Below are 71,480 nucleotides of genomic sequence, written 5' to 3' on the forward strand. Positions count from 1 at the left end.
TCTTCAGTCACAGGAGTTCCCTGTCCGGGGAAGTCCGAGAAATACCTTCCCTGACCTTGGGGAGGCAGCCTCTGTCACTGGGATTTCCTGCAAACCCCCCCTAGCATTCCCTGGCACAGAGACATTAGGAAAACCCTCAGGGGAGACGAGTTCAGGCATCCCGTTAGAACCCACACGCTGCCGACCGTTAGTGGAACCTCCCCACGCTCAGGATTCCGGAACCATTGTCAGTGCGTGGGGGAGCTCGAGAGACAACTCCACGAAGCTCTCTTCAGTCAAAGGTGTTCCCTGTACGGGGAAGTCCGAGAAATACCTTCCCTGACCTTGGGGAGGCAGCCTCTGTCACTGGGATTTCCTGCAAACCCCCCCTAGCATTCCCTGGCACAGAGACATTAGGAAAACCCTCAGGGGAGACGAGCTCAGACATCCCGTTAGAACCCACGCGGTGCCGACCGTTGGTGAAACCTCCCCACGCTCAGGATTCCGGAACCATTGTCAGTGCGTGGGGGAGCTCGAGAGACAACTCCACGCAGCTCGCTTCAGTCACAGGTGTTCCCTGTTCGGGGAAGTCCGAGAAATACCTTCCCTGACCTTGGGGAGGCAGCCTCTGTCACTGGGATTTCCTGCAAACCCCCCCTAGCATTCCATGGCACAGAGACATTAGGAAAACCCTCAGGGGAAACGAGCTCAGGCATCCCGTTAGAACCCACGCGCTGCCGACCGTTGGTGGAACCTCCCCACGCTCAGAATTCCGGAACCACTGTCAGTGCGTGGGGGAGCTCGAGAGACAACTCCAAGCAGCTCTCTTCAGTCACAGGTGTTCCCTGTTCGGGGAAGTCCGAGAAATACCTTCCCTGACCTTGGGGAGGCAGCCTCTGTCACTGGGATTTCCTGCAAACCCCCCCTAGCATTCCATGGCACAGAGACATTAGGAAAACCCTCAGGGGAAACGAGCTCAGGCATCCCGTTAGAACCCACGCGCTGCCGACCGTTGGTGGAACCTCCCCACGCTCAGAATTCCGGAACCACTGTCAGTGCGTGGGGGAGCTCGAGAGACAACTCCAAGCAGCTCTCTTCAGTCACAGGTGTTCCCTGTTCGGGGAAGTCCGAGAAATACATTCCCTGACCTTGGGGAGGCAGCCTCTGACACTGGGATTACCTGCAAACACCCCCTAGCATTCCCTGGCAGAGAAACATTAGGAAAACCCTCAGGAGACACGAGCTCAGGCATCCAGTTAGAACCCACGCGCTGCCGACGGTTGGTGGAACCTCCCCACGCTCAGGATTCCGGAACCTTTGTCAGTGCGTGGGGGAGCTCGAGAGACAACTCCACGCAGCTCTCTTCAGTCACAGGTGTTCCCTGTTCGGGGAAGTCCGAGAAATACCTTCCCTGACCTTGGGGAGGCAGCCTCTGTCACTGGGATTTCCTGCAAACCCCCCCTAGCATTCCCTGTCACAGAGACATTAGGAAAACCCTCAGGGGAGACGAGTTCTGGCATCCCGTTAAAACCCACGCGCTGCCTACCGTTGGTGGAACCTCCCCACGCTCAGTATTCCCGAACCATTGTCAGTGCGAGGGGGAGCTCGAGAGACAACTCCACGCAGCTCTCTTCAGTCACAGGTGTTCCCTGTTCGGGGAAGTCCGAGAAATACCTTCCCTGACCTTGGGGAGGCAGCCACTGTCACTGGGGTTTCCTGCAAACCCCCCCTAGCATTCCCTGGCACAGAGACATTAGGAAAACCCTCAGGGGAGACGAGCTCAGGCATCCCGTTACAACCCACGCGCTGCCGACCGTTGGTGGAACTTCCCCACGCTCAGCATTCCGGAAACATTGTCAGTGCGTGGGGGAGTTCGAGAGACAACTCCACGAAGCTCTCTTTAGTCACAGGTGTTCCCTGTTCGGGGAAGTCCGAGAAATACATTCCCTGACCTTGGGGAGGCAGCCTCTGTCACTGGGATTTCCTGCAAAACCCCCCTAGCTTTCCTGGCACAGAGACATTAGGAAAACCCTCAGGGGAGACGAGCTCAGGCATCCCGTTAGAACCCACGCGCTGCCGACCGTTGGTGGAACCTCCCCACGCTCAGGATTCTGGAAACATTGTAGTGCGTGGGGGAGCTCGAGAGACAACTCCACTCAGCTCTCTTCAGTCACAGGTGTCCCCTGTTCGGGGAAGTCCGAGAAATACCTTCCCTGAACTTGGGGAGGCAGCCTGTGTCACTGGGATTTCCTGCAAACCCCCCCTAGCATTCCCTGGCACAGAGACATTAGGAAAACCCTCAGGGGAGACGAGCTCAGGCATCCCGTTAGAACCCACGCGCTACCGACCGTTGGTGGGACCTCCCCACGCTCAGGATTCCGGAACCATTGTCAGTGCGTGGGGGAGCTCGAGAGAGAACTCCACGCAGCTCTCTTCAGTCACAGGTGTTCCCTGTTCGGGGAAGTCCGAGAAATACCTTCCCTGACTTTGGGGAGGAAGCCTCTGTCACTGGGATTTCCTGCATACCCCCCCTAGAATTCCCTGGCATAGAGAAATTAGGAAAACCCTCAGGGGAGACGAGCTCAGGCATCCCGTTCGAACCCACGCGCTGCCGACCGTTGGTGGAACCTCCCCACGCTCAGGATTCCGGAACCATTGTCAGTGCGTGGGGGAGCTCGAGAGACAACTCCATGCAGCTCTCTTCAGTCACAGGTGTTCCCTGTTCGGGGAAGTCCGAGAAATACCTTCCCTGACCTTGGGGAGGCAGCCTCTGTCACTGGGATTTCCTACAAACCCCCCCTAGCATTCCCTGGCACAGAGAAATTAGGAAAACCCTCAGGGGAGACGAGCTCAGGCATCCCGTTAGAATCCACGCGCTGCCGACCGTTAGTGGAACCTCCCCACGCTCAGGATTCCGGAACCATTGTCAGTGCGTGGGGGAGCTCGAGAGACAACTCCACGCAGCTCTCTTCATTCACAGGTGTTCCCTGTTCGGGGAAGTCGGAGAAATACCTTCCCTGACCTTTGGGAGGCAGCCTCTGTCACTGGGATTTCCTGCAAACCCCCCCTAGCATTCCCTGGCACAGAGACATTAGGGAAAACCTCAGGGGAGACGAGCTCAGGCATCCCGTTAGAACCCACGCGCTGCCGAGCGTTGGTGGAACCTCCCCACGCTCCGGATTCCGGAACAATTGTCAGTGCGTGGGGGAGCTCGAGAGACAAGTCCACGCAGCTCTCTTCAGTCACAGGTGTTCCCTGTTCGTGGGAGTCCGAGAAATACCTTCCCTGACCTTGGGGAGGCAGCCTCTGTCACTGGGATTTCCTGCAAACCCCCCCTAGCATTCCCTGGCACAGAGACATTAGGAAAACCCTCAGGGGAGACGAGTTCAGGCATCCCGTTAGAACCCACACGCTGCCGACCGTTAGTGGAACCTCCCCACGCTCAGGATTCCGGAAACATTGTCAGTGCGTGGGGGAGCTCGAGAGACAACTCCACGCAGCTCTCTTCAGTCACAAGTGTTCCCTGTACGGGGAAGTCCGAGAAATACTTTCCCTGACCTTGGGGAGGCAGCCTCTGTCACTGGGATTTCCTGCAAACCCCCCATAGCATTCCCTGGCACAGAGACATTAGGAAAACCCTCAGGGGAGACGAGCTCAGGCATCCCGTTAGAACCCACGAGCTGCCGACCGTTGGTGGAACCTCCCCACGCTCAGGATTCTGGAAACATTGTCAGTGCGTGGGGGAGCTCGAGAGACAACTCCACTCAGCTCTCTTCAGTCACAGGTGTCCCCTGTTCGGGGAAGTCCGAGAAATACCTTCCCTGAACTTGGGGAGGCAGCCTGTGTCACTGGGATTTCCTGCAAACCCCCCCTAGCATTCCCTGGCACAGAGACATTAGGAAAACCCTCAGGGGAGACGAGCTCAGGCATCCCGTTAGAACCCACGCGCTACCGACCGTTGGTGGGACCTCCCCACGCTCAGTATTCCGGAACCATTGTCAGTGCGTGGGGGAGCTCGAGAGAGAACTCCACGCAGCTCTCTTCAGTCACAGGTGTTCCCTGTTCGGGGAAGTCCGAGAAATACCTTCCCTGACTTTGGGGAGGAAGCCTCTGTCACTGGGATTTCCTGCAAACCCCCCCTAGAATTCCCTGGCATAGAGAAATTAGGAAAACCCTCAGGGGAGACGAGCTCAGGCATCCCGTTAGAACCCACGCGCTGCCGACAGTTGGTGGAACCTCCCCACGCTCAGGATTCCGGAACCATTGTCAGTGCGTGGGGGAGCTCGAGAGACAACTCCATGCAGCTCTCTTCAGTCACAGGTGTTCCCTGTTCGGGGAAGTCCGAGAAATACCTTCCCTGACCTTGGGGAGGCAGCCTCTGTCACTGGGATTTCCTACAAACCCCCCCTAGCATTCCCTGGCACAGAGAAATTAGGAAAACCCTCAGGGGAGACGAGCTCAGGCATCCCGTTAGAATCCATGCGCTGCCGACCGTTAGTGGAACCTCCCCACGCTCAGGATTCCGGAACCATTGTCAGTGCGTGGGGGAGCTCGAGAGACAACTCCACGCAGCTCTCTTCATTCACAGGTGTTCCCTGTTCGGGGAAGTCGGAGAAATACCTTCCCTGACCTTTGGGAGGCAGCCTCTGTCACTGGGATTTCCTGCAAACCCCCCCTAGCATTCCCTGGCACAGAGACATTAGGGAAAACCTCAGGGGAGACGAGCTCAGGCATCCCGTTAGAACCCACGCGCTGCCGAGCTTTGGTGTAACCTCCCCACGCTCCGGATTCCGGAAAAATTGTCAGTGCGTGGGGGAGCTCGAGAGACAAGTCCACGCAGCTCTCTTCAGTCACAGGTGTTCCCTGTTCGGGGGAGTCCGAGAAATACCTTCCCTGACCTTGGGGAGGCAGCCTCTGTCACTGGGATTTCCTGCAAACCCCCCCTAGCATTCCCTGGCACAGAGACATTAGGAAAACCCTCAGGGGAGACGAGTTCAGGCATCCCGTTAGAACCCACACGCTGCCGACCGTTAGTGGAACCTCCCCACGCTCAGGATTCCGGAAACATTGTCAGTGCGTGGGGGAGCTCGAGAGACAACTCCACGCAGCTCTCTTCAGTCACAGGTGTTCCCTGTACGGGGAAGTCCGAGAAATACCTTCCCTGACCTTGGGGAGGCAGCCTCTGTCACTGGGATTTCCTGCAAACCCCCCCCTAGCATTTCCTGGCACAGAGACATTAGGAAAACCCTCAGGGGAGACGAGCTCAGTCATCCCGTTAGAACCCACGCGGTGCCGACCGTTGGTGAAACCTCCCCACGCTCAGTATTCCGGAACCATTGTCAGTGCGTGGGGGAGCTCGAGAGACAACTCCACGCAGCTCTCTTCAGTCACAGGTGTTCCCTGTTCGGGGAAGTCCGAGAAATACCTTCCCTGACCTTTGGGAGGCAGCCTCTGTCACTGGGATTTCCTGCAAACCCCCCCTAGCATTCCCTGGCACAGAGACATTAGGAAAACCCTCAGGGGAGACGAGCTCAGGCATCCCGTTAGAACCCACGTGCTGCCGACCGTTGGTGGGACCTCCCCACGCTCAGGATTCCGGAACCATTGTCAGTGCGTGGGGGAGCTCGAGAGACAACTCCACGCAGCTCTCTACAGTCACAGGTGTTCCCTGTACGGGGAAGTCCGAGAAATACCTTCCCTGACCTTGGGGAGGCAGCCTCTGTCACTGGGATTTCCTGCAAACCCCCCCTAGCATTTCCTGGCACAGAGACATTAGGAAAACCCTCAGGGGAGACGAGCTCAGTCATCCCGTTAGAACCCACGCGGTGCCGACCGTTGGTGAAACCTCCCCACGCTCAGTATTCCGGAAAAATTGTCAGTGCGTGGGGGAGCTCGAGAGACAACTCCACGCAGCTCTCTTCAGTCACAGGTGTTCCCTGTTCGTGGAAGTCCGAGAAATACCTTCCCTGACCTTGGGGAGGCAGCCTCTGTCACTGGGTTTTCCTGCAAACCCCCCCTGGCATTCCCTGGCACAGAGACATTAGGAAAACCCTCTGGGGAGACGAGCTCAGGCATCCCGTTAGAACCCACGCGCTGCCGACCGTTGGTGGAACCTCCCCACGCTCAGGATTCCGGAACCATTGTCAGTGCGTGGGGGAGCTCGAGAGACAACTCCACGCAGCTCTCTTCAGTCACAGGTGTTCCCTGTTCGGGGAAGTCGGAGAAATACCTTCCCTGACCTTGGGGAGGCAGCCTCTGTCACTGGGATTTCCTGCAAACCCCCCCTAGCATTTCCTGGCACAGAGACATTAGGGAAAACCTCAGGGGAGACGAGCTCAGGCATCCCGTTAGAACCCACGCGCTGCCGAGCGTTGGTGGAACCTCCCCACGCTCCGGATTCCGGAACAATTGTCAGTGCGTGGGGGAGCTCGAGAGACAAGTCCACGCAGCTCTCTTCAGTCACAGGTGTTCCCTTTTCGGGGGAGTCCGAGAAATACATTCCCTGACCTTGGGGAGGTAGCCTCTGTCACTGGGATTTCCTGCAAACCCCCCCTAGCATTCCCTGGCACAGAGACATTAGGAAAACCCTCAGGGGAGACGAGTTCAGGCATCCCGTTAGAACCCACACGCTGCCGACCGTTAGTGGAACCTCCCCACGCTCAGGAATCCGGAAACATTGTCAGTGCGTGGGGGAGCTCGAGAGACAACTCCACGCAGCTCTCTACAGTCACAGGTGTTCCCTGTACGGGGAAGTCCGAGAAATACCTTCCCTGACCTTGGGGAGGCAGCCTCTGTCACTGGGATTTCCTGCAAACCCCCCATAGCATTTCCTGGCACAGAGACATTAGGAAAACCCTCAGGGGAGACGAGCTCAGTCATCCCGTTAGAACCCACGCGGTGCCGACCGTTGGTGAAACCTCCCCACGCTCAGTATTCCGGAACAATTGTCAGTGCGTGGGGGAGCTCGAGAGACAAGTCCACGCAGCTCTCTTCAGTCACAGGTGTTCCCTGTTCGGGGGAGTCCGAGAAATACCTTCCCTGACCTTGGGGAGGCAGCATCTGTCACTGGGATTTCCTGCAAACCCCCCCTAGCATTCCCTGGCACAGAGACATTAGGAAAACCCTCAGGGGAGACGAGCTCAGTCATCCCGTTAGAACCCACGCGGTGCCGACCGTTGGTGAAACCTCCCCACGCTCAGTATTTCGGAACCATTGTCAGTGCGTGGGGGAGCTCGAGAGACAACTCCACGCAGCTCTCTTCAGTCACAGGTGTTCCCTGTTCGTGGAAGTCCGAGAAATACCTTCCCTGACCTTGGGGAGGCAGCCTCTGTCACTGGGATTTCCTGCAAACCCCCCCTAGCATTCCCTGGCACAGAGACATTAGGAAAATCCTCAGGGGAGACGAGCTCAGGCATCCCGTTAGAACCCACGCGCTGCCGACCGTTGGTGGGACCTCCCCACGCTCAGGATTCCGGAACCATTGTCAGTGCGTGGGGGAGCTCGAGAGAGAATTCCACACAGCTCTCTTCAGTCACAGGTGTTCCCTGTTCGGGGAAGTCCGAGAAATACCTTCCCTGACTTTGGGGAGGAAGCCACTGTCACTGGGATTTCCTGCAAAACCCCCCTAGAATTCCCTGGCATAGAGAAATTAGGAAAACCCTCAGGGGAGACGAGCTCAGGCATCCCGTTCGAACCCACGCGCTGCCGACCGTTGGTGGAACCTCCCCACGCTCAGGATTCCGGAACCATTGTCAGTGCGTGGGGGAGCTCGAGAGACAACTCCATGCAGCTCTCTTCAGTCACAGGTGTTCCCTGTTCGGGGAAGTCCGAGAAATACCTTCCCTGACCTTGGGGAGGCAGCCTCTGTCACTGGGATTTCCTGCAAACCCCCCCTAGCATTCCCTGGCACAGAGATATTAGGAAAACCCTCAGGGGAGACGAGCTCAGGCATCCCGTTAGAACCCACGCGCTGCCGACCGTTAGTGGAACCTCCCCACGCTCAGGATTCCGGAACCATTGTCAGTGTGTGGGGGAGCTCGAGAGACAACTCCACGCAGCTCTCTTCAGTCACAGGTGTTCCCTGTTCGGGGAAGTCGGAGAAATACCTTCCCTGACCTTGGGGAGGCAGCCTCTGTCACTGGGATTTCCTGCAAACCCCCCCTAGCATTCCCTGGCACAGAGACATTAGGGAAAAACTCAGGGGAGACGAGCTCAGGCATCCCGTTAGAACCCACGCGCTGACGAGCGTTGGTGGAACCTCCCCACGCTCCGTATTCCGGAACAATTGTCAGTGCGTGGGGGAGCTCGAGAGACAAGTCCACGCAGCTCTCTTCAGTCACAGGTGTTCCCTGTTCGGGGGAGTCCGAGAAATACCTTCCCTGACCTTGGGGAGGCAGCCTCTGTCACTGGGATTTCCTGCAAACCCCCCCTAGCATTCCCTGGCACAGAGACATTAGGAAAACCCTCAGGGGAGACGAGTTCAGGCATCCCGTTAGAACCCACACGCTGACGACCGTTAGTGGAACCTCCCCACGCTCAGGATTCCGGAAACATTGTCAGTGCGTGGGGGAGCTCGAGAGACAACTCCACGCAGCTCTCTAAAGTCACAGGTGTTCCCTGTACGGGGAAGTCCGAGAAATACCTTCCCTGACCTTGGGGAGGCAGCCTCTGTCACTGGGATTTCCTGCAAACCCCCCCTAGCATTTCCTGGCACAGAGACATTAGGAAAACCCTCAGGGGAGACGAGCTCAGTCATCCCGTTTGAACCCACGCGGTGACGACCGTTGGTGAAACCTCCCCACGCTCAGTATTCCGGAACAATTGTCAGTGCGTGGGGGAGCTCGAGGGACAACTCCACGCAGCTCTCTTCAGTCACAGGTGTTCCCTGTTCGTGGAAGTCCGAGAAATACCTTCCCTGACCTTGGGGAGGCAGCCTCTGTCACTGGGATTTCCTGCAAACCCCCCCTAGCATTCCCTGGCACAGAGACATTAGGAAAACCCTCAGGGGAGACGAGCTCAGGCATCCCGTTAGAACCCACGCGCTGCCGACCGTTGGTGGAACCTCCCCACGCTCAGGATTCCGGAACAATTGTCAGTGCGTGGGGGAGCTCGAGAGACAACTCCACGCAGCTCTCTTCAGTCACAGGTGTTCCCTGTTCGGGGAAGTCGGAGAAATACCTTCCCTGACCTTGGGGAGGCAGCCTCTGTCACTGGGATTTCCTGCAAACCCCCCCTAGCATTCCCTGGCACAGAGACATTAGGGAAAACCTCAGGGGAGACGATCTCAGGCATCCCGTTTGAACCCACGCGCTGCCGAGCGTTGGTGGAACCTCCCCACGCTCCGGATTCCGGAATATTTGTCAGTGCGTGGGGGAGCTCGAGAGACAAGTCCACGCAGCTCTCTTCAGTCACAGGTGTTCCCTGTTCGGGGGAGTCCGAGAAATACCTTCCCTGACCTTGGGGAGGCAGCCTCTGTCACTGGGATTTCCTGCAAACCCCCCCTAGCATTCCCTGGCACAGGGACATTAGGAAAACCCTCAGGGGAGACGAGTTCAGGCATCCCGTTAGAACCCACACGCTTCCGACCGTTAGTGGAACCTCCCCACGCTCAGGATTCCGGAAATATTGTCAGTGCGTGGGGGAGATCGAGAGACAACTCCACGCAGCTCTCTACAGTCACAGGTGTTCCCTGTACGGGGAAGTCCAAGAAATACCTTCCCTGACCTTGGGGAGGCAGCCTCTGTCACTGGGATATCCTGCAAACCCCCCCTACCATTTCCTGGCACAGAGACATTAGGAAAACCCTCAGGGGAGACGAGCTCAGGCATCCCGTTAGAACCCACGCGCTGCCGACCGTTGGTGGAACCTCCCCACGCTCAGGATTCCGGAACCTTTGTCAGTGCGTGGGGGAGCTCGAGAGACAACTCCACGCAGCTCTCTTCAGTCACAGGTGTTCCCTGTTCGGGGAAGTCCGAGAAATACCTTCCCTGACCTTGGGGAGGCAGCCTCTGTCACTGGGATTACCTGCAAACCCCCCCTAGCATTCCCTGTCACAGAGACATTAGGAAAACCCTCAGGGGAGACGAGCTCAGGCATCCCGTTATAACCCACGCGCTGCCGACCGTTGGTGGAACCTCCCCACGCTCAGTATTCCGGAACCATTGTCAGTGCGAGGGGGAGCTCGAGGGACAACTCCACGCAGCTCTCTTCAGTCACAGGTGTTCCCTTTTCGGGGAAGTCCGTGAAATACCTTCCCTGACCTTGGGGAGGCAGCCACTGTCACTGGGGTTTCCTGCAAACCCCCCCTAGCATTCCCTGGAACAGAGACATTAGGAAAACACTCAGGGGAGACGAGCTCAGGCATCCCGTTAGAACCCACGCGCTGCCGACCGTTGGTGGAACTTCCCCACGCTCAGGATTCCAGAACCATTGTCAGTGCGTGGGGGATCTCGAGAGAAAACTCCACGCAGCTCTCTTAAGTCACAGGTGTTCCCTGTTCGGGGAAGTCCGAGAAATACTTTCCCTGACCTTGGGGAGGCAGCCTCTGTCACTGGGATTTCCTGCAAACACCCCCTAGCATTCCTTGGCACAGAGACATTAGGAAAACCCTCAGGGGATACGAGCTCAGGCATCCCGTTCGAACCCACGCGCTGCCGACCGTTGGTGGAACCTCCCCACGCTCAGGATTCCGGAACCATTGTCAGTGCGTGGGGGAGCTCGAGAGACAACTCCACGCAGCTCTCTTCAGTCACAGGTGTTCCCTGTACGGGGAAGTCCGAGAAATAACTTCCCTGACCTTGGGGAGCAGCCTCTGTCACTGGGAATTCCTGCAAACCCCCATAGCATTCCCTGGCACAGAGACATTAGGAAAAACCTCTGGGGAGATGAGCTCAGGCATCCCGTTATAACCCACGCGCTGCCGACCATTGGTGGAACCTCCCCACGCTCAGGATTCCGGAACAATTGTCAGTGCGTGGGGGAGCTCGAGAGAAAACTCCACGCAGCTCTCTTCAGTCACAGGTGTTCCCTGTTCGGGGAAGTCCGAGAAATACATTCCCTTAAATTGGGGAGGCAGCCTCTGACACTGGGATTACCTGCAAACACCCCCTAGCATTCCCTGTCAGAGAGATATTAGGAAAACCCTCAGGGGAGACGAGCTCAGGCATCCCGTTAGAACCCACGCGCTCTCGACCGTTGGTGGAACCTCCCCACGCTCAGGATTCCGGAACCTTTGTCAGTGCGTGGGGGAGCTCGAGAGACAACTCCACGCAGCTCTCTTCAGTCACAGGTGTTCGCTGTTCGGGGAAGTCCGAGAAATACCTTCCCTGACCTTGGGGAGGCAGCCTCTGTCACTGGGATTTCCTGCAAACCCCCCCTAGCATTCCCTGGCACAGAGAAATTAGGAAAACCCTCAGGGGATACGAGCTCAGGCATCCCGTTAGATCCCACGCGCTGCCGACCGTTGGTGGAACCTCCCCACGCTCAGGATTCCGGAACCATTGTCAGTGCGAGGGGGAGATCGAGAGACAAATCCACGCAGCTCTCTTCAGTCACAGGTGTTCCCTGTTCAGGGAAGTCCGAGAAATATTTTTCCCTGACCATGGGGATGCAGCCTCTGACACTGGGATTTCCTGCAAAACAGCCCTAGCATTCCCTGGCACAGAGACATTAGGAAAACCCTCAGGGGAGACGAGCTCAGCCATCCCGTTAGAACCCACGCGCTGCCGACCGTTGGTGGAACCTCCCAACGCTCAGGATTCCATAACCATTGTCAGTGCGTGGGGGAGCACGAGAGACAAGTCCACGCAGCTCTCTTCAGTCACAGGTGTTCCCTGTTCTGGGAAGTTCGAGAAATACCTTCCCTGACCTTGGGGAGGCAGCCTCTGTCACTGGGAATTCCTGCAAACCCCCATAGCATTCCCTGGCACAGAGATATTAGGAAAACCCTCAGGGGAGACGAGCTCAGGCATCCCAATAGAACCCACGTGCTGCCGACCGTTGCTGGAACCTCCCCACGCTCAGGATTCCGGAACCATTGTCAGTGCGTGGGGGAGCTCGAGAGACAACTCCACGCAACTCTCTTCAGTCACAGGTGTTCCCTGTTCGGGGAAGTCCGAGAAATAATTCCCTGACCTTGGGGAGGCAGCCTCTGTCACTGGGATTTCCTGCAAACACCCCCTAGCATTCCCTGGCACAGAGACATTAGGAAAACACTCAGGGGAGACGAGCTCAGGCATCCCGTTAGAACCCACGTGCTGCCGACCTTTGGAGGAACCTCCCCACGCTCAGGATTCCGGAACCATTGTCAGTGCGTGGGGCAGCTCGAGAGACAACTCTAGGCAGCTCTCTTCAGTCACAGGTGTTCCCTGTTCGGGGAAGTCCGAGAAATATCTTCCCTGACCTTGGGGAGGCAGCCTCTATCACTGGGATTTCCTGCAAAACCCCCTAGCATTCCCTGGCACAGAGACATTATGAAAACCCTCAGGGGAGACGAGCTCAGGCATCCCGTTCGAACCCACGCGCTGACGACCGTTGGTGGAACCTCCCCACGCTCAGGATTCCGGAAACTTTGTCAGTGCGTGGGGGAGCTCGATAGAAAACTCCACGCAGCTCTCTTCAATCAAGGTGTTCCCTTTTCGGGGAAGTCCGGGAAATACATTCCCTGAACTTGGGGAGGCAGCCTCTGTCACTGGGATTTCCTGCAACCCGCCCCCTAGCATTTTCCGGCACAGAGACATTAGGAAAACCCTCAGGGGAGACGAGCTCAGGCTTCCCGTTAGAACCCACACGCTGCCGACCGTTGGTGGAACCTCCCCACGCTCAGGATTCCGGAACCATTGTCAGTGTGTGGGGGAGCTCGAGAGACAACTCCACGCAGCTCTCTTCAGTCACAGGTGTTCCGTGTCTGGGGAAGTCCGAGAAATACCTTCCCTGACCTTGGGGAGGCAGCCTCTGTCACTGGGATTTCCTGCAAACCCCCCCTAGCAGTCCCTGGCACAGAGACATTAGGAAAACCCTCAGGGGAGACGAGCTCAGGCATCCCGTAAGAACCCACGCGCTGCCGACCGTTGGTGGAACCTCCCCACGCTCAGGATTCCGGAACCATAGTCAGTGCGTGGGGGAGCTCGAGAGACATCTCCACGCAGCTCTCTTCAGTCACAGCTGTTCCCTGTTCGGGGAAGTCCGAGAAATACCTTCCCTGACCTTGGGGAGGCAGCCTCTGTCACTGGGATTTCCTGCAAACCCCCCCTAGCATTCCCTGGCACAGAGAAATTAGGAAAACCCTCAGGGGAGACGAGCTCAGGTATCCCGTTAGAACCCACGCGCTGCCGACCGTTGGTGGAACCTCCCCACGCTCAAGATTCCGGAACCATTGTCAGTGTGTGGGGAGCTCGAGAGACAACTCCACGCAGCTCTCTTCAGTCACAGGTGTTCCCTGTTCGGGGAAGTCCGAGAAATACTTTCCCTGACCTTGGGGAGGCAGCATCTGACACTGGGATTTCCTGCAAACCACCCCTGGCATTCCCTGGCACAGAGAAATTAGGAAAACCCTCAGGGGAGACGAGCTCAGGCATCCCGTTAGAACCCACGCGCTGCCGACCGTTGGTGGAACCTCCTAACGCTCAGGATTCCGGAACCATTGTCAGTGCGTGGGGGAGCTCGAGAGACAATTCCACGCAGCTCTCTTCAGTCACAGGTGTTCCCTGTTCAGGGAAGTCCGAGAAATACCTTCCCTGACCTTGGGGAGGCAGCCTCTGTCACTGGGATTTCCTGCAAACCCCCCCTGTCATTCCCTGGCACAGAGACATTAGGAAAACCCTCAGGGGAGACGAGCTCAGGCATCCCATTAGAACCCACGCGCTGCCGACCGTTGGTGGAACCTCCCCACGCTCAGTATTCCGGAACCATTGTCAGTGCGTGGGGGAGCTCGAGAGACAACTCCACGCAGCTCTCTTCAGTCACAGGAGTTCCCTGTCCGGGGAAGACCGAGAAATACCTTCCCTGAACTTGGGGAGGCAGCCTCTGTCACTGGGATTTCCTGCAAACCCCCCCTTGCATTCCCTGGCACAGAGACATTAGGAAAACCCTCAGGGGAGACGAGTTCAGGCATCCCGTTAGAACCCACACGCTGCCGACCGTTGGTGGAACCTCCCCACGCTCAGGATTCCGGAACCATTGTCAGTGCGAGGGGGAGCTCGAGAGACAACTCCACGCAGCTCTCTTCAGTCACAGGTGTTCCCTGTTCGGGGAAGTCCGAGAAATACTTTCCCTGACCTTGGGGAGGCAGCCTCTGACACTGGGATCTCCTGCAAAACACCCCTAGCATTATCTGGCACAGAGACATTAGGAAAACCCTCAGGGGAGACGAGCACAGACATCCCGTTAGAACCCACGCGCTGTCGACCGTTGGTGGAACCTCCCAACGCTCAGGATTCCGGAACCATTGTCAGTGCGTGGGGGAGCTCGAGAGACAACTCCACGCAGCTCTCTTCAGTCACAGGTGTTCCCTGTTCGGGGAAGTCCGAGAAATACCTTCCCTGACCTTGCGGAGGCAGCCTCTGTCACTGGGATTTCATGCAAAACCCCCCTGGCATTCCCTGGCACAGAGACATTAGGAAAACCCTCATGGGAGACGAGCTCAGGCATCCCGTTAGAACCCACGCGCTGCCGACCGTTGGTGGAACCTCCCCACGCTCAGGATTCCGGAACCATTGTCAGTGCGTGGGGGAGCTCGAGAGACAACTCCACGCAGCTCTCTTCAGTCACAGGAGTTCCCTGTCCGGGGAAGACCGAGAAATACCTTCCCTGAACTTGGGGAGGCAGCCTCTGTCACTGGGATTTCCTGCAAACCCCCCCTTGCATTCCCTGGCACAGAGACATTAGGAAAACCCTCAGGGGAGACGAGTTCAGGCATCCCGTTAGAACCCACACGCTGCCGACCGTTGGTGGAACCTCCCCACGCTCAGGATTCCGGAACCATTGTCAGTGCGAGGGGGAGCTCGAGAGACAACTCCACGCAGCTCTCTTCAGTCACAGGTGTTCCCTGTTCGGGGAAGTCCGAGAAATACTTTCCCTGACCTTGGGGAGGCAGCCTCTGACACTGGGATCTCCTGCAAAACACCCCTAGCATTATCTGGCACAGAGACATTAGGAAAACCCTCAGGGGAGACGAGCACAGACATCCCGTTAGAACCCACGCGCTGTCGACCGTTGGTGGAACCTCCCAACGCTCAGGATTCCGGAACCATTGTCAGTGCGTGGGGGAGCTCGAGAGACAACTCCACGCAGCTCTCTTCAGTCACAGGTGTTCCCTGTTCGGGGAAGTCCGAGAAATACCTTCCCTGACCTTGCGGAGGCAGCCTCTGTCACTGGGATTTCATGCAAAACCCCCCTGGCATTCCCTGGCACAGAGACATTAGGAAAACCCTCATGGGAGACGAGCTCAGGCATCCCGTTAGAACCCACGCGCTGCCGACCGTTGGTGGAACCTCCCCACGCTCAGGATTCCGGAACCATTGTCAGTGCGTGGGGGAGCTCGAGAGACAACTCCACGCAGCTCTCTTCATTCACAGGAGTTCCCTGTCCGGGGAAGTCCGAGAAATACCTTCCCTGACCTTGGGGAGGCAGCCTCTGTCACTGGGATTTCCTGCAAACCCCCCCTAGCATTCCCTGGCACAGAGACATTAGGAAAACCCTCAGGGGAGACGAGTTCAGGCATCCCGTTAGAACCCACACGCTGCAGACCGTTGGTGTATCCTCCCCACGCTCAGGATTCCGGAACGATTGTCAGTGCGTGGGGGAGCTCGAGAGACAACTCCACGCAGCTTTCTTCAGTCACAGGTGTTCCCTGTACGGGGAAGTCCGAGAAATACCTTCCCTGACCTTGGGGAGGCAGCCTCTGTCACTGGGAATTCCTGCAAACCCCCATAGCATTCCCTGGCACAGAGACATTAGGAAAAACCTCTGGGGAGATGAGCTCAGGCATCCCGTTATAACCCACGCGCTGCCGACCATTGGTGGAACCTCCCCACGCTCAGGATTCCGGAACAATTGTCAGTGCGTGGGGGAGCTCGAGAGAAAACTCCACGCAGCTCTCTTCAGTCACAGGTGTTCCCTGTTCGGGGAAGTCCGAGAAATACATTCCCTTACCTTGGGGAGGCAGCCTCTGACACTGGGATTACCTGCAAACACCCCCTAGCATTCCCTGTCAGAGAGATATTAGGAAAACCCTCAGGGGAGACGAGCTCAGGCATCCCGTTAGAACCCACGCGCTGCCGACCGTTGGTGGAACCTCCCCACGCTCAGTATTCCGGAACCATTGTCAGTGCGTGGGGGAGCTCGAGAGACAACTCCACGCAGCTCTCTTCAGTCACAGGAGTTCCCTGTCCGGGGAAGACCGAGAAATACCTTCCCTGAACTTGGGGAGGCAGCCTCTGTCACTGGGATTTCCTGCAAACCCCCCCTTGCATTCCCTGGCACAGAGACATTAGGAAAACCCTCAGGGGAGACGAGTTCAGGCATCCCGTTAGAACCCACACGCTGCCGACCGTTGGTGGAACCTCCCCACGCTCAGGATTCCGGAACCATTGTCAGTGCGAGGGGGAGCTCGAGAGACAACTCCACGCAGCTCTCTTCAGTCACAGGTGTTCCCTGTTCGGGGAAGTCCGAGAAATACTTTCCCTGACCTTGGGGAGGCAGCCTCTGACACTGGGATCTCCTGCAAAACACCCCTAGCATTATCTGGCACAGAGACATTAGGAAAACCCTCAGGGGAGACGAGCACAGACATCCCGTAAGAACCCACGCGCTGTCGACCGTTGGTGGAACCTCCCAACGCTCAGGATTCCGGAACCATTGTCAGTGCGTGGGGGAGCTCGAGAGACAACTCCACGCAGCTCTCTTCAGTCACAGGTGTTCCCTGTTCGGGGAAGTCCGAGAAATACCTTCCCTGACCTTGCGGAGGCAGCCTCTGTCACTGGGATTTCATGCAAAACCCCCCTGGCATTCCCTGGCACAGAGACATTAGGAAAACCCTCATGGGAGACGAGCTCAGGCATCCCGTTAGAACCCACGCGCTGCCGACCGTTGGTGGAACCTCCCCACGCTCAGGATTCCGGAACCATTGTCAGTGCGTGGGGGAGCTCGAGAGACAACTCCACGCAGCTCTCTTCATTCACAGGAGTTCCCAGTCCGGGGAAGTCCGAGAAATACCTTCCCTGACCTTGGGGAGGAAGCCTCTGTCACTGGGATTTCCTGCAAACCCCCCCTAGCATTCCCTGGCACAGAGACATTAGGAAAACCCTCAGGGGAGACGAGTTCAGGCATCCCGTTAGAACCCACACGCTGCAGACCGTTGGTGGATCCTCCCCACGCTCAGGATTCCGGAACGATTGTCAGTGCGTGGGGGAGCTCGAGAGACAACTCCACGCAGCTCTCTTCAGTCACAGGTGTTCCCTGTACGGGGAAGTCCGAGAAATACCTTCCCTGACCTTGGGGAGGCAGCCTCTGTCACTGGGAATTCCTACAAACCCCCATAGCATTCCCTGGCACAGAGACATTAGGAAAAACCTCTGGGGAGATGAGCTCAGGCATCCCGTTATGACCCACGCGCTGCCGACCATTGGTGGAACCTCCCCACGCTCAGGATTCCGGAACAATTGTCAGTGCGTGGGGGAGCTCGAGAGAAAATTCCACGCAGCTCTCTTCAGTCACAGGTGTTCCCTGTTCGGGGAAGTCCGAGAAATACATTCCCTTACCTTGGGGAAGCAGCCTCTGACACTGGGATTACCTGCAAACACCCCCTAGCATTCCCTGTCAGAGAGATATTAGGAAAACCCTCAGGGGAGACGAGCTCAGGCATCCCGTTAGAACCCACGCGCTGCCGACCGTTGGTGGAACCTCCCCACGCTCAGGATTCCGGAACCTTTGTCAGTGCGTGGGGGAGCTCGAGAGACAACTCCACGCAGCTCTCTTCAGTCACAGGTGTTCGCTGTTCGGGGAAGTCCGAGAAATACCTTCCCTGACCTTGGGGAGGCAGCCTCTGTCACTGGGATTTCCTGCAAACCCCCCCTAGCATTCCCTGGCACAGAGAAATTAGGAAAACCCTCAGGGGATACGAGCTCAGGTATCCCGTTAGATCCCACGCGCTGCCGACCGTTGGTGGAACCTCCCCACGCTCAGGATTCCGGAACCATTGTCAGTGCGAGGGGGAGATCGAGAGACAAATCCACGCAGCTCTCTTCAGTCACAGGTGTTCCCTGTTCAGGGAAGTCCGTGAAATATTTTTCCCTGACCATGGGGATGCAGCCTCTGACACTGGGATTTCCTGCAAAACACCCCTAGCATTCCCTGGCACAGAGACATTAGGAAAACCCTCAGGGGAGACGAGCTCAGCCATCCCGTTAGAACCCACGCGCTGCCGACCGTTGGTGGAACCTCCCAACGCTCAGGATTCCATAACCATTGTCAGTGCGTGGGGGAGCTCGAGAGACAACTCCACGCAGCTCTCTTCAGTCAAAGGTGTTCCCTGTACGGGGAAGTCCGAGAAATACCTTCCCTGACCTTGGGGAGGCAGCCTCTGTCACTGGGATTTCCTGCAAACCCCCCCTAGCATTCCCTGGCACAGAGACATTAGGAAAACCCTCAGGGGAGACGAGCTCAGACATCCCGTTAGAACCCACGCGGTGCCGACCGTTGGTGAAACCTCCCCACGCTCAGGATTCCGGAACCATTGTCAGTGCGTGGGGGAGCTCGAGAGACAACTCCACGCAGCTCTCTTCAGTCACAGGTGTTCCCTGTTCGGGGAAGTCCGAGAAATACCTTCCCTGACTTTGGGGAGGCAGCCTCTGTCACTGGGATTTCCTGCAAACCCCCCCTAGCATTCCATGGCACAGAGACATTAGGAAAACGCTCAGGGGAAACGAGCTCAGGCATCCCGTTAGAACCCACGCGCTGCCGACCGTTGGTGGAACCTCCCCACGCTCAGGATTCCGGAACCATTGTCAGTGCGTGGGGGAGCTCGAGAGACAACTCCACGCAGCTCTCTTCATTCACAGGAGTTCCCTGTCCGGGGAAGTCCGAGAAATACCTTCCCTGACCTTGGGGAGGCAGCCTCTGTCACTGGGATTTCCTGCAAACCCCCCCTAGCATTCCCTGGCACAGAGACATTAGGAAAACCCTCAGGGGAGACGAGTTCAGGCATCCCGTTAGAACCCACACGCTGCAGACCGTTGGTGGATCCTCCCCACGCTCAGGATTCCGGAACGATTGTCAGTGCGTGGGGGAGCTCGAGAGACAACTCCACGCAGCTTTCTTCAGTCACAGGTGTTCCCTGTACGGGGAAGTCCGAGAAATACCTTCCCTGACCTTGGGGAGGCAGCCTCTGTCACTGGGAATTCCTGCAAACCCCCATAGCATTCCCTGGCACAGAGACATTAGGAAAAACCTCTGGGGAGATGAGCTCAGGCATCCCGTTATAACCCACGCGCTGCCGACCATTGGTGGAACCTCCCCACGCTCAGGATTCCGGAACAATTGTCAGTGCGTGGGGGAGCTCGAGAGAAAACTCCACGCAGCTCTCTTCAGTCACAGGTGTTCCCTGTTCGGGGAAGTCCGAGAAATACATTCCCTTACCTTGGGGAGGCAGCCTCTGACACTGGGATTACCTGCAAACACCCCCTAGCATTCCCTGTCAGAGAGATATTAGGAAAACCCTCAGGGGAGACGAGCTCAGGCATCCCGTTAGAACCCACGCGCTGCCGACCGTTGGTGGAACCTCCCCACGCTCAGTATTCCGGAACCATTGTCAGTGCGTGGGGGAGCTCGAGAGACAACTCCACGCAGCTCTCTTCAGTCACAGGAGTTCCCTGTCCGGGGAAGACCGAGAAATACCTTCCCTGAACTTGGGGAGGCAGCCTCTGTCACTGGGATTTCCTGCAAACCCCCCCTTGCATTCCCTGGCACAGAGACATTAGGAAAACCCTCAGGGGAGACGAGTTCAGGCATCCCGTTAGAACCCACACGCTGCCGACCGTTGGTGGAACCTCCCCACGCTCAGGATTCCGGAACCATTGTCAGTGCGAGGGGGAGCTCGAGAGACAACTCCACGCAGCTCTCTTCAGTCACAGGTGTTCCCTGTTCGGGGAAGTCCGAGAAATACTTTCCCTGACCTTGGGGAGGCAGCCTCTGACACTGGGATCTCCTGCAAAACACCCCTAGCATTATCTGGCACAGAGACATTAGGAAAACCCTCAGGGGAGACGAGCACAGACATCCCGTAAGAACCCACGCGCTGTCGACCGTTGGTGGAACCTCCCAACGCTCAGGATTCCGGAACCATTGTCAGTGCGTGGGGGAGCTCGAGAGACAACTCCACGCAGCTCTCTTCAGTCACAGGTGTTCCCTGTTCGGGGAAGTCCGAGAAATACCTTCCCTGACCTTGCGGAGGCAGCCTCTGTCACTGGGATTTCATGCAAAACCCCCCTGGCATTCCCTGGCACAGAGACATTAGGAAAACCCTCATGGGAGACGAGCTCAGGCATCCCGTTAGAACCCACGCGCTGCCGACCGTTGGTGGAACCTCCCCACGCTCAGGATTCCGGAACCATTGTCAGTGCGTGGGGGAGCTCGAGAGACAACTCCACGCAGCTCTCTTCATTCACAGGAGTTCCCTGTCCGGGGAAGTCCGAGAAATACCTTCCCTGACCTTGGGGAGGCAGCCTCTGTCACTGGGATTTCCTGCAAACCCCCCCTAGCATTCCCTGGCACAGAGACATTAGGAAAACCCTCAGGGGAGACGAGTTCAGGCATCCCGTTAGAACCCACACGCTGCAGACCGTTGGTGGATCCTCCCCACGCTCAGGATTCCGGAACGATTGTCAGTGCGTGGGGGAGCTCGAGAGACAACTCCACGCAGCTCTCTTCAGTCACAGGTGTTCCCTGTACGGGGAAGTCCGAGAAATACCTTCCCTGACCTTGGGGAGGCAGCCTCTGTCACTGGGAATTCCTACAAACCCCCATAGCATTCCCTGGCACAGAGACATTAGGAAAAACCTCTGGGGAGATGAGCTCAGGCATCCCGTTATGACCCACGCGCTGCCGACCATTGGTGGAACCTCCCCACGCTCAGGATTCCGGAACAATTGTCAGTGCGTGGGGGAGCTCGAGAGAAAAATTCACGCAGCTCTCTTCAGTCACAGGTGTTCCCTGTTCGGGGAAGTCCGAGAAATACATTCCCTTACCTTGGGGAAGCAGCCTCTGACACTGGGATTACCTGCAAACACCCCCTAGCATTCCCTGTCAGAGAGATATTAGGAAAACCCTCAGGGGAGACGAGCTCAGGCATCCCGTTAGAACCCACGCGCTGCCGACCGTTGGTGGAACCTCCCCACGCTCAGGATTCCGGAACCTTTGTCAGTGCGTGGGGGAGCTCGAGAGACAACTCCACGCAGCTCTCTTCAGTCACAGGTGTTCGCTGTTCGGGGAAGTCCGAGAAATACCTTCCCTGACCTTGGGGAGGCAGCCTCTGTCACTGGGATTTCCTGCAAACCCCCCCTAGCATTCCCTGGCACAGAGAAATTAGGAAAACCCTCAGGGGATACGAGCTCAGGTATCCCGTTAGATCCCACGCGCTGCCGACCGTTGGTGGAACCTCCCCACGCTCAGGATTCCGGAACCATTGTCAGTGCGAGGGGGAGATCGAGAGACAAATCCACGCAGCTCTCTTCAGTCACAGGTGTTCCCTGTTCAGGGAAGTCCGTGAAATATTTTTCCCTGACCATGGGGATGCAGCCTCTGACACTGGGATTTCCTGCAAAACACCCCTAGCATTCCCTGGCACAGAGACATTAGGAAAACCCTCAGGGGAGACGAGCTCAGCCATCCCGTTAGAACCCACGCGCTGCCGACCGTTGGTGGAACCTCCCAACGCTCAGGATTCCATAACCATTGTCAGTGCGTGGGGGAGCTCGAGAGACAACTCCACGCAGCTCTCTTCAGTCACAGGTGTTCCCTGTTCGGGGAAGTCCGAGAAATACCTTCCCTGACCTTGGGGAGGCAGCCTCTGTCACTGGGATTTCCTGCAAACCCCCCCTGGCATTCCCTGGCACAGAGACATTAGGAAAACCCTCAGGGGAGACGAGCTCAGGCATCCCGTTAGAACCCACGCGCTGCCGACCGTTGGTGGAACCTAACCACGCTCAGTATTCCGGAACCATTGTCAGTGCGTGGGGGAGCTCGAGAGACAACTCCACGCAGCTCTCTTCAGTCACAGGAGTTCCCTGTCCGGGGAAGTCCGAGAAATACCTTCCCTGACCTTGGGGAGGCAGCCTCTGTCACTGGGATTTCCTGCAAACCCCCCCTAGCATTCCCTGGCACAGAGACATTAGGAAAACCCTCAGGGGAGACGAGTTCAGGCATCCCGTTAGAACCCACACGCTGCCGACCGTTAGTGGAACCTCCCCACGCTCAGGATTCCGGAACCATTGTCAGTGCGTGGGGGAGCTCGAGAGACAACTCCACGCAGCTCTCTTCAGTCAAAGGTGTTCCCTGTACGGGGAAGTCCGAGAAATACCTTCCCTGACCTTGGGGAGGCAGCCTCTGTCACTGGGATTTCCTGCAAACCCCCCCTAGCATTCCCTGGCACAGAGACATTAGGAAAACCCTCAGGGGAGACGAGCTCAGACATCCCGTTAGAACCCACGCGGTGCCGACCGTTGGTGAAACCTCCCCACGCTCAGGATTCCGGAACCATTGTCAGTGCGTGGGGGAGCTCGAGAGACAACTCCACGCAGCTCTCTTCAGTCACAGGTGTTCCCTGTTCGGGGAAGTCCGAGAAATACCTTCCCTGACCTTGGGGAGGCAGCCTCTGTCACTGGGATTTCCTGCAAACCCCCCCTAGCATTCCATGGCACAGAGACATTAGGAAAACCCTCAGGGGAAACGAGCTCAGGCATCCCGTTAGAACCCACGCGCTGCCGACCGTTGGTGGAACCTCCCCACGCTCAGAATTCCGGAACCACTGTCAGTGCGTGGGGGAGCTCGAGAGACAACTCCACGCAGCTCTCTTCAGTCACAGGTGTTCCCTGTTCGGGGAAGTCCGAGAAATACATTCCCTGACCTTGGGGAGGCAGCCTCTGACACTGGGATTACCTGCAAACACCCCCTAGCATTCCCTGGCAGAGAAACATTAGGAAAACCCTCAGGAGACACGAGCTCAGGCATCCAGTTAGAACCCACGCGCTGCCGACCGTTGGTGGAACCTCCCCACGCTCAGGATTCCGGAACCTTTGTCAGTGCGTGGGGGAGCTCGAGAGACAACTCCACGCAGCTCTCTTCAGTCACAGGTGTTCCCTGTTCGGGGAAGTCCGAGAAATACCTTCCCTGACCTTGGGGAGGCAGCCTCTGTCACTGGGATTTCCTGCAAACCCCCCCTAGCATTCCCTGTCACAGAGACATTAGGAAAACCCTCAGGGGAGACGAGTTCTGGCATCCCGTTAAAACCCACGCGCTGCCTACCGTTGGTGGAACCTCCCCACGCTCAGTATTCCGGAACCATTGTCAGTGCGAGGGGGAGCTCGAGAGACAACTCCACGCAGCTCTCTTCAGTCACAGGTGTTCCCTGTTCGGGGAAGTCCGAGAAATACCTTCCCTGACCTTGGGGAGGCAGCCACTGTCACTGGGGTTTCCTGCAAACCCCCCCTAGCATTCCCTGGCACAGAGACATTAGGAAAACCCTCAGGGGAGACGAGCTCAGGCATCCCGTTACAACCCACGCGCTGCCGACCGTTGGTGGAACTTCCCCACGCTCAGCATTCCGGAAACATTGTCAGTGCGTGGGGGAGTTCGAGAGACAACTCCACGAAGCTCTCTTTAGTCACAGGTGTTCCCTGTTCGGGGAAGTCCGAGAAATACATTCCCTGACCTTGGGGAGGCAGCTTCTGTCACTGGGATTTCCTGCAAAACCCCCCTAGCTTTCCTGGCACAGAGACATTAGGAAAACCCTCAGGGGAGACGAGCTCAGGCATCCCGTTAGAACCCACGCGCTGCCGACCGTTGGTGGAACCTCCCCACGCTCAGGATTCTGGAAACATTGTAGTGCGTGGGGGAGCTCGAGAGACAACTCCACTCAGCTCTCTTCAGTCACAGGTGTCCCCTGTTCGGGGAAGTCCGAGAAATACCTTCCCTGAACTTGGGGAGGCAGCCTGTGTCACTGGGATTTCCTGCAAACCCCCCCTAGCATTCCCTGGCACAGAGACATTAGGAAAACCCTCAGGGGAGACGAGCTCAGGCATCCCGTTAGAACCCACGCGCTACCGACCGTTGGTGGGACCTCCCCACGCTCAGGATTCCGGAACCATTGTCAGTGCGTGGGGGAGCTCGAGAGAGAACTCCACGCAGCTCTCTTCAGTCACAGGTGTTCCCTGTTCGGGGAAGTCCGAGAAATACCTTCCCTGACTTTGGGGAGGAAGCCTCTGTCACTGGGATTTCCTGCAAACCCCCCCTAGAATTCCCTGGCATAGAGAAATTAGGAAAACCCTCAGGGGAGACGAGCTCAGGCATCCCGTTCGAACCCACGCGCTGCCGACCGTTGGTGGAACCTCCCCACGCTCAGGATTCCGGAACCATTGTCAGTGCGTGGGGGAGCTCGAGAGACAACTCCATGCAGCTCTCTTCAGTCACAGGTGTTCCCTGTTCGGGGAAGTCCGAGAAATACCTTCCCTGACCTTGGGGAGGCAGCCTCTGTCACTGGGATTTCCTACAAACCCCCCCTAGCATTCCCTGGCACAGAGAAATTAGGAAAACCCTCAGGGGAGACGAGCTCAGGCATCCCGTTAGAATCCACGCGCTGCCGACCGTTAGTGGAACCTCCCCACGCTCAGGATTCCGGAACCATTGTCAGTGCGTGGGGGAGCTCGAGAGACAACTCCACGCAGCTCTCTTCATTCACAGGTGTTCCCTGTTCGGGGAAGTCGGAGAAATACCTTCCCTGACCTTTGGGAGGCAGCCTCTGTCACTGGGATTTCCTGCAAACCCCCCCTAGCATTCCCTGGCACAGAGACATTAGGGAAAACCTCAGGGGAGACGAGCTCAGGCATCCCGTTAGAACCCACGCGCTGCCGAGCGTTGGTGGAACCTCCCCACGCTCCGGATTCCGGAACAATTGTCAGTGCGTGGGGGAGCTCGAGAGACAAGTCCACGCAGCTCTCTTCAGTCACAGGTGTTCCCTGTTCGTGGGAGTCCGAGAAATACCTTCCCTGACCTTGGGGAGGCAGCCTCTGTCACTGGGATTTCCTGCAAACCCCCCCTAGCATTCCCTGGCACAGAGACATTAGGAAAACCCTCAGGGGAGACGAGTTCAGGCATCCCGTTAGAACCCACACGCTGCCGACCGTTAGTGGAACCTCCCCACGCTCAGGATTCCGGAAACATTGTCAGTGCGTGGGGGAGCTCGAGAGAAAACTCCACGCAGCTCTCTTCAGTCACAAGTGTTCCCTGTACGGGGAAGTCCGAGAAATACCTTCCCTGACCTTGGGGAGGCAGCCTCTGTCACTGGGATTTCCTGCAAACCCCCCCTAGCATTCCCTGGCACAGAGACATTAGGAAAACCCTCAGGGGAGACGAGCTCAGGCATCCCGTTAGAACCCACGCGCTGCCGACCGTTGGTGGAACCTCCCCACGCTCAGGATTCTGGAAACATTGTCAGTGCGTGGGGGAGCTCGAGAGACAACTCCACTCAGCTCTCTTCAGTCACAGGTGTCCCCTGTTCGGGGAAGTCCTAGAAATACCTTCCCTGAACTTGGGGAGGCAGCCTGTGTCACTGGGATTTCCTGCAAACCCCCCCTAGCATTCCCTGGCACAGAGACATTAGGAAAACCCTCAGGGGAGACGAGCTCAGGCATCCCGTTAGAACCCACGCGCTACCGACCGTTGGTGGGACCTCCCCACGCTCAGGATTCCGGAACCATTGTCAGTGCGTGGGGGAGCTCGAGAGAGAACTCCACGCAGCTCTCTTCAGTCACAGGTGTTCCCTGTTCGGGGAAGTCCGAGAAATACCTTCCCTGACTTTGGGGAGGAAGCCTCTGTCACTGGGATTTCCTGCAAACCCCCCCTAGAATTCCCTGGCATAGAGAAATTAGGAAAACCCTCAGGGGAGACGAGCTCAGGCATCCCGTTAGAACCCACGCGCTGCCGACCGTTGGTGGAACCTCCCCACGCTCAGGATTCCGGAACCATTGTCAGTGCGTGGGGGAGCTCGAGAGACAACTCCATGCAGCTCTCTTCAGTCACAGGTGTTCCCTGTTCGGGGAAGTCCGAGAAATACCTTCCCTGACCTTGGGGAGGCAGCCTCTGTCACTGGGATTTCCTACAAACCCCCCCTAGCATTCCCTGGCACAGAGAAATTAGGAAAACCCTCAGGGGAGACGAGCTCAGGCATCCCGTTAGAATCCACGCGCTGCCGACCGTTAGTGGAACCTCCCCACGCTCAGGATTCCGGAACCATTGTCAGTGCGTGGGGGAGCTCGAGAGACAACTCCACGCAGCTCTCTTCATTCACAGGTGTTCCCTGTTCGGGGAAGTCGGAGAAATACCTTCCCTGACCTTTGGGAGGCAGCCTCTGTCACTGGGATTTCCTGCAAACCCCCCCTAGCATTCCCTGGCACAGAGACATTAGGGAAAACCTCAGGGGAGACGAGCACAGGCATCCCGTTAGAACCCACGCGCTGCCGAGCGTTGGTGGAACCTCCCCACGCTCCGGATTCCGGAACAATTGTCAGTGCGTGGGGGAGCTCGAGAGACAAGTCCACGCAGCTCTCTTCAGTCACAGGTGTTCCCTGTTCGGGGGAGTCCGAGAAATCCCTTCCCTGACCTTGGGGAGGCAGCCTCTGTCACTGGGATTTCCTGCAAACCCCCCCTAGCAATCCCTGGCACAGAGACATTAGGAAAACCCTCAGGGGAGACGAGTTCAGGCATCCCGTTAGAACCCACACGCTGCCGACCGTTAGTGGAACCTCCCCACGCTCAGGATTCCGGAAACATTGTCAGTGCGTGGGGGAGCTCGAGAGACAACTCCACGCAGCTCTCTTCAGTCACAGGTGTTCCCTGTACGGGGAAGTCCGAGAAATACCTTCCCTGACCTTGGGGAGGCAGCCTCTGTCACTGGGATTTCCTGCAAACCCCCCCCTAGCATTTCCTGGCACAGAGACATTAGGAAAACCCTCAGGGGAGACGAGCTCAGTCATCCCGTTAGAACCCACGCGGTGCCGACCGTTGGTGAAACCTCCCCACGCTCAGTATTCCGGAACCATTGTCAGTGCGTGGGGGAGCTCGAGAGACAACTCCACGCAGCTCTCTTCAGTCACAGGTGTTCCCTGTTCGGGGTAGTCCGAGAAATACCTTCCCTGACCTTTGGGAGGCAGCCTCTGTCACTGGGATTTCCTGCAAACCCCCCCTAGCATTCCCTGGCACAGAGACATTAGGAAAACCCTCAGGGGAGACGAGCTCAGGCATCCCGTTAGAACCCACGTGCTGCCGACCGTTGGTGGGACCTCCCCACGCTCAGGATTCCGGAACCATTGTCAGTGCGTGGGGGAGCTCGAGAGACAACTCCACGCAGCTCTCTACAGTCACAGGTGTTCCCTGTACGGGGAAGTCCGAGAAATACCTTCCCTGACCTTGAGGAGGCAGCCTCTGTCACTGGGATTTCCTGCAAACCCCCCCTAGCATTTCCTGGCACAGAGACATTAGGAAAACCCTCAGGGGAGACGAGCTCAGTCATCCCGTTAGAACCCACGCGGTGCCGACCGTTGGTGAAACCTCCCCACGCTCAGTATTCCGGAAAAATTGTCAGAGCGTGGGGGAGCTCGAGAGACAACTCCACGCAGCTCTCTTCAGTCACAGGTGTTCCCTGTTCGTGGAAGTCCGAGAAATACCTTCCCTGACCTTGGGGAGGCAGCCTCTGTCACTGGGTTTTCCTGCAAACCCCCCCTGGCATTCCCTGGCACAGAGACATTAGGAAAACCCTCAGGGGAGACGAGCTCAGGCATCCCGTTAGAACCCACGCGCTGCCGACCGTTGGTGGAACCTCCCCACGCTCAGGATTCCGGAACCATTGTCAGTGCGTGGGGGAGCTCGAGAGACAACTCCACGCAGCTCTCTTCAGTCACAGGTGTTCCCTGTTCGGGGAAGTCGGAGAAATACCTTCCCTGACCTTGGGGAGGCAGCCTCTGTCACTGGGATTTCCTGCAAACCCCCCCTAGCATTCCCTGGCACAGAGACATTAGGGAAAACCTCAGGGGAGACGAGCTCAGGCATCCCGTTAGAACCCACGCGCTGCCGAGCGTTGGTGGAACCTCCCCACGCTCCGGATTCCGGAACAATTGTCAGTGCGTGGGGGAGCTCGAGAGACAAGTCCACGCAGCTCTCTTCAGTCACAGGTGTTCCCTTTTCGGGGGAGTCCGAGAAATACATTCCCAGACCTTGGGGAGGCAGCCTCTGTCACTGGGATTTCCTGCAAACCCCCCCTAGCATTCCCTGGCACAGAGACATTAGGAAAACCCTCAGGGGAGACGAGTTCAGGCATCCCGTTAGAACCCACACGCTGCCGACCGTTAGTGGAACCTCCCCACGCTCAGGAATCCGGAAACATTGTCAGTGCGTGGGGGAGCTCGAGAGACAACTCCACGCAGCTCTCTACAGTCACAGGTGTTCCCTGTACGGGGAAGTCCGAGAAATACCTTCCCTGACCTTGGGGAGGCAGCCTCTGTCACTGGGATTTCCTGCAAACCCCCCATAGCATTTCCTGGCACAGAGACATTAGGAAAACCCTCAGGGGAGACGAGCTCAGTCATCCCGTTAGAACCCACGCGGTGCCGACCGTTGGTGAAACCTCCCCACGCTCAGTATTCCGGAACAATTGTCAGTGCGTGGGGGAGCTCGAGAGACAAGTCCACGCAGCTCTCTTCAGTCACAGGTGTTCCCTGTTCGGGGGAGTCCGAGAAATACCTTCCCTGACCTTGGGGAGGCAGCCTCTGTCACTGGGATTTCCTGCAAACCCCCCCTAGCATTCCCTGGCACAGAGACATTAGGAAAACCCTCAGGGGAGACGAGCTCAGTCATCCCGTTAGAACCCACGCGGTGCCGACCGTTGGTGAAACCTCCCCACGCTCAGTATTCCGGAACCATTGTCAGTGCGTGGGGGAGCTCGAGAGACAACTCCACGCAGCTCTCTTCAGTCACAGGTGTTCCCTGTTCGTGGAAGTCCGAGAAATACCTTCCCTGACCTTGGGGAGGCAGCCTCTGTCACTGGGATTTCCTGCAAACCCCCCCTAGCATTCCCTGGCACAGAGACATTAGGAAAATCCTCAGGGGAGACGAGCTCAGGCATCCCGTTAGAACCCACGCGCTGCCGACCGTTGGTGGGACCTCCCCACGCTCAGGATTCCGGAACCATTGTCAGTGCGTGGGGGAGCTCGAGAGAGAACTCCACACATCTCTCTTCAGTCACAGGTGTTCCCTGTTCGGGGAAGTCCGAGAAATACCTTCCCTGACTTTGGGGAGGAAGCCACTGTCACTGGGATTTCCTGCAAAACCCCCCTAGAATTCCCTGGCATAGAGAAATTAGGAAAACCCTCAGGGGAGACGAGCTCAGGCATCCCGTTCGAACCCACGCGCTGCCGACCGTTGGTGGAACCTCCCCACGCTCAGGATTCCGGAACCATTGTCAGTGCGTGGGGGAGCTCGAGAGACAACTCCATGCAGCTCTCTTCAGTCACAGGTGTTCCCTGTTCGGGGAAGTCCGAGAAATACCTTCCCTGACCTTGGGGAGGCAGCCTCTGTCACTGGGATTTCCTGCAAACCCCCCCTAGCATTCCCTGGCACAGAGATATTAGGAAAACCCTCAGGGGAGACGAGCTCAGGCATCCCGTTAGAACCCACGCGCTGCCGACCGTTAGTGGAACCTCCCCACGCTCAGGATTCCGGAACCATTGTCAGTGTGTGGGGGAGCTCGAGAGACAACTCCACGCAGCTCTCTTCATTCACAGGTGTTCCCTGTTCGGGGAAGTCGGAGAAATACCTTCCCTGACCTTGGGGAGGCAGCCTCTGTCACTGGGATTTCCTGCAAACCCCCCCTAGCATTCCCTGGCACAGAGACATTAGGGAAAAACTCAGGGGAGACGAGCTCAGGCATCCCGTTAGAACCCACGCGCTGACGAGCGTTGGTGGAACCTCCCCACGCTCCGTATTCCGGAACAATTGTCAGTGCGTGGGGGAGCTCGAGAGACAAGTCCACGCAGCTCTCTTCAGTCACAGGTGTTCCCTGTTCGGGGGAGTCCGAGAAATACCTTCCCTGACCTTGGGGAGGCAGCCTCTGTCACTGGGATTTCCTGCAAACCCCCCCTAGCATTCCCTGGCACAGAGACATTAGGAAAACCCTCAGGGGAGACGAGTTCAGGCATCCCGTTAGAACCCACACGCTGCCGACCGTTAGTGGAACCTCCCCACGCTCAGGATTCCGGAAACATTGTCAGTGCGTGGGGGAGCTCGAGAGACAACTCCACGCAGCTCTCTAAAGTCACAGGTGTTCCCTGTACGGGGAAGTCCGAGAAATACCTTCCCTGACCTTGGGGAGGCAGCCTCTGTCACTGGGATTTCCTGCAAACCCCCCCTAGCATTTCCTGGCACAGAGACATTAGGAAAACCCTCAGGGGAGACGAGCTCAGTCATCCCGTTAGAACCCACGCGGTGACGACCGTTGGTGAAACCTCCCCACGCTCAGTATTCCGGAACAATTGTCAGTGCGTGGGGGAGCTCGAGAGACAACTCCACGCAGCTCTCTTCAGTCACAGGTGTTCCCTGTTCGTGGAAGTCCGAGAAATACCTTCCCTGACCTTGGGGAGGCAGCCTCTGTCAATGGGATTTCCTGCAAACCCCCCCTAGCATTCCCTGGCACAGAGACATTAGGAAAACCCTCAGGGGAGACGAGCTCAGGCATCCCGTTAGAACCCACGCGCTGCCGACCGTTGGTGGAACCTCCCCACGCTCAGGATTCCGGAACCATTGTCAGTGCGTGGGGGAGCTCGAGAGACAACTCCACGCAGCTCTCTTCAGTCACAGGTGTTCCCTGTTCGGGGAAGTCGGAGAAATACCTTCCCTGACCTTGGGGAGGCAGCCTCTGTCACTGGGATTTCCTGCAAACCCCCTCTAGCATTCCCTGGCACAGAGACATTAGGGAAAACCTCAGGGGAGACGATCTCAGGCATCCCGTTAGAACCCACGCGCTGCCGAGCGTTGGTGGAACCTCCCCACGCTCCGGATTCCGGAATATTTGTCAGTGCGTGGGGGAGCTCGAGAGACAAGTCCACGCAGCTCTCTTCAGTCACAGGTGTTCCCTGTTCGGGGGAGTCCGAGAAATACCTTCCCTGACCTTGGGGAGGCAGCCTCTGTCACTGGGATTTCCTGCAAACCCCCCCTAGCATTCCCTGGCACAGGGACATTAGTAAAACCCTCAGGGGAGACGAGTTCAGGCATCCCGTTAGAACCCACACGCTGCCGACCGTTAGTGGAACCTCCCCACGCTCAGGATTCCGGAAATATTGTCAGTGCGTGGGGGAGATCGAGAGACAACTCCACGCAGCTCTCTACAGTCACAGGTGTTCCCTGTACGGGGAAGTCCAAGAAATACCTTCCCTGACCTTGGGGAGGCAGCCTCTGTCACTGGGATATCCTGCAAACCCCCCCTAGCATTTCCTGGCACAGAGACATTAGGAAAACCCTCAGGGGAGACGAGCTCAGGCATCCCGTTAGAACCCACGCGCTGCCGACCGTTGGTGGAACCTCCCCACGCTCAGGATTCCGGAACCTTTGTCAGTGCGTGGGGGAGCTCGAGAGACAACTCCACGCAGCTCTCTTCAGTCACAGGTGTTCCCTGTTCGGGGAAGTCCGAGAAATACCTTCCCTGACCTTGGGGAGGCAGCCTCTGTCACTGGGATTACCTGCAAACCCCCCCTAGCATTCCCTGTCACAGAGACATTAGGAAAACCCTCAGGGGAGACGAGCTCAGGCATCCCGTTAGAACCCACGCGCTGCCGACCGTTGGTGGAACCTCCCCACGCTCAGTATTCCGGAACCATTGTCAGTGCGAGGGGGAGCTCGAGGGACAACTCCACGCAGCTCTCTTCAGTCACAGGTGTTCCCTTTTCGGGGAAGTCCGAGAAATACCTTCCCTGACCTTGGGGAGGCAGCCACTGTCACTGGGGTTTCCTGCAAACCCCCAATAGCATTCCCTGGAACAGAGACATTAGGAAAACACTCAGGGGAGACGAGCTCAGGCATCCCGTTAGAACCCACGCGGTGACGACCGTTGGTGAAACCTCCCCACGCTCAGTATTCCGGAACAATTGTCAGTGCGTGGGGGAGCTCGAGAGACAACTCCACGCAGCTCTCTTCAGTCACAGGTGTTCCCTGTTCGTGGAAGTCCGAGAAATACCTTCCCTGACCTTGGGGAGGCAGCCTCTGTCAATGGGATTTCCTGCAAACCCCCCCTAGCATTCCCTGGCACAGAGACATTAGGAAAACCCTCAGGGGAGACGAGCTCAGGCATCCCGTTAGAACCCACGCGCTGCCGACCGTTGGTGGAACCTCCCCACGCTCAGGATTCCGGAACCATTGTCAGTGCGTGGGGGAGCTCGAGAGACAACTCCACGCAGCTCTCTTCAGTCACAGGTGTTCCCTGTTCGGGGAAGTCGGAGAAATACCTTCCCTGACCTTGGGGAGGCAGCCTCTGTCACTGGGATTTCCTGCAAACCCCCTCTAGCATTCCCTGGCACAGAGACATTAGGGAAAACCTCAGGGGAGACGATCTCAGGCATCCCGTTAGAACCCACGCGCTGCCGAGCGTTGGTGGAACCTCCCCACGCTCCGGATTCCGGAATATTTGTCAGTGCGTGGGGGAGCTCGAGAGACAAGTCCACGCAGCTCTCTTCAGTCACAGGTGTTCCCTGTTCGGGGGAGTCCGAGAAATACCTTCCCTGACCTTGGGGAGGCAGCCTCTGTCACTGGGATTTCCTGCAAACCCCCCCTAGCATTCCCTGGCACAGGGACATTAGGAAAACCCTCAGGGGAGACGAGTTCAGGCATCCCGTTAGAACCCACACGCTGCCGACCGTTAGTGGAACCTCCCCACGCTCAGGATTCCGGAAATATTGTCAGTGCGTGGGGGAGATCGAGAGACAACTCCACGCAGCTCTCTACAGTCACAGGTGTTCCCTGTACGGGGAAGTCCAAGAAATACCTTCCCTGACCTTGGGGAGGCAGCCACTGTCACTGGGATATCCTGCAAACCCCCCCTAGCATTTCCTGGCACAGAGACATTAGGAAAACCCTCAGGGGAGACGAGCTCAGGCATCCCGTTAGAACCCACGCGCTGCCGACCGTTGGTGGAACCTCCCCACGCTCAGGATTCCGGAACCTTTGTCAGTGCGTGGGGGAGCTCGAGAGACAACTCCACGCAGCTCTCTTCAGTCACAGGTGTTCCCTGTTCGGGGAAGTCCGAGAAATACCTTCCCTGACCTTGGGGAGGCAGCCTCTGTCACTGGGATTACCTGCAAACCCCCCCTAGCATTCCCTGTCACAGAGACATTAGGAAAACCCTCAGGGGAGACGAGCTCAGGCATCCCGTTAGAACCCACGCGCTGCCGACCGTTGGTGGAACCTCCCCACGCTCAGTATTCCGGAACCATTGTCAGTGCGAGGGGGAGCTCGAGGGACAACTCCACGCAGCTCTCTTCAGTCACAGGTGTTCCCTTTTCGGGGAAGTCCGAGAAATACCTTCCCTGACCTTGGGGAGGCAGCCACTGTCACTGGGGTTTCCTGCAAACCCCCAATAGCATTCCCTGGAACAGAGACATTAGGAAAACACTCAGGGGAGACGAGCTCAGGCATCCCGTTAGAACCCATGCGCTGCCGACCGTTGGTGGAACTTCCCCACGCTCAGGATTCCAGAACCATTGTCAATGCGTGGGGGATCTCGAGAGAAAACTCCACGCAGCTCTCTTCAGTCACAGGTGTTCCCTGTTCGGGGAAGTCCGAGAAATACTTTCCCTGACCTTGGGGAGGCAGCCTCTGTCACTGGGATTTCCTGCAAACACCCCCTAGCATTCCTTGGCACAGAGACATTAGGAAAATCCTCAGGGGATACGAGCTCAGGCATCCCGTTCGAACCCACGCGCTGCCGACCGTTGGTGGAACCTCCCCACGCTCAGGATTCCGGAACCATTGTCAGTGCGTGGGGGAGCTCGAGAGACAACTCCACGCAGCTCTCTTCAGTCACAGGTGTTCCCTGTTCGGGGAAGTCCGAGCAATACCTTCCCTGATCTTGGGGAGGCAGCCCCTGTCACTGGGATTTCCTGCAAACCCCCCCTAGCTATCACTGGCACAGAGACATTAGGAAAACACTCAGGAGAGACGAGCTCAGGCATCCCGTTCAAACCCACGCGCTACCGACCGTTAGGGGAACCTCCCCACGCTCAGGATTCAGGAACCATTGTCAGTGCGTGGGGGAGCTCGAGAGACAACTCCACGCAGCTCTCTTCAGTCACAGGTGTTCCCTGTTCGGGGAAGTCCGAGAAATAACTTCCCTGAACTTGGGGAGTCAGCCTCTGTCACTGGGATTTCCTGCAAACCCCCCCTAGCATTCCCTGGCACAGAGACATTAGGAAAACCCTCAGGGGAGACGAACTCAGGCATCCCGTTAGAACCCACGCGCTGCCGACCGTTGGTGGAACCTCCCCACGCTCAGGATTCCGGAACGATTGTCAGGGCGTGGGGGAGCTCGAGAGACAACTCCACGCAGCTCTCTTCAGTCACAGGTGTTCCCTGTTCGGGGAAGTCAGAGAAATACAATACCTGACCATGGGGAGGCAGCCTCTGACACTGGGATTTCCTGCAAACCCCCCCTAGCATTCCCTGGCACAGAAACATTAGGAAAACCCTCAGGGTAGACGAGCTCAGGCATTCCGTTAGAACCCACGTGCTGCCGACCGTTGGTGGAACCTCCCCACGCTCAGGATTCCAGAACTATTGTCAGTGCGTGGGGGAGCTCGAGAGACAACTCCAAGCAGCTCTCTTCAGTCACAGGTGTTCCCTGTTCGGGGAAGTCCGAGAAATAACTTCCCTGACTTGGGGACGCAGCCTCTGTCACTGGGATTTCCTACAAACACCCCCTAGCATTCCCTGGCACAGAGACATTAGGAAAACCCTCAGGGGAGACGAGCTCAGGCATCCCGTTAGAACCCACGCGCTGCCGACCGTTGGTGGAACCTCCCCACGCTCAGCATTCCGGAAATATTGTCAGTGCGTGGGGGAGCTCGAGAGACAACTCCACGCAGCTCTCTTCAGTCACAGGTGTTCCCTGTTCGGGGAAGTCCGAGAAATACCTTCCCTGACCTTGGGGAGGCAGCCTCTGTCACTGGGATTTCCTGCAAAACCCCCGTAGCTTTCCTGGCACAGAGACATTAGGAAAACCCTCAGGGGAGACGAGCTCAAGCATCCCGTTAGAACCCACGCGCTGCCGACCGTTGGTGGAACCTCCCCACGCTCAGGATTCCAGAAACATTGTCAGTGCGTGGGGAAGCTCGAGAGACAACTCCACGCAGCTCTCTTCAGTCACAGGTGTCCCCTGTTCGGGGAAGTCCGAGAAATACCTTCCCTGAACTTGGGGAGGCAGCCTGTGTCACTGGGATTTCCTGCAAACCCCCCCTAGCATTCCCTGGCACAGAGACATTAGGAAAACCCTCAGGGGAGACGAGCTCAGGCATCCCGTTAGAACCCACGCGCTGCCGACCGTTGGTGGAACCTCCCCACGCTCAGGATTCCGGAACCATTGTCAGTGCGTGGGGGAGCTCGAGAGACAACTCCACGCAGCTCTCTTCAGTCACAGGTGTTCCCTGTTCGGGGAAGTCCGAGAAATACCTTCCCTGACTTTGGGGAGGAAGCCTCTGTCACTGGGATTTCCTGCAAACACCCCCAAGCATTCCCTGGCACAGAGACATTAGGAAAACCCTCAGGGGAGACGAGCTCAGGCATCCCGTTAGAACCCACGCGCTGCCGACCGTTGGTGGAACCTCCCCACGCTCAGCATTCCGGAAACATTGTCAGTGCGTGGGGGAGCTCGAGAGACAACTCCACGCAGCTCTCTTCAGTCACAGGTGTCCCCTGTTCGGGGAAATCAGAGAAATACCTTCCCTGAACTTGGGGAGGCAGCCTGTGTCACTGGGATTTCCTGCAAACCCCCCCTAGCATTCCCTGGCACAGAGACATTAGGAAAATCCTCAGGGGAGACGAGCTCAGGCATCCCGTTAGAACCCACGCGCTGCCGACCGTTGGTGGAACCTCCCCACGCTCAGGATTCCGGAACCATTGTCAGTGCGTGGGGGAGCTCGAGAGAGAACTCCACGCAGCTCTCTTCAGTCACAGGTGTTCCCTGTTCGGGGAAGTCCGGGAAATACCTTCCCTGACTTTTGGGAGGAAGCCTCTGTCACTGGGATTTCCTGCAAAACACCCCTAGAATTCCCTGGCATAGAGACATTAGGAAAACCCTCAGGGGAGACGAGCTCAGGCATCCCGTTCGAACCCACGCGCTGCCGACCGTTGGTGGAACCTCCCCACGCTCAGGATTCCGGAACCATTGTCAGTGCGTGGGGGAGCTCGAGAGACAACTCCACGCAGCTCTCTTCAGTCACAGGTGTTCCCTGTTCGGGGAAGTCCGAGAAATACCTTCCCTTACCTTGGGGAGGCAGCCTCTGTCACTGGGATTTCCTGCAAACCCCCCCAAGCATTCCCTGGCACAGAGAAATTAGGAAAACCCTCAGGGGAGACGAGCTCAGGCATCCCGTTAGAACCCACGCGCTGCCGACCGTTGGTGGAACCTCCCCACGCTCAGGATTCCGGAACAATTGTCAGTGCGTGGGGCAGCTCGAGAGACAACTCCACGCAGCTCTCTTCAGTCACATGTGTCCCCTGTTCGGGGAAGTCCGAGAAATACCTTCCCTGAACTTGGGGAGGCATCCTCTGTCACTGGGATTTCCTGCAAACCCCCCCTAGCATTCCCTGGCACAGAGACATTAGGAAAACCCTCAGGGGAGACGAGCTCAGGCATCCCGTTAGAACCCACGCGCTGCCGACCGTTGGTGGTACCTCCCCACGCTCAGGATTCCGGAACCATTGTCAGTGCGTGGGGGAGCTCGAGAGAGAACACGCAGCTCTCTTCAGTCACAGGTGTTCCCTGTTCGGGGAAGTCCGAGAAATACCTTCCCTGACTTTGGGGAGGAAGCCTCTGTCACTGGAATTTCCTGCAAAACCCCTCTAGAATTCCCTGGCATAGAGAAATTAGGAAAACCCTCAGGGGAGACGAGCTCAAGCATCCCGTTAGAACCCACGCGCTGCCGACCGTTGGTGGATCCTCCCCACGCTCAGGATTCCGGAACCATTGTCAGTGCGTGGGGGAGCTCGAGAGACAACTCCACGCAGCTCTCTTCAGTCACAGGTGTTCCCTGTTCGGGGAAGTCCGAGAAATACCTTCCCTGACCTTGGGGAGGCAGCCTCTGTCACTGGGATTTCCTGCAAACCCCCCCTAGCATTCCCTGGCACAGAGAAATTAGGAAAACCCTCAGGGGAGACGAGCTCAGGCATCCCGTTAGAACCCACGCGCTGCCGACCGTTGGTGGAACCTCCCCACGCTCAGGATTCCGGAACCATTGTCAGTGCGTGGGGGAGCTCGAGAGACATCTCCACGCAGCTCTCTTCAGTCACAGGTGTTCCCTGTTCGGGGAAGTCGGAGAAATACCTTCCCTGACCTTGGGGAGGCAGCCGCTGTCACTGGGATTTCCTGCAAACCCCCCCTAGCATTCCCTGGCACAGAGACATTAGGGAAAACCTCAGGGGAGACGAGTTCAGGCATCCCGTTAGAACCCACACGCTGCCGACCGTTAGTGGAACCTCCCCACGCTCAGGATTCCGGAACCATTGTCAGTGCGTTGGGGAGCTCGAGAGACAACTCCACGCAGCTCTCTTCAGTCACAGGTGTTCCCTGTACGGGGAAGTCCGAGAAATATCTTCCCTGACCTTGGGGAGGCAGCCTCTGTCACTGGGATTTCCTGCAAACCCCCCCTAGCATTTCCTGGCACAGAGACATTAGGAAAACCCTCAGGGGAGACGAGCTCAGTCATCCCGTTAGAACCCACGCGGTGCCGACCGTTGGTGAAACCTCCCCACGCTCAGTATTCCGGAACCATTGTCAGTGCGTGGGGGAGCTCGAGAGACAACTCCACGCAGCTCTCTTCAGTCACAGGTGTTCCCTGTTCGTGGAAGTCCGAGAAATACCTTCCCTGACCTTGGGGAGGTAGCCTCTGTCACTGGGATTTCCTGCAAACCCCCCCTAGCATTCCCTGGCACAGAGACATTAGGAAAACCCTCAGGGGAGACGAGCTCAGGCATCCCGTTAGAACCCACGCGCTGCCGACAGTTGGTGGAACCTCCAAACGCTCAGAATTCCGGAACCACTGTCAGTGCGTGGGGGAGCTCGAGAGACAACTCCACGCAGCTCTCTTCAGTCACAGGTGTTCCCTGTTCGGGGATGTCCGAGAAATACATTCCCTGACCTTGGGGAGGCAGCCTCTGACACTGGGATTACCTGCAAACACCCCCTAGCATTCCCTGGCAGAGAGACATTAGGAAAACCCTCAGGAGACACGAGCTCAGGCATCCCGTTAGAACCCACGCGCTGCCGACCGTTGGTGGAACCTCCCCACGCTCAGGATTCCGGAACCTTTGTCAGTGCGTGAGGGAGCTCGAGAGACAACTCCACGCAGCTCTCTTCAGTCACAGGTGTTCCCTGTTCGGGGAAGTCCGAGAAATACCTTCCCTGAACTTGGGGAGGCAGCCACTGTCACTGGGGTTTCCTGCAAACCCCCCCTAGCATTCCCTGGCACAGAGACATTAGGAAAACCCTCAGGGGAGACGAGCTCAGGCATCCCGTTAGAACCCACGCGCTGCCGACCGTTGGTGGAACCTCCCCACGCTCAGGATTCCGGAACCATTGTCAGTGCGTGGGGGATCTCGAGAGAAAACTCCACGCAGCTCTCTTAAGTCACAGGTGTTCCCTGTTCGGGGAAGTCCGAGAAATACTTTCCCTGACCTTGGGGAGGCAGCCTCTGTCACTGGGATTTCCTGCAAACACCCCCTAGCATTCCTTGGCACAGAGACATTAGGAAAACCCTCAGGGGATACGAGCTCAGGCATCCCGTTCGAACCCACGCGCTGCCGACCGTTGGTGTAACCTCCCCACGCTCAGGATTCCGGAACAATTGTCAGTGCGTGGGAGAGCTCGAGAGACAACTCCACGCAGCTCTCTTCAGTCACAGGTGTTCCCTGTTCGGGGAAGTCCGAACAATACCTTCCCTGATCTTGGGGAGGCAGCCCCTGTCACTGGGATTTCCTGCAAACCCCCCCTTGCTATCACTGGCACAGAGACATTAGGAAAACACTCAGGGGAGACGAGCTCATGCATCCCGTTCAAACCCACGCGCTGCCGACCGTTGGGGGAACCTCCCCACGCTCAGGATTCCGGAACCATTGTCAGTGCGTGGGGGAGCTCGAGAGACAACTCCACGCAGCTCTCTTCAGTCACAGGTGTTCCCTGTTCGGGGAAGTCCGAGAAATAACTTCCCTGAACTTGGGGAGTCAGCCTCTGTCAATGGGATTTCCTGCAAACCCCCCCTAGCATTCCCTGGCACAGAGACATTAGGAAAACCCTCAGGGGAGACGAGCTCAGGCATCCCGTTAGAACCCACGCGCTGCCGACCGTTGGTGGAACCTCCCCACGCTCAGGATTCCGGAAAGATTGTCAGTGCGTGGGGGAGCTCGAGAGACAACTCCACGCAGCTCTCTTCAGTCACAGGTGTTCCCTGTTCGGGGAAGTCAGAGAAATACCATACCTGACCATGGGGAGGCAGCCTCTGACACTGGGATTTCCTGCAAACCCCCCCTAGCATTCCCTGGCACAGAGACATTAGGAAAACCCTCAGGGTAGACGAGCTCAGGCATTCCGTTAGAACCCACGCGCTGCCGACCGTTGGTGAAACCTCCCCACGCTCAGGATTCCAGAACTATTGTCAGTGCGTGGGGGAGCTCGAGAGACAACTCCAAGCAGCTCTCTTCAGTCACAGGTGTTCCCTGTTCGGGGAAGTCCGAGAAATAACTTCCCTGACTTGGGGAGGCAGCCTCTCTCACTGGGATTTCCTGCAAACACCCCCTAGCATTCCCTGGCACAGAGACATTAGGAAAACCCTCAGGGGAGACGAGCTCAGGCATCCCGTTAGAACCCACGCGCTGCCGACCGTTGGTGGAACCTCCCCACGCTCAACATTCCGGAAACATTGTCAGTGCGTGGGGGAGCTCGAGAGACTACTCCACGCAGCTCTCTTCAGTCACAGGTGTTCCCAGTTCGGGGAAGTCCGAGAAATATATTCCCTGACCTTGGGGAGGCAGCCTCTGTCACTGGGATTTCCTGCAAAACCCCCCTAGCTTTCCTGGCACAGAGACATTAGGAAAACCCTCAGGGGAGACGAGCTCAAGCATCCCGTTAGAACCCACGCGCTGCCGACCGTTGGTGGAACCTCCCCACGCTCAGGATTCTGGAAACATTGTCAGTGCGTGGGGGAGCTCGAGAGACAACTCCACGCAGCTCTCTTCAGTCACAGGTGTCCCCTGTTCGGGGAAGTCCGAGAAATACATTCCCTGAACTTGGGGAGGCAGCCTGTGTCACTGGGATTTCCTGCAAACCCCCCCTAGCATTCCCTGGCACAGAGACATTAGGAAAACACTCAGGGGAGACGAGCTCAGGCATCCCGTTAGAACCCACGCGCTGCCGACCGTTGGTGGAACCTCCCCACGCTCAGGATTCCGGAACCATTGTCAGTGCGTGGGGGAGCTCGAGAGAGAACTCCACGCAGCTCTCTTCAGTCACAGGTGTTCCCTGTTCGGGGAAGTCCGAGAAAAAACTTCCCTGACTTTCGGGAGTAAGCCTCTGTCACTGGGATTTCCTGCAAAACCCCCCTAGAATTCCCTGGCATAGAGAAATTAGGAAAACCCTCAGGGGAGACGAGCTCAGGCATCCCGTTCGAACCCACGCGCTGCCGACCGTTGGTGGAACCTCCCCACGCTCAGGATTCCGGAACAATTGTCAGTGCGTGGGGGAGCTCGAGAGACAACTCCACGCAGCTCTCTTCAGTCACAGGTGTTCCCTGTTCGGGGAAGTCCGAGAAATACCTTCCCTGACCTTGGGGAGGCAGCCTCTGTCACTGGGATTTCCTGCAAACCTCCCCTAGCTTTCCCTGGCACAGAGAAATTAGGAAAACCCTCAGGGGAGACGAGCTCAGGCTTCCCGTTAGAACCCACGCGCTGCCGACCGTTGGTGGAACCTCCCCACGCTCAGGATTCAGGAACCATTGTCAGTGCGTGGGGGAGCTCGAGAGACAACTCCACGCAGCTCTCTTCAGTCACAGGTGTTCCCTGTTCGGGGAAGTCCGAGAAATATCTTCCCTGAACTTGGGGAGGCAGCCTCTGTCACTGGGATTTCCTGCAAACCCCCCCTAGCATTCCCTGGCACAGAGACATTAGGAAAACCCTCAGGGGAGACGAGCTCAGGCATCCCGTTAGAACCCACGCGCTGCCGACCGTTGGTGGAACCTCCCCATGCTCAGGATTCCGGAACCATTGTCAGTGCGTGGGGGAGCTCGAGAGACAACTCCACGCATCTCTCTTCAGTCACAGGTGTTCCCTGTTAGGGGAAGTCCGAGGAATACCTTCCCTGACCTTAGGGATGAATCCTCTGTCACTGGGATTTCCTGCAAACCCCCCCTAGCATTCCCTGGCACAGAGAATTTAGGGAAACCCTCAGGGTAGACGAGCTCATGCATCCCGTTCAAACCCACGCGCTGCCGACCGTTGCTGGTACCTCCCCACGCTCAGGATTCAGGAACCATTGTCAGTGCGTGGGGGAGCTCGAGAGACAACTCCACGCAGCTCTCTTCAGTCACACGTGTTCCCTGTTCGGGGAAGTCCGAGAAATATCTTCCCTGACCTTGGGGAGGCAGCCTCTGACACTGGGATTTCCTGCAAACCCCCCCTAGCATTCCCTGGCACAGAGACATTAGGAAAACCCTCAGGGGAGACGAGTTCAGGCATCCCGTTAGAACCCACGCGCTGCCGACCGTTGGTGGAACCTCCCCACGCTCAGGATTCCGGAACGATTGTCAGTGCGTGGGGGAGCTCGAGAGACAACTCCACGCATCTCTCTTAAGTCACAGGTGTTCCCTGTTCGGGGAAGTCCGAGAAATACCTTCCCTGACCTTGGGGAGGCAGCCTCTGTCACTGGGATTTCCGGCAAACCCCCCCTAGCATTCCCTGGCAAAGAGATATTAGGAAAACTCTCAGGGGAGACGAGCTCAGGCATCCCGTTAGAACCCACGCGCTGTCGACCGTTGGTGGAACCTCCCCACGCTCAGGATTCCGGAACCATGGTCAGTGCGTGGGGGAGCTCGAGAGACAACTCCACGCAGCTCTCTTCAGTCACAGGTGTTCCCTGTTAGGGGAAGTCCGAGGAATACCTTCCCTGACCTTAGGGATGAATCCTCTGTCACTGGGATTTCCTGCAAACCCCCCCTAGCATTCCCTGGCACAGAGAATTTAGGGAAACCCTCAGGGTAGACGAGCTCATGCATCCCGTTAAAACCCACGCGATGCCGACCGTTGGTGGAACCTCCCCACGCTCAGAAATCCGGAACCATTGTCAGTGCGTGGGGGAGCACGAGAGACAACTCCACGCAGCTCTCTTCAGTCACAGGTGTTCCCTGTTCAGGGAAGTCCGAGAAATACCTTCCCTGACCTTGGGGATGCAGCCTCTGTCACTGGGATATCCTGCAAAACCCCACTAGCATTCCCTGGCACACAGAAATTAGGAAAACCCTCAGGGGAGACGAGCTCAGGCATCCCTTTAGAACCCACGCGCTGTCGACCGTTGGTGGAACCTCCCCACTCTCAGGATTCCAGAACCATTGTCAGTGCGTGGGGGAGCACGGGAGACAATTCCACGCAGCCCTCTTCAGTCACAGGTGTTCCCTGTTCGGGGAATTACGAGAAATACATTCCCTGAACTTGGGGAGGCAGCCTCTGTCACTGGGATTTCCTGCAAACCCCCCCTAGCATTCCCTGGCACAGAGACATTAGGAAAACCCTCAGTGGAGACGAGCTCAGGCATCCCGTTCGAACCCACGCGCTGCCGACCGTTGGTGGAACCTCCCCACGCTTAGGATTCCGGAACCATTGTCAGTGCTTGGGGGAGCTCGAGAGACAACTCCACGCAGCTCTCTTCAGTCACAGGTGTTCCCAGTTCGGGGAAGTCCGAGAAAAACCTTCCCTGACCTTTGGGAGGCAGCGTCTGTGACTGGGATTTCCTGCAAACCCCCCCACACATTCCCTGGCACAGAGACATTAGGAAAACCCTCAGGGGAGACGAGCTCTGGCATCCCGTTACAACCCACGCGCTGCCGACCGTTGATGTTACCTCCCCACGCTCAGGATTCCGGAAACATTGTCAGTGCGTGGGGGAGCTCGAGAGAAAACTCCACGCAGCTCCCTTCAGTCACAGGTGTTCCCTGTTCGGGGAAGTCCGAGAAAAACCTTTCCTGAACTTAGGGAGGCAGCCTCTGTCACTGGGATTTCCTGCAAACCCCCCCTAGCATTCCCTGGCACAGAGACATTAGGGAAACCCTCAGGTGAGACGAGTTCAGGCATCCCGTTAGAACCCACGCGCTGCCGACCGTTGGTGGAACCTCCCCACGCTCAGGATTCCAGAACAATTGTCAGTGCGTGGGGGAGCTCGAGAGACAACTCCACGCAGCTCTCTTCAGTCACAGGTGTTCCCAGTTCGGGGAAGTCCGAGAAATACTTCCCTGACGTTGGGGAGGCAGCCCCTGTCACTGGGACTTCCTGCAAACCCCCCCTAGCATTCCCTCGCCCAGAGACATTAGGAAAACCCTCAGGGGAGACGAGCTCAGGCATCCCGTTAGAACCCACGCGCTGCCGACCGTTGGTGGAACCTCCCCACGCTCAGGATTCCGGAAGCATTGTCAGTGCGTTTGGGATCTCGAGAGACAACTCCACGCAGCTCTCTTCAGTCACAGGTGTTCCCTGTTCGGGGAAGTCCGAGAAATACCTTCCCTGACCTTATGGAGGCAGCCTCTTTCACTGGGATTTCCTGCAAACCCCCCCTAGCATTCCCTGGCAGAGAGACATTAGGAAAACCCTCAGGGGAGACGAGCTCAGGCATCCCGTTAGAACCCACGCGCTGCCGAACGTTGGTGAAACCTCCCCACGCTCAGGATTCCGAAACCATTGTCAGAGCGTGGGGGAGCTCGAGAGACAATTCCACGAAGCTCTCTTCAGTCACAGGTGTTCCCTGTTCGGGGAAGACCGAGAAATACCTTCCCTGAACTTTGGGAGGCAGCGTCTGTGACTGGGATTTCCTGCAAACCCCCCCTAGCATTCCCTGGCACAGAGACATTAGGAAAACCCTCAGGGGAGACGAGCTCTGGCATCCCGTTATAACCCACGCGCTGCCGACCGTTGATGTTACCTCCCCACGCTCAGGATTCCGGAAACATTGTCAGTGCGGGGGGAGCTCGAGAGAAAACTCCACGCAGCTCTCTTCAGTCACAGGTGTTCCCTGTTCGGGGAAGTCCGAGAAAAACCTTTTCTGACCTTAGGGAGGCAGCCTCTGTCACTGGGATTTCCTGCAAACCCCCCCTAGCATTCCCTGGCACAGAGACATTAGGGAAACACTCAGGGGAGACGAGTTCAGGCATCCCGTTAGAACCCACGCGCTGCCGACCTTTGGTGGAACCTCCCCCACGCTCAGTATTCCGGAACCATTGTCAGTGCGTGGGGAGCTCGGGAGACAACTCCACGCAGCTCTCTTCAGGCACAGGTGTTCCCTGTTCTGGGATGTCCGAGAAATACATTCCCTGACTTTGGGGAGGCAGCCTCTGTCACTGGGATATACTGCAAACCCCCCCAAGCATTCCCTTGCACAGAGACATTAGGAAAACCCTCAGGGGAGACGAGCTCAGGCATCTCGTTCGAACTCAAGCGCTGCCGACCGTTGGTGGAACCTCCCCACGCTCAGGATTCCGGAATCATTGTCAGTGCGTGGGGGAGCTCGAGAGACAACTCCACGCAGCTCTCTTCAGTCACAGGTGTTCCCTGTTCGGGGAAGTCCGAGAAATACCTTCCCTGACCTTGGGGAGGCAGCCTCTGTCACTGGGATTTCCTGCAAACCCCCCCTAGCATTCCCTGGCACAGAGAAATTAGGAAAACACTCAGGGGAGACGAGTTCAGGCATCCCGTTAGATCCCACGCGCTGCCGACCGTTGGTGGAACCTCCCCACGCTCAGGATTCCGGAACCATTGTCAGTGCGTGGGGGAGCTCGAGAGAAAACTCCACGCAGCTCTCTTAAGTCACAGGTGTTCCCTGTTCGGGGAAGTCCGAGAAATACTTTCCCTGACCTTGGGGAGGCAGCCTCTGTCACTGGGATTTCCTGCAAACAACCCCTAGCATTCCTTGGCACAGAGACATTAGGAAAACCCTCAGTGGATACGAGCTCAGGCATCCCGTTCGAACCCACGCGCTGCCGACCGTTGGTGGAACCTCCCCACGCTCAGGATTCCGGAACCATTGTCAGTGCGTGGGGGAGCTCGAGAGACAACTCCACGCAGCTCTCTTCAGTCACAGGTGTTCCCTGTTCGGGGAAGTCCGAGCAATACCTTCCCTGATCTTGGGGAGGCAGCCCCTGTCACTGGGATTTCCTGCAAACCCACCCTAGATTTCACTGCCACAGAGACATTAGGAAAACACTCAGGGGAGACGAGCTCAGGCATCCCGTTCAAACCCACGCGCTGCCGACCGTTGGTGGAACCTCCCCACGTTCAGGATTCAGGAACCATTGTCAGTGCGTGGGGGAGCTCGAGAGACAACTCCACGCAGCTCTCTTCAGTCACAGGTGTTCCCTGTTCGGGGAAGTCCGAGGAATACCTTCCCTGACCATAGGGATGAATCCTCTGTCACTGGGATTTCCTGCAAACCCCCCCTAGCATTCCCTGGCACAGAGAATTTAGGGAAACCCTCAGGGTAGACGAGCTCATGCATCCCGTTAAAACCCACGCGCTGCCGACCGTTGCTGGAACCTCCCCACGCTCAGGATTCCGGAACCATTGTCAGTGCGTGGGGGAGCTCGAGAGACAACTCCACGCAGCTCTCTTCAGTCACAGGTGTTCCCTGTTCAGGGAAGTCCGAGAAATACCTTCCCTGACCATGGGGATGCAGCCTCTGTCACTGGGATTTCCTGCAAAACCCCACTAGCATTCCCTGGCACACAGAAATTAGGAAAACACTCAGGGGAGACGAGTTCAGGCATCCCGTTAGATCCCACGCGCTGCCGACCGTTGGTGGAACCTCCCCACGCTCAGGATTCCGGAACCATTGTCAGTGCGTGGTGGAGCTCGAGAGAAAACTCCACGCAGCTCTCTTAAGTCACAGGTGTTCCCTGTTCGGGGAAGTCCGAGAAATACTTTCCCTGACCTTGGGGAGGCAGCCTCTGTCACTGGGATTTCCTGCAAACACCCCCTAGCATTCCCTGGCACAGAGACATTAGGAAAACCCTCAGTGGATACGAGCTCAGGCATCCCGTTCGAACCCACGCGCTGCCGACCGTTGGTGGAACCTCCCCACGCTCAGGATTCCAGAACCATTGTCAGTGCGTGGGGGAGCTCGAGAGACAACTCCACGCAGCTCTCTTCAGTCACAGGTGTTCCCTGTTCGGGGAAGTCCGAGCAATACCTTCCCTGATCTTGGGGAGGCAGCCCCTGTCACTGGGATTTCCTGCAAACCCACCCTAGCTTTCACTGGCACAGAGACATTAGGAAAACACTCAGGGGAGACGAGCTCAGGCATCCCGTTCAAACCCACGCGCTGCCGACCGTTGGTGGAACCTCCCCACGCTCAGGATTCAGGAACCATTGTCAGTGCGTGGGGGAGCTCGAGAGACAACTCCACGCAGCTCTCTTCAGTCACAGGTGTTCCCTGTTCGGGGAAGTCCGAGAAATACCTTCCCTGAACTTGGGGAGGCAGCCTCTGTCACTGGGATTTCCTGCAAACACCCCCTAGCATTCCCTGGCACAGAGACATTAGGAAAACCCTCAGGGGAGACGAGCTCATGCATCCCGTTAGAACCGACGCGCTGCCGACCGTTGGTGGAACCTCCCCACGCTCAGGATTCCGGAACGATTGTCAGTGCTTGGGGGAGCTCGAGAGACAACTCCACGCAGCTCTCTTCAGTCACAGGTGTTCCCTGTTCGGGGAAGTCTGAGAAATACAATACCTGACCATGGGGAGGCAGCCTTTGTCACTGGGATTTCCTGCAAACCCCCCCCAGCATTCCCTGGCACAGAGACATTAGGAAAACCCTCAGGGGAGACGAGCTCAGGCATTCCGTTAGAACCAACGCGCTGACGACCGTTGGTGGAACCTCCCCACGCTCAGGATTCCGGAACCATTGTCAGTGCGTGGGGGAGCTCGAGAGACAACTCCACGCAGCTCTCTTCAGTCACAGGTGTTCCCTGTTCAGGGAAGTCCGAGAAATACCTTCCCTGACCATGGGGATGCAGCCTCTGTCACTGGGATTTCCTGCAAAACCCCACTAGCATTCCCTGGCACACAGAAATTAGGAAAACACTCAGGGGAGACGAGTTCAGGCATCCCGTTAGATCCCACGCGCTGCCGACCGTTGGTGGAACCTCCCCACGCTCAGGATTCCGGAACCATTGTCAGTGCGTGGGGGAGCTCGAGAGAAAACTCCACGCAGCTCTCTTAAGTCACAGGTGTTCCCTGTTCGGGGAAGTCCGAGAAATACTTTCCCTGACCTTCGGGAGGCAGCCTCTGTCACTGGGATTTCCTGCAAACACCCCCTAGCATTCCTTGGCACAGAGACATTAGGAAAACCCTCAGTGGATACGAGCTCAGGCATCCCGTTCGAACCCACGCGCTGCCGACCGTTAGTGGAACCTCCCCACGCTCAGGATTCCGGAACCATTGTCAGTGCGTGGGGGAGCTCGAGAGACAACTCCACGCAGCTCTCTTCAGTCACAGGTGTTCCCTGTTCGGGGAAGTCCGAGCAATACCTTCCCTGATCTTGGGGAGGCAGCCCCTGTCACTGGGATTTCCTGCAAACCCACCCTAGCTTTCACTGGCACAGAGACATTAGGAAAACACTCAGGGGAGACGAGCTCAGGCATCCCGTTCAAACCCACGCGCTGCCGACCGTTGGTGGAACCTCCCCACGCTCAGGATTCAGGAACCATTGTCAGTGCGTGGGGGAGCTCGAGAGACAACTCCACGCAGCTCTCTTCAGTCACAGGTGCTCCCTGTTCGGGGAAGTCCGAGAAATACCTTCCCTGACCTTGGGGAGTCAGCCTCTGTCACTGGGATTTCCTGCAAACCCCCCCTAGCATTCCCTGGCACAGAGACATTAGGAAAACCCTCAGGGGAGACGAGCTCAGGCATCCCGTTAGAACCCACGCGCTGCCGACCGTTGGTGGAACCTCCCCACGCTCAGGATTCCGGAACCATTGTCAGTGCGTGGGGGAGCTCGAGAGACAACTCCACGCAGCTCTCTTCAGTCACAGGTGTTCCCTGTTCGGGGAAGTCTGAGAAATACCATACCTGACCATGGGGAGGCAGCCTCTGTCACTGGGATTTCCTGCAAACCCCCCCTAGCATTCCCTGGCACAGAGACATTAGGAAAACCCTCAGGGGAGACGAGCTCAGGCATTCCGTTAGAACCAACGCGCTGACGACCGTTGGTGTAACCTCCGCACGCTCAGGATTCCGGAACTATTGTCAGTGCGTGGGGGAGCTCGAGAGACAACTCCAAGCAGCTCTCTTAAGTCACAGGTGTTCCCTGTTCGGGGAAGTCCGAGAAATAACTTCCCTGACTTGGGGAGGCAGCCTCTGTCACTGGGATATCCTGCAAACACCCCCTATCATTCCCTGCCACAGAGAAATTAGGAAAACCCTCAGGGGAGACGAGCTCAGGCATCCCGTTAGAACCCACGCGCTGCCGAACGTTGGTGGAACCTCCCCACGCTCAGCATTCCGGAAACATTGTCAGTGCGTGGGGGAGCTCGAGAGACAACTCCACGCAGCTCTCTTCAGTCACAGGTGTTCCCTGTACAGGGAAGTCCGAGAAATACATTCCCTGACTTGGGGAGGCAGCCTCTGTCACTGGGAATTCCTGCAAAACCCCCGTAGCTTTCCTGGCACAGAGACATTAGGAAAACCCTCAGGGGAGACGAGCTCAGGCATCCCGTTAGAACCCACGCGCTGCCGACCGTTGGTGGAACCTCCCCACGCTCAGGATTCTGGAAACATTGTCAGTGCGTGGGGGAGCTCGAGAGACAACTCCACGCAGCTCTCTTCAGTCACAGGTGTCCCCTGTTCGGGGAAGTCCGAGAAATACCTTCCGTGAACTTGTGGAGGCAGCCTGTGTCACTAGGATTTCCTGCAAACCCCCCCTAGCATTCCCTGGCACAGAGACATTAGGAAAACCCTCAGGGGAGACGAGCTCAGGCATCCCGTTAGAACCCACGCGCTGCCGACCGTTGGTGGAAACTCCCCACGCTCAGGATTCCGGAACCATTGTCAGTGCGTGGGGGAGCTCGAGAAAGAACTCCACGCAGCTCTCTTCAGTCACAGGTGTTCCCTGTTCGGGGAAGTCCGAGAAATACCTTCCATGACTTTGGGGAGGAATCCTCTGTCACTGGGATTTCCTGCAAAACCCCCCTAGAATTCCCTGGCATAGAGAAATTAGGAAAACCCTCAGGGGAGACGAGCACAGGCATCCCGTTCGAACCCACGCGCTGCCGACCGTTGGTGGAACCTCCCCACGCTCAGGATTCCGGAACCATTGTCAGTGCGTGGGGGAGCTCGAGAGACAACTCCACGCATCTCTCTTAAGTCACAGGTGTTCCCTGTTCGGGGAAGTCCGAGAAATACCTTCCCTGACCTTGGGGAGGCAGCCTCTGTCACTGGGATTTCCGGCAAACCCCCCCTAGCATTCCCTGGCAAAGAGATATTAGGAAAACTCTCAGGGGAGACGAGCTCAGGCATCCCGTTAGAACCCACGGGCTGTCGACCGTTGGTGGAACCTCCCCACGCTCAGGATTCCGGAACCATGGTCAGTGCGTGGGGGAGCTCGAGAGACAACTCCACGCAGCTCTCTTCAGTCACAGGTGTTCCCTGTTAGGGGAAGTCCGAGGAATACCTTCCCTGACCTTAGGGATGAATCCTCTGTCACTGGGATTTCCTGCAAACCCCCCCTAGCATTCCCTGGCACAGAGAATTTAGGGAAACCCTCAGGGTAGACGAGCTCATGCATCCCGTTAAAACCCACGCGATGCCGACCGTTGGTGGAACCTCCCCACGCTCAGAAATCCGGAACCATTGTCAGTGCGTGGGGGAGCACGAGAGACAACTCCACGCAGCTCTCTTCAGTCACAGGTGTTCCCTGTTCAGGGAAGTCCGAGAAATACCTTCCCTGACCTTGGGGATGCAGCCTCTGTCACTGGGATATCCTGCAAAACCCCACTAGCATTCCCTGGCACACAGAAATTAGGAAAACCCTCAGGGGAGACGAGCTCAGGCATCCCTTTAGAACCCACGCGCTGTCGACCGTTGGTGGAACCTCCCCACTCTCAGGATTCCAGAACCATTGTCAATGCGTGGGGGAGCACGGGAGACAATTCCACGCAGCCCTCTTCAGTCACAGGTGTTCCCTGTTCGGGGAATTACGAGAAATACATTCCCTGAACTTGGGGAGGCAGCCTCTGTCACTGGGATTTCCTGCAAACCCCCCCTAGCATTCCCTGGCACAGAGACATTAGGAAAACCCTCAGTGGAGACGAGCTCAGGCATCCCGTTCGAACCCACGCGCTGCCGACCGTTGGTGGAACCTCCCCACGCTTAGGATTCCGGAACCATTGTCAGTGCTTGGGGGAGCTCGAGAGACAACTCCACGCAGCTCTCTTCAGTCACAGGTGTTCCCAGTTCGGGGAAGTCCGAGAAAAACCTTCCCTGACCTTTGGGAGGCAGCGTCTGTGACTGGGATTTCCTGCAAACCCCCCCACACATTCCCTGGCACAGAGACATTAGGAAAACCCTCAGGGGAGACGAGCTCTGGCATCCCGTTACAACCCACGCGCTGCCGACCGTTGATGTTACCTCCCCACGCTCAGGATTCCGGAAACATTGTCAGTGCGTGGGGGAGCTCGAGAGAAAACTCCACGCAGCTCCCTTCAGTCACAGGTGTTCCCTGTTCGGGGAAGTCCGAGAAAAACCTTTCCTGACCTTAGGGAGGCAGCCTCTGTCACTGGGATTTCCTGCAAACCCCCCCTAGCATTCCCTGGCACAGAGACATTAGGGAAACCCTCAGGTGAGACGAGTTCAGGCATCCCGTTAGAACCCACGCGCTGCCGACCGTTGGTGGAACCTCCCCACGCTCAGGATTCCGGAACCATTGTCAGTGCGTTTGGGATCTCGAGAGACAACTCCACGCAGCTCTCTTCAGTCACAGGTGTTCCCTGTTCGGGGAAGTCCGAGAAATACCTTCCCTGACCTTATGGAGGCAGCCTATTTCACTGGGATTTCCTGCAAACCCCCCCTAGCATTCCCTGGCAGAGAGACATTAGGAAAACCCTCAGGGGAGACGAGCTCAGGCATCCCGTTAGAACCCACGCGCTGCCGAACGTTGGTGAAACCTCCCCACGCTCAGGATTCCGAAACCATTGTCAGAGCGTGGGGGAGCTCGAGAGACAATTCCACGAAGCTCTCTTCAGTCACAGGTGTTCCCTGTTCGGGGAAGTCCGAGAAATACCTTCCCTGAACTTTGGGAGGCAGCGTCTGTGACTGGGATTTCCTGCAAACCCCCCCTAGCATTCCCTGGCACAGAGACATTAGGAAAACCCTCAGGGGAGACGAGCTCTGGCATCCCGTTATAACCCACGCGCTGCCGACCGTTGATGTTACCTCCCCACGCTCAGGATTCCGGAAACATTGTCAGTGCGGGGGGAGCTCGAGAGAAAACTCCACGCAGCTCTCTTCAGTCACAGGTGTTCCCTGTTCGGGGAAGTCCGAGAAAACCTTTCCTGACCTTAGGGAGGCAGCCTCTGTCACTGGGATTTCCTGCAAACCCCCCCTAGCATTCCCTGGCACAGAGACATTAGGGAAACACTCAGGGGAGACGAGTTCAGGCATCCCGTTAGAACCCACGCGCTGCCGACCTTTGGTGGAACCTCCCCCACGCTCAGGATTCCGGAACCATTGTCAGTGCGTGGGGGACCTCGAGAGACAACTCCACGCAGCTCTCTTCAGTCACAGGTGTTCCCTGTTCGTGGAAGTCCGAGAAATACCTTCCCTGACATTGGGGAGGCAGCCTCTGTAACTGGGATATCCTGCAAACCCCCCCTAGCATTCCCTGGCACAGAGACATTAGGGAAACCCTCAGGGGAGACGAGCTCAGGCATCCCGTTCGAACCCAAGCGCTCCGACCGATGGTGGAACCTCCACACGCTCAGGATTCCGGAACCATTGTCAGTGCGTGGGGAGCTCGGGAGACAACTCCACGCAGCTCTCTTCAGGCACAGGTGTTCCCTGTTCGGGGAAGTCCGAGAAATACCTTCCCTGACCTTGGGGAGGCAGCCTCTGTCACTGGGATTTCCTGCAAACCCCCCCTAGCATTCCCTGGCACAGAGATATTAGGGAAACCCTCAGGGGAGACGAGTTCAGGCATCCCGTTAGAACCCACGCGCTGCCGACCGTTGGTGGAACCTCCCCACGCTCAGGATTCCGAAACCATTGTCAGTGCGTGGGGGAGCTCGAGAGAAAACTCCACGCAGCTCTCTTCAGTCACAGGTGTTCCCTGTTCGGGGAAGTCAGAGAAATAACTTCCCTGACATTGGGGAGGCAGCCTCTGTGACTGGGATTTCCTGCAAACCCCCCCTAGCATTCCCTGGCACAGAGAAATTAGGAAATCACTCAGGGGAGACGAGCTCTGGCATCCCGTTATAACCCACGCGCTGCCGACCGTTGGTGGAACCTCCCCACGCTCAGGATTCCGGAACCATTGTCAGTGCATGGGGGAGCTCGAGAGACAACTCCACGCAGCTCTCTTCAGTCACAGGTGTTCCCTGTTCGGGGAAGTCCGAGAAAAACCTTCCCTGACCCTGGGGTGGCAGCCTCAGTCACTGGGATTTCCTGCAATCTCCCCTTAGCATTCCCTGGCACAGAGACATTAGGAAAACCCTCAGGGGAGACGAGATCAGGCATCCCGTTAGAACCCACGCGCTGCCGACCGTTGGTGGAACCTACCTACGCTCAGGATTCTGGAACCATTGTCAGTGCGTGGGGGAGCTCGAGAGACAACTCCACGCAGCTTTCTTCATTCACAGGTGTTCCCTGTTCGGGGAAGTCCGAGAAATACCTTCCCTGAATTTGAGGAGGCAGCCTCTGTCACTGGGATTTCGTGCAAAATCCCCCTAGCATTCTCTGGCACAGAGAATTTAGGGAAACTTTCAGGGGAGTCGAGCTCAGGCATCCCGTGAGAACCCACGCGCTGCCGACCGTTGGTGGAACCTCCCCACGTTCAGGATTCCGGAAACATTGTCAGTGCGTGGGGGAGCTCGAGAGAAAACTCCACGTAGCTCTCTTCAGTCACAGGAGTTCCCTGTCCGGGGAAGTCCGAGAAATACCTTCCCTGACCTTGGGGAGGCAGCCTCTGTCACTCTGATTTACTGCAAACCCCCCTAGCATTCCCTGGCACAGAGACATTAGGAAAACCCTCAGGGGAGACGAGTTCAGGCATCCAGTTAAAACCCACACGCTGCCGACCGTTGGTGGAACCTCCCCACGCTCAGGATTCCGGAACCATTGTCAGTGCGTGGGGGAGCTCGAGAGACAACTCCACGCAACTCTCTTCATTTACAGGTGTTCCCTGTACGGGGAAGTCCGAGAAATAACTTCCCTGATCTTGGGGAGTCAGCCTCTGTCACTGGGATTTCCTGCAAACCCCCCCTAGCATTTCCTGGCACAGAGACATTAGGAAAACCCTCAGGGGAGACGAGCTCAGTCATCCCGTTAGAACCCACGCGGTGCCGACCGTTGGTGGAACCTCCCCACGCTCAGGATTCCGGAACCATTTTCAGTGCGTGGGGGAGCACGAGAGACAACTCCACGCAGCTCTCTTCAGTCACAGGTGTTCCCTGTTCGGGGAAGTCCGAGAAATACCTTCCCTGACCTTGGGGAGGCAGCCTCTGTCACTGGGATTTCCTGCAAACCCCCCCTAGCATTCCCTGGCAAAGAGACATTAGGAAAACCCTCAGGGGAGACGAGCTCAGGCATCCTGTTAGAACCCACGCGCTGCCGACCGTTGGAGGAACCTCCCCACGCTCAGGATTCCGGAACCATTGTCAGTGCGTGGGGGAGCTCGAGAGACAACTCCACGCAGCTCTCTTCAGTCACAGGTGTTCCCTGTTCGGGGAAGTCCGAGAAATACTTTCCCTGACCTTGGGGAAGCAGCCTCTGACACTGGGATTTCCTGCAAACCACACCTAGCATTCCCTGGCACAGAGACATTAGGAAAACCCTCAGGGGACACGAGCTCAGACATCCCGTTAGAACCCACGCGCTGCCGACCGTTGGTGGAACCTCCCCACGCTCAGTATTCCGGAACCATTGTCAGTGCGTGGGGGAGCTCGAGAGACATCTCCACGCAGCTCTCTTCAGTCACAGGTGTTCCCTCTTCTGGGAAGTCCGAGAAATACTTTCCCTGAACTTGGGGAGGCAGCCTCTTTCACTGGTATTTCCTGCAAACCCCCCCTAGCATTCCCTGGCACAGAGATATTAGGGAAACCCTCAGGGGAGACGAGCTCAGGCATCCCGTTAGAACCCACGCGCTGCCGACCGTTGGTGGAACCTCCCAACGCTCAGGATTCCATAACCATTGTCAGTGCGTGGGGGAGCTCGAGAGACAAGTCCACGCAGCTCTGTTCAGTCACAGGTGTTCCCTGTTCGGGGAAGTCCGAGAAATAACTTCCCTGACCTTGGGGAGGCAGCCTTTGTCACTGGGAATTCCTGCAAACCCCCATAGCATTCCCTGGCACAGAGACATTAGGAAAACCCTCAGGGGAGACGAGCTCAGGCATCCCGTTAGAACCCACGCGCTGCCGACCATTGGTGGAACCTCCCCACGCTCAGGATTCCGGAACCATTGTCAGTGCGTGGGGGAGCTCGAGAGAAAACTCCACGTAGCTCTCTTCAGTCACAGGTGTTCCCTGTTCGGGGAAGTCCGAGAAATACCTTCCCTGACCTTGGGGAGGAAGCCTCTGTCACTGGGATTTCCTGCAAAACCCCCCTAGCATTCCCTGGCACAGAGACATTAGGAAAACCCTCAGGGTAGACGAGCTCAAGCATACCTTTAGAACCCACGCGCTGCCGAAAGTTGGTGGAACCTCTCCATGCTCAGGATTCCGGAAACATTGTCAGTGTGTGGGGGAGCTCGAGAGATAACTCCACGCAGCTCTCTTCAGTCACAGGTGTTCCCTGTTCAGGGAAGTCCGAGAAATACCTTCCCTGACCTTGGGGAGGCAGCCTCTGTCACTGGGATTTCCTGCAAACCCCCCCTAGCATTCCCTGGCACAGAGACATTAGGAAAACCCTCAGGGGAGATGAGATCAGGCATCCCGTAAGAACCCACGCGCTGCCGACCGTTGGTGGAACCTCCCCACGCTCAGGATTCCGGAACCATTGTCAGTGCGTGGGGAAGCTCGAGAGACAACTCCACGCAGCTCTCTTCAGTCACAGGTATTCCCTGTTCGGGGAAGTCCGAGAAATACCTTCCCTGACCTTGGGGAGGAAGCCTCTGTCACTGGGATTTACTGAAAACCCCCCTAGCATTCCCTGGCACAGAGACATTAGGAAAACCCTCAGGGGAGACGAGCTCATGCATCCCTTTAGAACCCACGCGCTGCCGACCGTTGGTGGAACCTCTCCATGCTCAGGATTCCGGAACCATTGTCAGTGCGTGGGGGAGCTCGAGAGACAACTCCACGCAGCTCTCTTCAGTCACAGGTGTTCCCTGTTCAGGGAAGTCCGAGAAATACCTTCCCTGACCTTGGGGAGGCAGGCTCTGTCACTGGGATTTCCTGCTAACCCCTCCTAGCATTCCCTGGCACAGAGATATTAGGGAAACCCTCAGGGGAGGCGAGCTCAGGCATCCCGTTAGAACCCACGCGTTGCCGACCGTTGGTGGAACCTACCCACGCTCAGGATTCCGGAACAATTGTCAGTGCGTGGGGAAGCTTGAGAGACAACTCCACGCAGCTCTCTTCAGTCACAGGTGTTCCCTGTTCGGGGAAGTCCGAGAAATACCTTCCCTGACCTTTGGGAGGCAGTCTCTGTCACTGGGATTTCCTGCAAACCCCCCCTAGCATTCCCTGGCACAGAGACATTTGGGAAACACTCAGGGGAGACGAGCTCAGACATCCCGTTAGATCCCACGCGCTGCCGACCGTTGGTGGAACCTCCCCACGCTCAGGATTCCGGAACCATTGTCAGTGCATGGGGGAACTCGAGAGAAAACTCCACGCAGCTCTCTTCAGTCACAGGTGTTCCCTGTTCGGGGAATTACGAGAAATACTTTCCCTGACCTTGGGGAGGCAGCCTCTGTCACTGGGATTTCCTGCAAACCCCCCCTAGCATTCCCTGGCACAGAGACATTAGGAACACCCTCAGTGGAGACGAGCTCAGGCATCCCGTTCGAACCCACGCGCTGCCGACCGTTGGTGGAACCTCCCCACGCTCAGGATTCCGGAACCATTGTCAGTGCGTGGGGGAGCTCGAGAGACAACTCCACGCAGCTCTCTTCAGTCACAGGTGTTCCCTGTTCGGGGAAGTCCGAGAAATACCTTCCCTGACCTTGGGAAGGCAGCCTCTGTCACTGGGAATTCCTGCAAACCCCCCTTAGCGTTCCCTGGCACAGAGACATTAGGAAAACCCTCAGGGGAGACGAGCTCAGGCATCCCGTTACAACCCACGCGCTGCCGACCGTTGGTGGATCCTCCCCACGCTCAGGATTCCGGAACCATTGTCAGTGCGTGGGGGAGCTCGAGAGACAACTCCACGCAGCTCTCTTCAGTCACAGGTGTTCCCTGTTCGGGGAAGTCCGAGAAATACATTCCCTGACCTTGGGGAGGCAGCCTCTGACACTGGGATTACCTGCAAACACCCCCTAGCATTCCCTGGCAGAGTGATATTAGGAAAACCCTCAGGGGAGACGAGCTCAGGCATCCCGTTAGAACCCACGCGCTGCCGACCGTTGGTGGAACCTCCCCACGCTCAGGATTCCGGAACCATTGTCAGTGCGTGGGGGAGCTCGAGAGACAACTCCACGCAGCTCTCTTCAGTCACAGGTGATCCCTGTTCGGGGAAGTCCGATAAATACCTTCCCTGACTTGGGGAGGCAGCCTCTGTCACTGGGATTTCCTGCAAACCCCCCTAGCATTCCCTGGCACAGAGAAATTAGGAAAACCCTCAGGGGAGACGAGCTCTGGTATTCCCGTTAGAACCCACGCGCTGCCGACCGTTGGTGGAACCTCCACATGCTCAGTATTCCGGAACCATTGTCAGTGCGAGGGGAAGCTCGAGAGACAACTCCACGCAGCTCTCTTCTGTCACAGGTGTTCCCTGTTCGGGGAAGTCCGAGAAAAACTTTCCCTGACCTTGGGGAGGCAGCCTCTGACACTGGGATTTCCTGCAAACCACCCCTAGCATTCTCTGGCATAGAGACATTAGGAAAACCCTCAGGGGAGACGAGCTCAGACATCCCGTTAGAACCCACGCGCTGTCGACCGTTGGTGGAACCTCCCAACGCTCAGGATTCCGGAACCATTGTCAGTGCGTGGGGGAGCTCGAGAGACAAGTCCACGCAGCTCTCTTCAGTCACAGTTGTTCCCTGTTCGGGGAAGTCCGAGAAATACCTTCCCTGACCTTGGGGAGGCAGCCTCTGTCACTGGGATTTCCTGCAAACCCCCCCTGGCATTCCCTGGCACAGAGACATTAGGAAAATCCTCAGGGGAGACGAGCTCAGGCATCCCGTTAGAACCCACGCGCTGCCGACCGTTGGTGGAACCTCCCCACGCTCAGGATTCCGGAACATTTGTCAGTGCGTGGGGGAGCTCGAGAGACAACTCCATGCAGCTCTCTTCAGTCACAGATGTTCCCTGTTCGGGGAAGTCCGAGAAATACCTTCCCTGACCTTGGGGAGGCAGCCTCTGTCACTGGGATTTCCTGCAAACACCCCCTAGCATTCCCTGGCACAGAGAAATAAGGAAAACCCTCAGGGGATACGAGCTCAGGTATCCCGTTAGAACCCACGCGCTGCCGACCGTTGATGGAACCTCCCCACGCTCAGGATTCCGGAACCATTGTCAGTGCGAGGGGGAGCTCGAGAGACAACTCCACGCAGCTCTCTTCAGTCACAGGTGTTCCCTGTTCAGGGAAGTCCGAGAAATACTTTCCCTGACCTTGGGGAGGCAGCCTCTGACACTGGGATTTCCTGCAAACCACCCCTAGCATTCCCTGGCACAGAGACATTTGGAAAACCCTCAGGGGAGACGAGCTCAGCCATCCCGTTAGAACCCACGCGCTGCCGACCGTTGGTGGAACCTCCCAACGCTCAGGATTCCATAACCATTGTCAGTGCGTGGGGGAGCTCGAGAGACAAGTCCACGCAGCTCTCTTCAGTCACAGGTGTTCCCTGTTCGGGGAAGTCCGAGAAATACCTTCCCTGACCTTGGGGAGGCAGCCTCTGTCACTGGGAATTCCTGCAAACCCCCATAGCATTCCCTGGCACAGAGAAATTAGGAAAACCCTCAGGGGAGACGAGCTCAGGCATCCCGTTAGAACCCACGCGCTGCCGACCATTGGTGGAACCTCCCCACGCTCAGGATTCCGGAACCATTGTCAGTGCGTGGGGGAGCTCGAGAGAAAACTCCACGTAGCTCTCTTCAGTCACAGGTGTTCCCTGTTCGGGGAAGTCCGAGAAATACCTTCCCTGACCTTGGGGAGGAAGCCTCTGTCACTGGGATATCCTGCAAAACCCCCCTAGCATTCCCTGGCACAGAGACATTAGGAAAACCCTCAGGGGAGACGAGCTCAAGCATCCCTTTAGAACCCACGCGCTGCCGACCGTTGGTGGAACCTCTCCATGCTCAGGATTCCGGAACCATTGTCAGTGCGTGGGGGAGCTCGAGAGACAACTCCACGCAGCTCTCTTCAGTCACAGGTGTTCCCTGTTTAGGGAAGTCCGAGAAATACCTTCCCTGACCTTGGGGAGGCAGCCTCTGTAACTGGGATTTCCTGCAAACCCCCCCAAGCATTCCCTGGCACAGAGACATTAGGAAAAACCTCAGGGGAGACGAGCTCAGGCATCCCGTAAGAACCCACGCGCTGCCGACCGTTGGTGGAACCTCCCCACGCTCAGGATTCCGGAAAAATTGTCAGTGCGTGGGGGAGCGCGAGAGACAACTCCACGCAGCTCTCTTCAGTCACAGGTGTTCCCTGTTCGGGGAAGTCCGAGAAATACCTTCCCTGACCTTGGGGAGGAAGCCTCTGTCCCTGGGATTTACTGCAAAACCCCCCTAGCATTCCCTGGCACAGAGACATTACGAAAACCCTCAGGGGAGACGAGCTGAAGCATCCCTTTAGAACCCACGCGCTGCCGACCGTTGGTGGATCCTCTCCATGCTCAGGATTCCGGAACCATTGTCAGTGCGTGGGGGAGCTCGAGAGACAACTCCACGCAGCTCTCTTCAGTCACAGATGTTCCCTGTTCAGGGAAGTCCGAGAAATACATTCCCTGAACTTGGGGAGGCAGCCTCTGTCACTGGGATTTCCGGCAAACACCCCGTAGCATTTCCTGGCACAGAGACATTAGGAAAACCCTCAGGGGAGACGAGCTCAGGCATCCCGTTAGAACCCACGCGCTGCCGACCGTTGGTGGAACCTCCCCACACTCCGGATTCCGGAACCATTGTCAGTGCGTGGGGGAGCTCGAGAGACAACTCCACGCAGCTCTCTTCAGTCACAGGTGTTCCCTGTTCGGGGAAGTCCGAGAAATACCTTCCCTGACCTTGGGGAGGCAGCCTCTGTCACTGGGATTTCCTGCAAACCCCCCCTAGCATTCCCTGGCACAGAGACATTAGGAAAACCCTCAGGGGAGACGAGCTCAGGCATCCCGTTCGAACCCACGCGCTGCCGAACGTTGGTGGAACCTCCCCACGCTCAGGATTCCGGAACCATTGTCAGTGCGTGGGGGAGCTCGAGAGACAAGTCCACGCAGCTCTGTTCAGTCACAGGTGTTCCCTGTTCGGGGAAGTCCGAGAAATACCTTCCCTGACCTTGGGGAGGCAGCCTCTGTCACTGGGATTTCCTGCAAACCCCCCCTAGCATTCCCTGGCACAGAGACATTAGGAAAACCCTCAGGGGAGACGAGCTCATTCATCCCGTTAGAACCCACGCGCTGCCGACCGTTGGTGGAACCTCCCCACGCTCAGGATTCCGGAACCATTGTCAGTGCGTGGGGGAGCTCGAGAGACAACTCCACGCAGCTCTCTTCAGTCACAGGTGTTCCCTGTTCGGGGAAGTCCGAGAAATACCTTCCCTGACCTTGGGGAGGCAGCCTCTGTCACTGGGATTTCCTATAAACACCCCCTAGCATTCCCTGGCACAGAGAATTTAGGAAAACCCTCAGGGGATTCGAGCTCAGGTATCCCGTTAGAACCCACGCGCTGCCGACCGTTGGTGGAACCTCCCCACGCTCAAGATTCCGGAACCATTGTCAGTGCGAGGGGGAGCTCGAGAGACAACTCCACGCAACTCTCTTCAGTCACAGGTGTTCCCTGTTCGGGGAAGTCCGAGAAATACTTTCCCTGACCTTGGGGAGGCAGCCACTGACACTGGGATTTACTGCAAACCACCCCTAGCATTCCCTGGCACAGAGACATTAGGAAAACCCTCAGGGGAGACGAGCTCAGACATCCCGTTAGAACCCACGCGCTGCCGACCGTTGGTGGAACCTCCCAACGCTCAGGATTCCGGAACCATTTTCAGTGAGTGGGGGAGCTCGAGAGAAAAGTCCACGCAGCTCTCTTCAGTCACAGGTGTTCCCTGTTCGGGGAAGTCCGAGAAATACCTTCCCTGACCTAGGGGAGGCAGCCTGTGTCACTGGAATTTCCTGCAAACCCCCCCTGGCATTCCCTGGCACAGAGACATTAGCAAAACCCTCAGGGGAGACGAGCTCAAGCATCCCGTTAGAACCCACGCGCTGCCGACCGTTGGTGGAACCTCCCCACACTCCGGATTCCGGAACCATTGTCAGTGCGTGGGGGAGCTCGAGAGACATCTCCACACAGCTCTCTTCATTCACAGGTGTTCCCTGTTCGGGGAAGTCCGAGAAATACCTTCCCTGACCTTGGGGAGGCAGCCTCTGTCACTGGGATTCCCTGCAAACCACCCCTAGCATTCCCTGGCCCAGAGACATTAGGAAAACCCTCAGGGGAGACGAGATCAGGCATCCCGTTAGAACCCACGCGCTGTCGACCATTGGTGGTACCTCCCCACGCTCAGGATTCCGGAACCATTGTCAGTGCGTGGGGGAGCTCGAGAGACAACTCCACGCAGCTCTCTTCAGTCACAGGTGTTCCCTGTTCGGGGAAGTCCGAGAAATACCTTCCGTTAACTTGGGGAGACAGCCTCTGTCACTGGGATTTCCTGCAAACCCCCCCTAGCATTCCCTGGCACAGAGACATTAGGAAAAACCTCAGGGGAGACGAGCTCAGGCATCCCGTTCGAACCCACGCGCTGCCGAACGTTGGTGGAACCACCTCACGCTCAGGATTCCGGAACCATTGTCAGTGCGTGGGGGAGCTCGAGAGACAACTCCACGCAGCTCTCTTCAGTCACAGGTGTTCCCTGTACGGGGAAGTCCGAGAAATACCTTCCCTGACCTTGGGGAGGCAGCCTCTGTCACTGGGATTTCCTGCAAACCCCCCCTTGCATTCCCTGGCACAGAGACATTAGGAAAACCCTCAGGGGAGACGAGCTCAGGCATCCCGTTACAACCCACGCGCTGCCGACCGTTGGTGGAACCTCCCCACGCTCAGGATTCCGGAACCATTGTCAGTGCGTGGGGGAGCTCGAGAGACAACTCCACGTAGCTCTCTTCAGTCACAGGTGTTCCCTGTTCGGGGAAGTCCGAGAAATACATTCCCTGACCTTGGGGAGGCAGCCTCTGACACTGGGATTACCTGCAAACACCCCCTAGCATTCCCTGGCAGAGAGAAATTAGGAAAACCATCAGGGGAGACGAGCTCAGGCATCCCGTTAGAACCCACGCGCTGCCGACCGTTGGTGGAACCTCCCCACGCTCAGGATTCTGGAACATTTGTCAGTGCTTGGGGGAGCTCGAGAGACAACTCCACGCAGCTCTCTTCAGTCACAGGTGTTCCCTGTTCGGGGAAGTCCGAGAAATACCTTCCCTGACCTTGGGGAGGCAGCCTCTGTCACTGGGATTTCCTGCAAACACCCCCTAGCATTCCCTGGCACAGAGACATTAGGAAAACCCTCAGGGGATACGAGCTCAGGTATCCCGTTAGAACCCACGCGCTGCCGACCGTTGGTGGAACCTCCCCACGCTCAGGATTCCGGAACCAATGTCAGTGCGAGGGGGAGCTCGAGAGACAACTCCAAGCAGCTCTCTTCAGTCACAGGTGTTCCCTGTTCAGGGAAGTCCGAGAAATAATTTCCCTGACCTTGGGGAGGCAGCCTCTGACACGGGGATTTCCTGCAAACCACCCCTAGCATTCCCTGGCACAGAGACATTAGGAAAACCCTCAAGGGAGACGAGCTCAGCCATCCCGTTAGAACCCACGCGCTGCCGACCGTTGGTGGAACCTCCCCACGCTCAGAATTCCGGAACCATTGTCAGTGCGTGGGGGAGCTCGAGAGACAACTCCACGCAGCTCTCTTCAGTCACAGGTGTTCCCTGTTCGGGGAAGTCCGAGAAATACATTCCCTGACCTTGGGGAGGCAGCCTCTGACACTGGGATTACCTGCAAACATCCCCTAGCATTCCCTGGCACAGAGACATTAGGAAAACCCTCAGGAGAGACGAGCTGAGGCATCCCGTTAGAACCCACGGGCTGCCGACGGTTGGTGGAACCTCCCCACGCTCAGGATTCCGGAAATAATGTCAGTGCGTGGGGGAGCTCGAGAGACAACTCCACGAAGCTCTCTTCAGTCACAGGTGTTCCCTGTTCGGGGAAGTCCGAGAAAAACCTTCCCTGACCTTGGGGAGGCAGCCTCTGTCACTGGGATTTCCTGCAAACCCCGCCTAGCATTCCCTGGCACAGAGACATTAGGAAAACCCTCAGGGGAGACGAGCTCAGGCATCCCGTTAGAACCCAAGCGCTGCCGACCGTTGGTGGAACCTCCCAACGCTCAGGATTCCCGAACCAATGTCAGTGCGTGGGGGAGCTCGAGAGACAACTCCACGCAGCTCTCTTCAGTCACAGGTGTTCCCTGTTCCGGGAAGTCCGAGAAATACCTTCCCTGACCTTGGGGATTCAGCCTCTGTCACTGGGATTTCCTGCAAACCCCCCCCTAGCAGTCCCTGGCACAGAGACATTAGGAAAACCCTCAGGGGAGACGAGCTCAGGCATCCCGTAAGAACCCACGCGCTGCCGACCGTTGGTGGAACCTCCCCACGCTCAGTATTCCGGAACCATTGTCAGTGCGTGGGGGAGCTCGAGAGACAACTCCACGCAGCTCTCTTCAGTCACAGCTGTTCCCTGTTCGTGGAAGTCCGAGAAATACCTTCGCTGACATTGGGGAGGCAGCCTCTGTCACTGGGATTTCCTGCAAACCCCCCCTAGCATTCCGTGGCACAGAGAAATTAGGAAAACCCTCAGGGGAGACGAGCTCAGGCATCCCGTTAGAACCCACGCGCTGCCGACCGTTGGTGGAACATCCCCACGCTCATGATTCTGGAACCATTGTCAGTGCTTGGGGGAGCTCGAGAGATATGTCCACGCAGCTCTCTTCAGTCACAGGTGTTCCCTGTTCGGGGAAGTCCGAGAAATACCTTCCCTGACCTTGGGGAGGCAGCCTCTGTCACTGGGATTTCCTGCAAACCCCCCCTAGCATTCCCTGGCACAGTGACTTTAGGAAAAGCCTCAGGGGAGACGAGCTCAGGCATCCCGTTACAACGCACGCGCTGCCGACCGTTGGTGGAACCTCCCCACGCTCAGAATTCCGGAACCATTGTCAGTGCGTGGGGGAGCTCGAGAGACATCTCCACGCAGCTCTCTTCAGTCACAGGTGTTCCCTGTTGGGGAAGTCCGAGAAACACCTTCTCTGACCTTGGGGAGGCAGCCTCTGTCACTGGGATTTCCTGCAAACCCCCCCTAGAATTCCCTGGCACAGAGATATTAGGAAAACCCTCAGCGGAGACGAGCTCAGGCATCCCGTTAGAACCCACGCGCTGCCGACCGTTGGTGGAACCTCCCAACGCTCAGGATTCCGGAAACATTGTCAGTGCGTGGGGGAGCTCGAGAGACAACTCCACGCAGCTCTCTTCATTCACAGTTGTTCCCTGTTCGGGGAAGTCCGAGAAATACCTTCCCTGACCATGGGGAGTCAGCATCTGTCACTGGGATTTCCTGCAAAACCCCCTAGCATTCCCTGGCACAGAGACATTAGGAAAATCCTCAGGGGAGACGAGCTCAGGCATCCCGTTAGAACCCACGCGCTGTCGAACGTTGGTGGAACCTCCCCACGCTCAGGATTCCAGAAACATTTTCAGTGCGTGGGGGAGCTCGAGACACAACTCCATGCAGCTCTATTCAGTCACAGGTGTTCCCTGTTCGGGGAAGTCCGAGAAAAACCTTCCCTGACCATGGGGAGGCAGCCTCTGTCCCTGGGATTTCCTGCAAACCCCCCCTAGCATTCCCTGTCACAGAGACATTAGGAAAACAATCAGGGGAGACGAGCTCAGGCATCCCGTTAGAACCCACGCACTGCCGACCGTTGGTGGAACCTCCCCACGCTCACGGTTCCCGAACCATTGTCAGTGCGTGGGGGAGCTCGAGAGACAACTCCACGCAGCTCTCTTCAGTCACAGGTGTTCCCTGTTCGGGGAAGTCCGAGAAAAACTTTCCCTGACCTTGGGGAGGCAGGCTCTGGCCCTGGGAATTCCTGCAAACCCCACCTAGCATTCCCTGGCATAGAGACATTTGGAAAAACCTCAGGGGAGATTAGCTCAGGCATCCCGTTAGAACCCACGCGCTGCCGACCGTCGGTGGAACTTCCCCACGCTCAGGATTCCGGAACCATTGTCAGTGCGTGGGGGAGCTCGAGAGACAACTCCACGCAGCTCTCTTCAGTCACAGGTGTTCCCTGTTCGGGGAAGTCCGAGAAATACCTTCCCTGACTTGGGGAGGCAGCCTCTGTCACTGGGATTTCCTGCAAAACACCCCTAGCATTCCCTGGCACAGATAAATTATGAAAACCCTCAGGGGAGACGAGCTCAGGCATCCCGTAAGAACCAACGCGCTGCCGACCGTTGGTGGAACCTCCCCACGCTCAGGATTCCGGAACCATTGTCAGTGCGTGGGGGAGTTCGAGAGACAACTCCACGCAGCTCTCTTCAGTCACAGGTGTTCCCTGTTCGGGGAAGTCCGAGAAATACATTCCCTGACCTTGGGGAGGCAGCCTCTGTCACTGAGATTTCCTGCAAACACCCCCTAGCATTCCCTGGCACAGAGACATTAGGAAAACCCTCAGGGGAGACGAGCTAAGGCATCCCGTTAGAACCCACGCGCTGCCGACCGTTGGTGGAACCTCCTCACGCTCAGGATTCCGGAACCATTGTCAGTGCGTGGGGGACCTCGAGAGACAAGTACACGCAGCTCTCTTCAGTCACAGGTGTTCCCTGTACGGGGAAGTCCGAGAAAAACCTTCCCTTACCTTGGGGAGGCAGCCTCTGTCACTGGGATTTCCTGCAAACCCCGCCTATTTTTCCCTGGCACAGATACATTAGGAAAACCCTCAGGGGAGACGAGCTCAGGCATCCCGTTAGAACCCAAGCGCTGCCGACCGTTGGTGGAACCTCCCCACGCTCAGGATTCCGGAACCATTGTCAGTGCGTGGGGGATCTCGAGAGACAAGTCCACGTAGCTCTCTTCAGTCACAGGTGTTCCCTGTTCGGGGAAGTCCGAGAAATACCTTCCCTGACCTTGGGGAGGCAGCCTCTGGCCCTGGGATTTCCTGAAAACCCCCCCTAGCATTCCCTGGCACAGAGACATTTGGAAAACCCTCAGGGGAGTTTAGCTCAAGCATCCCGTTAGAACCCACGCGCTGCCGACCGTTGGTGGAACCTCCCCACGCTCAGGATTTCGGAACCATTGTCAGTGCGTGGGGGAGCTCGAGAGACAACTCCACGCAGCTCTCTTCAGTCACAGGTGTTCCCTGTTCGGGGAAGTCCGAGAAATACCTTCCCTGACCTTGGGGAGGCATCCTCTGTCACTGGGATTTCCTGCAAAACCCCCCTAGCATTCCCTGGCACAGAGACATTAGGAAAATCCTCCGGGGAGACGAGCTCAGGCATCCCGTTAGATCCCACGTGCTGCCGACCGTTGGTGGAACCTCCCCACGCTCAGGATTCCCGAACCATTGTCAGTGCGTGGGGGAGGTCGAGAGACAAGTCCACGCAGCTCTCTTCAGTCACAGGTGTTCCCTGTTCGGGGAAGTCCGAGAAATACCTTCCCTGACCTTGGGGAGGCAGCCTCTGTCACTGGGATTTCCTGCAAACGCCCCCTAGCATTCCCTGGCACAGAGACATTAGGAAAATCCTCAGGGGAGACGAGCTCAGGCATCCCGTTGAACCCACGCGCTGCCGACCGTTGGTGGAACCTCCCCACGCTCAGGATTCCGGAACCATTGTCAGTGCGTGGGGGAGCTCGAGAGACAACTCCACGGAGCTCTCTTCAGTCACAGGTGTTCCCTGTTCGGGGAAGTCCGAGAAATACCTTCCCTGACCTTGGGGAGGCAGCCTCTGTCACTGGGATTTCCTGCAAACCCCCCCTAGCATTCCCTGGCACAGAGACATTAGGAAAACCCTCAGGGGAGACAAGCTCAGGCATCCCGTTAGAACCCACGCGCTGCCGACCGTTGGTGGAACCTCCTCACGCTCAGGATTCCGGAAACATTGTCAGTGCGTGGGGGAGCTCGAGAGACAAGTACACGCAGCTCTCTTCAGTCACAGGTGTTCCCTGTTCGAGAAGTCCGAGAAAAACCTTCCCTGACCTTGGGGAGGCAGCCTCTGTCACTGGGATTTCCTGCAAACACCGCCTAGCATTCCCTGGCACAGAGACATTAGGAAAACCCTCAGGGGAGACGAGCTCAGGCATCCCGTTAGATCCCAAGCGCTGCCGACCGTTGGTGGAACCTCCCCACGCTCAGGATTCCCGAACCATTGTCAGTGCGTGGGGGAGCTCGAGAGACAACTCCAGGCAGCTCTCTTCAGTCACAGGTGTTCCCTGTTCGGGGAAGTCCGAGAAATACCTTCCCTGACCTTGGTGAGGCAGCCTCTGGCCCTGGGATTTCCTGCAAACCCCCCTAGCATTCCCTGGCATAGAGACATTTGGAAAACACTCAGGGGAGATTAGCTCAGGCATCCCGTTAGAAACCACGCGCTGCCGACCGTTGGTGGAACTTCCCCACGCTCAGGATTCCGGAAACATTGTCAGTGCGTGGGGGAGCCCGAGAGACAACTCAACGCAGCTCTCTTCAGTCACAGGTGTTCCCTGTTCGGGGAAGTCCGAGAAATACCTTCCCTGACCTTGGGGAGGCAGCCTCTGTCACTGGGATTTCCTGTAAAACCCCCCTAGCATTCCCTGGCACAGAGACATTAGGAAAACAATCAGGGGAGAAGAGCTCAGGCATCCCGTTAGATCCCACGTGCTGCCGACCGTTGGTGGAACCTCCCCACGCTCAGGATTCCCGAACCACTGTCAGTGCGTGGGGGAGCACGAGAGAAAACTCCACGCAGCTCTCTTCAGTCACAGGTGTTCCCTGTCGGGGAAGTCCGAGAATTACCTTCCCTGACCTTGGGGAGGCAGCCTCTGTCACTGGGATTTCCTGCAAACCCCCCCTAGCATTCCCTGGCACAGAGACATTAGGAAAACCCTCAGGGGAGACGAGCTCAGGCATCCCGTTAGAACCCACGCGCTGCCGACCGTTGGTGGAACCTCCCCACGCTCAGGATTCCGGAACCATTGTCAGTGCGTGGGGGAGCTCGAGAGACAATTCCACGCAGCTCTCTTCATTCACAGATTTTCCCTGTTCGGGGAAGTCCGAGAAATACTTTCCCTGACCTTGGGGAGGCATCCTCTGTCACTGGGATTTCCTGCAAACCCCCCCTAGCATTCCCTGGCACAGAGACATTAGGAAAACCCTCAGGGGAGACGAGCTCAGGCATCCCGTTAGAACCCACGCGCTGCCGACCGTTGGTGGAACCTCCCCACGCTCAGGATTCCGGAAACATTGTCAGTGCGTGGGGGAGCTCGAGAGACAACTCCACGCAGCTCTCTTCAGTCACAGGTGTTCCCTAATCAGGGAAGTCCGTGAAATACCTTCCCTGACCTTGGGGAGGCAGCCTCTCTAACTGGGATTTCCTGCAAACCCCCCCTAGCATTCCCTGGGACAGAGATATTAGGAAAACCCTCAGCGGAGACGAGCTCACGCATCCCGTTAGAACCCACGCGCTGCCGACCGTTGGTGGAACCTCCCAACGCTCAGGATTCCGGAAGCATTGTCAGTGCGTGGGGGAGCTCGAGAGACAACTCCACGCATCTCTCTTCATTCACAGGTGTTCCCTGTTCGGGGAAGTCCGAGAAATAACTTCCCTGACCATGGGGAGGAAGCATCTGTCACTGGGATTTCCTGCAAACCCCCCCTAGCATTCCCTGGCACAGTGACTTTAGGAAAAGCCTCAGGGGAGACGAGCTCAGGCATCCCGTTAGAACGCACGCGCTGCCGACCGTTGGTGGAACCTCCCCACGCTCAGAATTCCGGAACCATTGTCAGTGCGTGGGGGAGCTCGAGAGACAACTCCACGCAGCTCTATTCAGTCACAGGTGTTCCCTGTTCGGGGAAGTCCGAGAAACACCTTCTCTGACCTTGGGGAGGCAGCCTCTGTCACTGGGATTTCCTGCAAACCCCCCCTAGCATTCCCTGGCACAGAGACATTAGGAAAACCCTCAGGGGAGACGAGCTCAGGCATCCCGTTAGAACCCACGCGCTGCCGACCGTTGGTGGAACCTCCCCACGCTCACGATTCCCGAACCATTGTCAGTGCGTGGGGGAGCACGAGAGACAACTCCACGCAGCTCTCTTCAGTCACAGGTGTTCCCTGTTCGGGGAAGTCCGAGAAAAACCTTCCATGACCTTGGGGAGGCATGCTCTGGCCCTGGGATTTCCTGCAAACCCCCCCTAGCATTCCCTGGCATAGAGACATTTGGAAAAACCTCAGGGGAGATTAGCTCAGGCATCCCGTTAGAACCCACGCGCTGCCTACCGTCGGTGGAACTTCCCCACGCTCAGGATTCCGGAACCATTGTCAGTGCGTGGGGGAGCTCGAGAGACAACTCCACGCAGCTCTCTTCAGTCACAGGTGTTCCCTGTTCGGGGAAGTCCGAGAAATACCTTCCCTGACTTGGGGAGGCAGCCTCTGTCACTGGGATTTCCTGCAAAACCCCCCTAGCATTCCCTGGCAGAGATACATTATGAAAACCCTCAGGGGAGACGAGCTCAGGCATCCCGTAAGAACCCACGCGCTGCCGACCGTTGGTGGAACCTCCCCACGCTCAGGATTCCGGAACCATTGTCAGTGCGTGGGGGAGTTCGAGAGACAACTCCACGCAGCTCTCTTCAGTCACAGGTGTTCCCTGTTCGGGGAAGTCCGAGAAATACATTCCCTGACCTTGGGGAGGCAGCCTCTGTCACTGAGATTTCCTGCAAACCCCCCCTAGCATTCCCTGGCACAGAGACATTAGGAAAACCCTCAGGGGAGACGAGCTCAGGCATCCCGTTAGAACCCACGCGCTGCCGACCGTTGGTGGAACCTCCTCACGCTCAGGATTCCGGAACCATTGTCAGTGCGTGGGGGAGCTCGAGAGACAAGTACACGCAGCTCTCTTCAGTCACAGGTGTTCCCTGTTCGGGGAAGTCCGGGAAAAACCTTCCCTGACCTTGGGGAGGCAGCCTCTGTCACTGGGATTTCCTGCAAACCCCGCCTATTATTCCCTGGCACAGATACATTAGGAAAACCCTCAGGGGAGACGAGCTCAGGCATCCCGTTAGAACCCAAGCGCTGCCGACCGTTGGTGGAACCTCCCCACGCTCAGGATTCCGGAACCATTGTCAGTGCGTGGGGGAGCTCGAGAGACAAGTCCACGTAGCTCTCTTCAGTCACAGGTGTTCCCTGTTCGGGGAAGTCCGAGAAATACCTTCCCTGACCTTGGGGAGGCAGCCTCTGGCCCTGGGATTTCCTGAAAACCTTCCCTAGCATTCCCTGGCATAGAGACATTTGGAAAACCCTCAGGGGAGATTAGCTCAAGCATCCCGTTAGAACCCACGCGCTGCCGACCGTTGGTGGAACTTCCCCACGCTCAGGATTCCGGAACCATTGTCAGTGCGTGGGGGAGCTCGAGAGACAACTCAACGGAGCTCTCTTCAGTCACAGGTGTTCCCTGTTCGGGGAAGTCCGAGAAATAACTTCCCTGACCTTGGGGAGGCAGCCTCTGTCACTGGGATTTCCTGTAAAACCCCCCTAGCATTCCCTGGCACAGAGACATTAGGAAAACCATCAGGGGAGACGAGCTCAGGCATCCCGTTAGAACCCACGTGCTGCCGACCGTTGGTGGAACCTCCCCACGCTCAGGATTCCCGAACCACTGTCAGTGCGTGGGGGAGCACGAGAGAAAACTCCACGCAGCTCTCTTCAGTCACAGGTGTTCCCTGTTGGGGAAGTCCGAGAAATACCTTCCCTGACCTTGGGGAGGCAGCCTCTGTCACTGGGATTTCCTGCAAACCCCCCTAGCATTCCCTGGCACAGAGACATTAGGAAAACCCTCAGGGGAGACGAGCTCAGGCATCCCGTTAGAACCCACGCGCTGCCGACCGTTGGTGGAACCTCCCCACGCTCAGGATTCCGGAACCATTGTCA

Source organism: Vicugna pacos, unplaced genomic scaffold, assembly GCF_048564905.1.
Source record: "Vicugna pacos unplaced genomic scaffold, VicPac4 SAC-SAT, whole genome shotgun sequence".
Taxonomy (NCBI): Eukaryota; Metazoa; Chordata; class Mammalia; order Artiodactyla; family Camelidae; genus Vicugna; species Vicugna pacos.